Source organism: Pogona vitticeps, chromosome 4 (genome assembly GCF_051106095.1).
Source record: "Pogona vitticeps strain Pit_001003342236 chromosome 4, PviZW2.1, whole genome shotgun sequence".
In the NCBI taxonomy this organism is placed as follows: domain Eukaryota; kingdom Metazoa; phylum Chordata; class Lepidosauria; order Squamata; family Agamidae; genus Pogona; species Pogona vitticeps.
Window position 1 is genome coordinate 212,818,057 of NC_135786.1, and position 71,839 is coordinate 212,889,895.

General features: G+C 42.2%; 1 protein-coding gene and 2 long non-coding RNA genes across 6 annotated transcripts; 2 read left to right on the forward strand and 1 right to left on the reverse strand.

Moving 5' to 3' along the window:
* Nucleotides 1–239: 239 nt before the first annotated feature.
* Nucleotides 240–18,353, reverse strand: TP53INP1 (tumor protein p53 inducible nuclear protein 1). 2 transcript variants are annotated; one of them, XM_020785293.3, is made up of 4 exons: nucleotides 18,159–18,353; nucleotides 8,747–9,030; nucleotides 6,165–6,549; nucleotides 240–5,074 (listed from the first exon to the last, which is right to left on the reverse strand). In XM_020785293.3, exons 2-4 carry the CDS (start codon nucleotides 8,856–8,858, stop codon nucleotides 4,825–4,827), a joined length of 747 nt encoding a protein of 248 aa, XP_020640952.2. In that variant the 5' UTR covers nucleotides 8,859–9,030; nucleotides 18,159–18,353; the 3' UTR covers nucleotides 240–4,824. The 2 variants fall into 2 exon arrangements, with proteins under 2 accessions (XP_020640952.2, XP_072855242.1); XM_072999141.2 differs by lacking the exon at nucleotides 18,159–18,353 and having other exon boundaries at nucleotides 6,165–6,641; nucleotides 8,747–8,862.
* A 61-nt stretch (nucleotides 18,354–18,414) lies between these two features.
* Nucleotides 18,415–30,526, forward strand: LOC110074794 (uncharacterized). Of its 3 annotated transcripts, none has more exons than XR_013545329.1 (5): nucleotides 18,415–19,715; nucleotides 24,186–25,274; nucleotides 27,977–28,055; nucleotides 28,509–28,553; nucleotides 30,228–30,526. It is a non-coding gene; the product is annotated as an uncharacterized LOC110074794 (long non-coding RNA). The 3 variants fall into 3 exon arrangements; XR_013545330.1 differs by lacking the exon at nucleotides 18,415–19,715 and adding an exon at nucleotides 19,732–21,537; XR_002299843.3 differs by lacking the exons at nucleotides 18,415–19,715; nucleotides 24,186–25,274; nucleotides 27,977–28,055; nucleotides 28,509–28,553 and adding an exon at nucleotides 28,970–29,093 and having other exon boundaries at nucleotides 30,228–30,359.
* Nucleotides 30,527–31,657: 1,131 nt separating this feature from the next.
* On the forward strand, nucleotides 31,658–49,513 carry LOC144589288 (uncharacterized). Its single transcript, XR_013545331.1, has 3 exons — nucleotides 31,658–33,599; nucleotides 39,366–39,431; nucleotides 49,090–49,513. It is a non-coding gene; the product is annotated as an uncharacterized LOC144589288 (long non-coding RNA).
* The last annotated feature ends 22,326 nt before the right edge of the window (nucleotides 49,514–71,839 follow it).

A 71,839-nucleotide genomic window follows, 5' to 3' on the forward strand; every position in this document is an offset into this window, starting at 1 on the left:
TTCTCCCAAATGTGACAACACAGATGGCTACGAGAGGGCCAAATCCATAGTGGTGGTGGTAGTAGTGGCTAGACCAGGTAGGGAGGCAGTGGGAAGGGGGAGTGGGTGGAGGCAGAGGCAGGGCCCCCTCTAGGCACAAACAGGAAAAAAATGAAGCCAGGAGCCATCACAAAGCCACCAGTTTTCCAGTTCGTGCCCCTCTCCCTGTAGAATTACTATAATGACCAGATTCTGGAAAGCCTTGTAACAATAGGCCTTTTTATTGAAACTGCTTCTCCAGTTTCAAAAATGCAAATAAAACATAGATACCATTAGTAAATGTCAATTATCTATAAACTAGTATAACTTCACCCATTTTTCTTTCTGGAGTGGCGTTTTTCTGCTTTCTTTTCTCAAAGGACCCTTAAGTGTGCCTCTTGAAAATGCTATACTAGGGAGTAGTGTAAAAAAGTGTAACCCACACCACCTCCTAACGGTATGCTGCAGCATGTCGCTACCTAAACCCAGAGACTGCCGTGGACAATATTGTTGCTCAGCCCCATACAGCAGACAGGCAAGGTCTGAGCGAAATGGCACCTTGGTAGCATCAGCACAAAGCCGTAATGATTGAAAGCTTGTAGGTCTCATGTTTTGTTGGGAAGAGGCAAGACAGATGTCAGGAAGAGGTGCAGACCAGATATGCATACAAGGCCTCCTGCAAGTCTTCCATCATCATTATGGTTATCACTAACATTACAGGTAGCAGAAACTGCTTTGGTTTCCCAAAGGGTTTGGGTTGATGAATCAAAAAGAGCCCAAATAGGAGAAATGGAAATTGAAGTATGAAAAATGGATGGGAAAAGCAAAACAGTTTATTTTCATTGCATACCCAGGAGAATCCAAGGAAAGTTATTAGCGTGCAATCGGCACCTGGATGCAAAACCTACTACCTATAATGGAACTATGATGTAAAGAATGCTATTTGTCTGAAATATGAGCTATGCACTAGGTGGGAAACCTCTGTTCCCTTAGATGTTTGACTCCCCAATTCCCAACATTCCTGACAATGTTGGCCGAGAATAACGGCCAACAACATTAGGAAAGCCAGTTTTCCTATCCATAACGTCAGCAAATGGTATAAAGGAGGAGCTACACTGGTACTAAGCTATGGATCTGATATGCAGTGATCCATTGCATGGAGATTGCACCGAACAGATAATTAACAGGGCATGCATTCCATTTCTTCCTTGCATATAAAGTTGCTGTGGCAGCTACAAGCTAGTCTGAGGTCTTACAATTGCATGGGTCTGGAAATACCAGGGCAACAGACTCTTGAATAAGGACGGCTATAATGAAAAAGAAAAAAGGGTTCTACAAAGAAGCTGCCATTGATAATGCATAGACAGATGTAAAGCGGAAAATGTCCCTTTTTTGTCAGCTTCAAGTTCAAGTTTGCTGTGTACATGTTAATTGGAAAGGCACAAGTTTGTTTACAATACATAATATGAAAAAACAGTTCCAGCAAAATTTTAACATACAGCACAAGGCCCCCACTTTTACAAGTTAATACATTTTCTTTTGGAAAAAAACTATATAAAAATTCGTATCTACCCACAAAACACACATCATTTGAAAAACAACAAATCTAATAGTCCAAGACAGCCAAGCTCATAACTGAGTAACATAAATATGCAGATAATTATGAGTCAGATGCAATGTTGTATATGCAGCCATGCCTCCCACAATAGTTGTATTTGCCAACATTAAAAACAATGAAAAGTTTGTACAATAATCTGCACTGTGTGTATATATAAAAATAATAAGACTAAGATTGGACTGGCAGCCACAATGGGACTTTCTTCCCCCTTTTTCCCCCCAACTGGACCACCCAAAAATTTGTTCCAGAGGGTTTTTCAAACCATCAGCGCCATTGGAGGGGGTATACTCAAGAGGGGGGGTCTACTGGGGTCCGGTGGTCACCCCAGTTTTGCTTCTGCCAGATCATCCACTTTTTTATTCTGCCCCGAAACTTCAAGCACTAGCAAGCTTTCCAGTAAAATTAGAAAGAAATTTGTATCCCTGAATGAGAAGTCCTAAATTTAAGTAGCTACTGAACTAGGAGAGTGGGCACACAAGATAAGTGGTGAAGGAAATGACATCTATTCAGCATTCCTGAAAATAAAAGCCAGATGCTTTAAAGAAACAAAGAAAAAGGCTCAGAATTAGCACAGAGCAATGATAATAATGGCCAAAATCTTGCAGAAGGCAAATGGAATAATTTGCAACACCTTGCTGCTGACAATTACAAGTCCCTGCTTAGATTTTCAGCTGAGTGGCAGTCCAGTTAGTTGGTGTGTGCCCAAAAATCCAAGCAGGAACTTGTTAATTGCCCCCAGAAAGCAGCAAGTTATACCCTTTAGCTTTCCACATTTGTAACTCAGCAATAAGATTTCAGCCAATAGGCTTTAAGTCTTCCAAACTTTAAAGGAGTTGTGTCAAATACTATCTGCTTCCTGAGTTTTAAAGTATGTCTATAGTATTTCTGCCTAGGAAACTGAGAGAAAATCAGCTAGGGTGCTTATTGAAATAAGAGTGGGGGAAAACATGTTTCTGTGTGTAATAAAAAGAAATTCTGTACCATTTCGTGAATTCCAGGCTAGCCAAGTACAAAATGCTAGCAGAGAAATGACTCTGAAGAAGTACAAAACTGAAGCTGAGTAGCAGATCGAAGTAACTCCAGAAACACAAAGGCTGCTAACAAAGCATTAAAAAGCAGACTGTTACTGTTGCTTAGGATTTCAAGTTGCTCTAAGTTCTTGGGATTCTACTTGCTTAGACAACAAGGTGTGAGTCACGTATCAAAGCATATGCTGTTTTCTGTTTTCTTATTTGTTTTTAGAATACCCATTTTAAAAAAAGTACACCCACATATGAGGAAAGTTACTATAAGCCCCAGAAAACCCCAGCTCACATGGCCAGTGGCAGTGCAGGTTGGGATTTTCTAGGAATCATAGAAGCTGCTAGTAATTAAAATGAAGCAGAAAGAGGAGGGAGATATGATGACTAGTTAGATGGTCACTCAATCAAATTGTCCACAAAATAACAAACAGGACAATTTTAGGCCTCAACAGAGCCTATCCAAACAAACGTCTTTCCCCTTCATGGAGATGTTTTAGTGAGGTGTTTTGAAATAACTGTCAATTTCAATTCACGTTCGTATCAAATATTATTGCTCTCATTATATTGGTGCCAATTAAACATGAATTCTGAGATGGCACATCATGCTTATAAGTCACTTCAGGGTTGTGGCCGTAGGGTTTAAGGTCCAGGGCACATAAAACATGCAGCTAGCAAACAGAACTGAAGGAAAGTGAGAAACACTTTGTGCCTTACGTTCAGAAATGTAGGGAGAGAAAGCGAGAGAATGGCTTAAATCCAGTGGCCTAGTTGCAACTAGAGTAGGTCCATTAATTCAGTGGAATCTGGTGAGACACCCATGTAAGTTCCATTGATTCAATGGGCCTACTTTAGCTGCAACTTGACCACTGGGTTTCAGACTTTGTGTAATTATTCCAACCCTGTAGGAGTCCAGAGTTTACTCACTCCAGCACACAGATGTAACAACAGCAAGACCTGTTTTCAATATATTACTAGAACCTTTGTATGAGTGTGAGCACCTTGTGGCCCTTCAGATACTTTTGGACTCCCAACTCCCATCAGTCCCAGCTACCATAAATGGTAGTGAAGGATATTGGGAGTCGTAATCCAAAACCATCCACAGGTTTGTCTGCCTCAGCTTTAAACAACTGTCACGAACAGAGATGCTGTGCAAAGCATTTTAAAGAAAGGCCCATCTGAGGCATGTTTTTCCACTTTTAATTCAGAAAGGCCAGGCAGTGAGAGAGAGACTCTTGCCACTGTTGTTCAGGTCCAATACGCACAACATACCACACAAGCTTTTCATGGTCTTGTGCTCTCCAGATGTGTTGGGCCACAACTTCCATCACTGGCCCTTCTGCTTGAGGATGGTGGGAGTTACATTTCATGACAACTGCAAGGCTGGCAGAGGTTACATTACACTAGTCTTCCTTCACAGGGCCACTTCACACTTTCTCTGAGGTATCTCCTTTGTCTAGGAAATTGGGTAAGCAGATGAGACACAAGGTAACCCCACCAGCACCATTACATACAGAATTCACTCCTTACTGGGAGCTCCATGCAATCCAGTTTATCACATTTTAATGGCTATGTTAGAATGTTAAAAGGTGACTTAACGGTATGGACAAATCATTGCAAGTGTACGGCTGACCCTGAGAAATTCTGCAACTGTATTTGGACTACAGTATGAATGAAAATGGCCTGCTTTGTCTTGGCTAAAATACAGATATAAAAACAAACCCATCCACACATCAGAAAGTTTCTAAAATCACATTCAACAAATCTCCCCCCCCCCACTTTGCCCCAATCACACCAACGTGACTATACTGATAGGTTTCTGAACCACAAATAAAATATTACAAAGGCATTCTGTGATATACCATTAACGTCAGTGTGGCTTACAACCTAACTGTAACACTCAAGTGATTGTGTAGAAACAACAGTGGCCAGCTTGCAATGGGAAAGAAAAATGCCTTCATTATCTACACCAGAGATTGGAAGTGTTACTATTTTCTCAACTACAGTTCCCACAGTCCTCGGCCAGGATGGCCTCTGGGAATTGTAGTCCAAGAAGGCAACATTTCGGAGCTCTGATCTACACACACGCAAAACACAGAACAAAACCAGGAGCGACATTAAACCAGTATGTTTTTTTTTGGGGGGGGAACAAATATATCGCAAACACCCTCAGTAATTAAATTGACGCTGGCAAGGCTGGTGAACAAAATATCCGTTGTTTTTGAGTTGCCGGGAGTAGCAATCCCTGGTAAGGTTTTGGCGGCGAAGGCAGTTTCTGTTCAGGTACTGTCTTTCCTGGTTTTCTTTTGTCCACTGGGAAGGCCGAAAGCTCTTGGTCTGTTCAAGAAAGGCCGAATGAGAAGTGAGAGCAGCAATGTAGCATCGAATAGGCTGACCCACGTCACTCTGAACTTCTGATCTGAAATTCAAAGCAGAGGAATCAAGGTAATATGTTGCACAGCCGTGACCTGGCTGCACAGAAGAATCCTCAGAGAAGTGAGAAGCATCTAAGCTGGCAACCTCAAAAAACAGATATTTTTGGAAGCAGATGACACACAAACCCAGGGGTGGCACAGAGGCAGTTCCTCTTAGGTAAGGGCAAGCCCAAAACCTTTTGTGGCAAAAGGGCGCCACGGCCACATTGTATAAATAGAAGCCACCCATCACTTGGCAGCAGAGTCTTCCTGAAATGCTTCTTTACTGCATGTGAGGCTAACTTAAGAGGCACAGGGCTGCTCCCCATAGTGCACAGAGCACTATGGATCATGACAGAGTCTTTCCCTGCTTTCTTGTACCACACCTCTGCTTTAGCCCATTCTGAGGGAATGTGTATATCCATGACAAGTTAAGCTAAGCCGGGCTGGCAATAGGGGTTAGCAAATTGGGCATTAGCCAAGACCAATATCCCAAGAGAGAGACCCAATCTACTTGCTCCTGATTACTTACTACTATTGTGGTGCCCAGGCAAACAGTGACAGGAGGAAGGAGTAACTCCATCTTCCTCATACCTTGGAAGTTATCTTTTGGTTTTCATCTTCCAGAATCCCCAAGTGTGGCCATGCTGACTTGCGAGTTTCTGGGAGTTGTAGTCCAAAAAGGTGGTTGGCTTAGAAATTCTTGGACTTAATTTTTTAAAAAAGTAATTTCCCAAAGCTCTGTTCTCAGCCAGCTCTCATCCTCTTGAATGTCTGGGCCTCGAGGAAAAGGGTATGTGAAAGGCAGAGCCTGGCATGATTCCCTATCTGGACTAGCAATTCCCAGAATCCTCCAGCCAGTAGGGACACTGTAATCCAAAAACGGAATGCTCCCATGATTTGGTAATGAGGAGATAGTAAACCAACAGGGATGGGACACTAAAGTTATGCTCTCTATGATGAGCCCCCTCCAGAGGAAAAATTGGTACTGTTTTTTTTCTAGTATAAATGCATCCCACCACCATCATATGTAGCTAACTGGTTAGTTACCAGTTAGCTACATATCTCCACTGGTTCAAGGAGCAAAGAACATACCTAGGACCACTAGCATCCTGAGGTTCTTCTTCTTCTTCTTCCTCATCACAATTGGTCTTGTTGAGGCTGTGGCAGGTATTGTGGACTGCATACACCGACATGCTGGGATGTTCAATCAGAAGGTTCTCCAAAGGACTGGTTTCCACTTTGAGAGTAGCCACACCACCAGCTGTGAAACATGGAGGTGGAGTAATAAACCAGCTTTCTTCCATGGGGCACGAATCAAACTGGATGAAGCAAGAGTCGCTGGTATCAGCCAAACATTCCAAGGATGTAGACAGACAAGAGAAGACAGGTGGATGGTCCACAGGTGATGCTTCATGGAGGTCATTATTTTCTTCCTCCTCTTCCTCCTCTTCAATCATCGAGAGGTTAGTACACGTGTCTATTGGGAGTTACAACAGCCATTGAGATGAGGGGAAAGGTTGATTGAAGTAGCCAGAGATTCAGATGGTTTACAGGAAGAAAGTATCCCCACTATGAACAGATTTAGATCACTACGTGTACAGGATGAACTGCGAAACAGGTAGAATTTTTTTAAACCCACAAAGGTATTAAACAAGCCCAATCCAGTTACCTATATTTGGGCTTACGCTTCTGTTTGTGTGGATCTTTTCTAAATACTTTCTTTGAGAGAGGGTTGGAAAGTGGGGAAAAGACAGGGGAGTTTCTGATGGTGGGATCCCTGGAATGCTTTCCTCAGTACATTCATGTTGCCTTGATATTATAATCTTTTAATACCAGGGTTAGATATTTCTCTACTCCCAAATATTAATGCAAATATTGATGAAAATGCAATTGGTCAGTTTTTAAATACTGAGATTATGCTAACTGATTACCTCTAACTGGGGAAAAAGTACTGTAATTTTATAATAGGCATTTACATTTTCGGTTTTTGATATTTGTATATTTTAATTACTGTAAACTATCTTGAGTCTTTTTTAGTGCTCTAATCCAGTGGTTCTTAACGTGGGCAATAATGCCCCCCAGGGGGCGATTTCATTTTTCAGGGGGGCGGTAGAACGAAAAGGGGCGGTGTGGGGGCGAAAAAACAGAAGGGGGCGGTAGGGGGGCGTTGGAGCGAGCCAAACGCAGTGCTGGCAGTAGATCCGGTGCTGCTGCTGCCGCCAGATGATCCAGCTCTTTCTACCTGCCACATCTCGCCTTTCTCCTTTAGGGGAGCACTGAGTGTGGATCAGGTGGAAGGAAAGGGTCTCTTGGGTCCTCATCCTCGCCCCGTGAAGCTCTGCCTCACACCCGGGTGGGGAGGGAGACAAGGTAGGTAGGTAGGTAGGTAGGTAGGTAGGTAGGTAGGTAGGTAGGTAGGTAGGTAGGTAGGTAGGTAGGTAGGTAGGTAGGTAGGTAGGTAGGTAGGTAGGTAGGTAGGTAGGTAGGTAGGTAAGAAAGATATCACCTCAGGGAGGGGGCGATGATAACTTCCTCAATGGCTCAAGGGGGTGTTTCTTTCAAAAAGGTTAAGAACCACGTCTAATCATCATAATCAAAATTATCACCATAGTATGGAAAAAATACTTGTTTTGCACAATTCTCAGAATCCCCCAATGTGCCTGGGGAAACTCTGGCAACTGTAACTCACAAGAACAGAAGTTCCCAACCTTGAGTAAACCAGGTGTTCTTAGACTGCAACTCCCAGAAACTCCAGGCAGCAAAGCTGGTGGTGGAGGCTTCTGGGAATTGCGGTCCAAGAACACCTGGGTTATCCAAGGTTGGGAGCCACCACATAAGAGAGTTCTATAAGCTATGATAAATAACCATGACAATGACTAAGAGAACAGCTGTGGGGCATCAGATCATGTATAGCCTTCCCTCTGCTGTACAATCAGAATTTAAAACCAAATCAATACATGGACCAAGAGGACGTGTATAATATACAGTGGAACCTCTACTTAAGAACTTAATCCGTTTTGGAATGGTGTTCTTAAGTTGAAACGTTCTTAAGTTGAAGCAAAATTTCCCATAGGAATGGACTGAAACCAATTAATCCGTTCTGGCTGTTTTTTTGTTATGTAGAGGTGCGTTCGTACATTGAAGCATTAGTTCCCATAGGAACTAATGCAAAGCTGGTTAATACGTACTCTACCACTAGGGGGAGAATTTTTTTTAACCTAAGATGACCTAAGGTTTAAAAAAAGAGCAGGAAAGGTTTTTTTTCCTGTTCTTATCTTGGATTTCTGTTCTCAAGTAGAAGCAAAATTTAGCAAATGGAGCTGTTCTTAAGTTGGATTGTTCTTAAGTAGGGACGTTCTTAAGTAGAGACCCCACTGTAATCACTGAACAAAATTGTGAAAGGGAAGAAAAAAGAGATCAGCCATTCATGGATGAGAGGGGTTACTAAACTTGTAAGGAAGTACAGAAGCCAACTTAATGAAACCGGGGTGGGGGGTGGGGAGAAGTATGGTTAAAGAACATGCTTTTGACTTTGGGCAAGACTTTTTTGTGTTACACTCCTTTCTTATATATGCTTGTATTTAGCCAGAAACATTCCATACCCAAAAGAAGAGAACTCAGTACAAACTCTTCTTGCTTCCTGCAGTGTATTATCTGTTTAACAGGTCTCTTACCTATAAAGTCCACCAGAATCCACTCTTCTTCCTCTTTCTCACTGAACTCTGGCTCTTGACTGGGCAAATGATTGATTTCTCTCACAAACATGTTGTTCAACCGCTGGAACATTACTAAGGCAATCACAAGGCTTCGGCTAGTACTCCTTCGTATCCAAGAGTTAAGGTACAGCTTCACAGTGTGCTAGCCAAGGACACAGGTAGAAGATTAAAGTGCATGAAAACTTATCAGCTCAGGCACAGACCGCAGGGAGGCATGGCTTGTAAACAAATGCTACAAAATCCTGCCAAAAAAGAAAGAAAAGGGATTTGTAATGCTTTTATACTGGGTTTCCCAAATCAGATGAGATACAATGTATTTACTATGCAGTGATGGTATTCTTATTTACTGAAACTTTATTGACACAGAGTTTGTTTACCTCACATTTGCACATGAATAGGATATGCTAGTGAAATAATGTGTGAGGGTTGTAGGTATTTCTGGGGAAGTCACTTTGAAGCTCTGAAAGATATCACAGGGTCATTTCCAAGCTGATGAAGAGTCACATATGGCCTCAAAAGCTACATGGATAAAGCCCAAGAAAGTGGAAACATTTAATTAAAGGAGTCACAATTTCTCCAGACAGCCCAAATCTGAAAACACCACTAGTTGCCTAGAAATAAAATGTACATTTCCTAGAAACGTCAAAAGAACCCACTCCTCTTATTTCCCCCCTCCGGGCTTGGAAGCAGTTTTTAAAACCCTAATTCCCAGAATCCCCCAGGCAACAGCTACACTGGCTGGGAGGACTGTGGGGATTTACAACCCAACAGGTATCCTTTGCAATGTCTGATTATTCCTTTAAATCAGGAATGAGGAATGGGCAGCCCTTCAAAAACTATGGAACTGCCTCTTCCATAATCTCTAGCCAACACAGACTATTGCTCTGGTAAGTGGGAACTCCATCTCAGCCATATCTGGAAGATCATACCTTCCCAGCCCTGCTTTAAACATTCTTGGGCAGCCCTTCTGAGGGGGGCCCTGGTACCTTTGAAGGGGGAGAGATTTTTTAAAAAATCAATTTGTTTTGCTATTCATCTGTTTGTCTTCTATCCTTGTTTGCATGGCGGCCCTGGAACCTAAAAAAAGTTTGTAAAATGGCTGTGGCCAACAAAAGGTTGAATGGCTGTTCTAGATTAAAGTTCTGTTTTCCTCTCCCTAAGCATAAATTACCAGTTTTATACTACACTTGTTGAACATACATTTGCAGACAATATCATTGTTTCCAGTAGGGGGCTCAAGAGTGCAGGCTTTATTTTCATCCATAAGGACAGCTGTCAGCCACCAGATTTCAATTGAGCAGATATGCTGCTTTAGGAGAGTTTGACAAACTTTTGGGAGTAGCTTGAATATTGATGCTATTTGAGTTGAGGTGTGAGGAGTTATCTATTTAACAATACAGAACAGGTGGATATACAAAAGAGGGTGGATTTGGTGAGAAAAATTCTTAAACTGGGCTTCCTAGTCACATTATGAACACAACACAAGCTCAACTTTGCTACAGCATAATTCAGAGATTAAAAAAAGATATTAAGGACCCTATTGTGCCTCACAGGATGATGCAATAAACAGCATACTAAGGAAACAACGGGTGACATCCTCTTAAATAGCTATGTGGGCATAACTCAGTGTTAACCCTTGTGGTACCTACAATTGCGCCAAAGTGGAAAAGCACTATTTGGGAAGCACTTGCACCAGCATACTCAATTCAGTAGTATCAATGTTGAAAACATAGATCCACAGCACAGTCAACATGCCCAGTCTTTTTGCCAAGGTGGAACACCTGGCATATTTACAAATGTGCATGGCACACCTTGATGGATACTGGTCAGTAGATATAATTGTGGCCCCCCACCCCCACCCCATTTACCAAACAAAGGTTGGTACAACAAAAATGACCACAGGCTTGGAAAAGTTATACAGTTTGAAACTTTAATTTTGGGGGAAAAGGGAAAGTAAGGAGTATCATGATAGACAGGCATACAGAGTATGCAACGTCTGAAAAAAAAAAGATTCCCACTCTGTAATATTCAAACTCAAGGCCATCGAAGAACTTGAACAGCAGACATTCAAGATAGTCAAGGGGAAATACAGATCCCCACAGTGCACAGTTAAAACTACAGAATGTAGTGACAGCCTGCCACCAGTCTGAACAGTTTTAAAAGGGGATTAGGCAAATTAATGAAAGGGAAATTTATCTAAGGCTACTAGACATTGTGGCCATAAATCACCTCTAGCATCAGAAAAACACAAGCAAGAAGCTACTATTGTCCACCTGACGTCCTCCTTTAGAATTTCCCATAGACCACAGCATGAAAGCCTTGTATGTTTTTTTTTTTTTTGGACTTCCACTTAATCTTTTAGGAAGATTCTAGAAATTTCTATCAAAAAAGAGAACTTTTCTAATCTTCCACAGGCATCCAGTTGGTCATCGTGAGGAAGGCAAGATGAATCAGAAAGGCCTTTTATGGGCTGACCCAACAGGACTCTTCTTATATTCTCACAGTCTTTCCTGACCCACTGCAAATGTCTCTCCCAACTAAGTCGCTCTTAAAGACTGTCTGGTAATTGAAATTGTACTCAGTGAAGCATCCCAATCACTACCTCAGACAGAGACCAACTGCTCAGGCCTTGCACCCGTCAGATCACCTGGTCCCAGTTGTATGGTTCATGCAGATCCAACCAGCAGCCCTCCTAACAGGTAAGTGCTCACAATGGTCAATTAATTTATTTTCTGTGGCCTATTCATTTGAGAAATGCTATTCCACATCCTTCGCTGCACATCTCTTGTTCAACAAAGCATTGAAACCCTCAACTGTAGGCAACCTGAACAATGAATGTTCAAGGCAGGCTTCCCTGGAGAACAGTGATTCCCACCCTCCCCATAATCTTTATGCACTGATTGGAGAGCTGCAAACCACCCTATTCTTTCCCAATCAAGCACCATCCTGTACACACCACTATCTGACTCACTGGGTTGCCATTCAGTGCTGTGGGCTTCTCTCAATTATTTGCTCTTTTGGAATTCCTTCCTAAAAATTCAACTGAGAGACCAGAAGGAGCAAGGGAGAGAATCAAATCGCCACCATTTTTAAAGGTTTTTTTCAGGTCTTGAAAAATTGAATTTTTATAGATAGTGTTTCTCGGAAGTTCTAAGATAACATGACCGTTGATTATGGGGTCTGAAGGATTCTGGAATCTGTAAGTCAAAAAAGAGAGAATAACTTTCTAATCTAACTTATGGACAATAATCTGCTTGGAAAGCTCCCATACTATGTTGAAAGAGTATCCAATACCTTTCTTCTCACAACTGTTTTAATCTTCTTGTCTCACCCAACCATAAAAGGTTGGAGTAATCAACATGATGGGGGGGGGTGATAGGAGTTTCAATTTACATCATCCAGAGAGTTTGTGTCATTTAACTTTATAGGTAACTCTTTTCTCAAGCTTCAGGACAGATGGCAATAGGTCAGAACACATTCCCGGCTCCACTGACTCATGAAACTCTTGAGCCAATCACTCTCATTCACCATTGCCTACCCCTCTGGCAATTGTTTTGACAATAGAGGACCTTCTTAAATTTCCTTGAAGGCAAGATGTAAAAGTAATCTCTCTCTCTCTCATACACACATACATTTTCATTTAGACAGAAAGGAAAATCCCTTTCTAGTTTTTAACTCTGGAAACAATGTAAAAAGTAGCCTTTAAAAACATCATACTGTCAAATGATGTCAATTTTAATGTTTGATTATTAGGTTTTCTGTAGGTTACCATACTTCTATTGGTTATAGCGCCATAATGGGACTGAAGTAAGTAGAGGTTGTGGGGTTTTGCTTAGTTTCTTCTTTGTACACTACTCAGAGTAGTACTGTGAATCCACTTCTCTGGCATTTCATAAATTAAACAAATACATGTTTAACTCTGGAAAAGATATTAAGAGTATTTTACAGACTTTATCTTGGTGAAATCCTTACAACAGGGTTGGGCACTTTAGTGCATATGGAAGCCACTTTTCTACCTAGGAACTTCTAGAGCTCCAAATGGTAAAGAATAAAAAAATGAAATTGGAAGTTCAAAGCTTTAGAAAAATAAGCATATTGTGGTATTAAATGCTGGAGGCTCTTATCACCTATTTAAAAAAATAGTTTTCATTTCAGGTCAATAGTTTTCATTTCAGGTCAATGAAATAGTTTTCATTTCAGGTCATTGCAGATGATGGAACGTAGCTCAGGAAGAGTTCATTTAAAGAGTTCTAGTGAGTTCATGGCAGAGGCTGGATTCAAACTAGGGCCTTCCCACTTCTCTGTGCAGTTTTTTAAGTCTTTAGGCCAGTCTTCTCCAGCTTGGCACCGTCCACATGTGTCACTCTATGATTCTCATAGACTGGTAGGAGTCACAGGTTGACACATCTGGAGGATGCCATGCCAGCTCTGCAAACAAACAAAACTGCCACACATTGCAGGGAAGGAAGAAAATGTTCTCGCCAGTTCCATAGTTAGATGTACGTACTGTTTTCTACCACTTGTGGTTGTTAAGTTCCACCAAATCATTTCCAACTGAGGCGACCCTATAAATTAGTGACCGCCAAAAGGTGGCATTATCGAACTCAAAGGTACAGCTTCATGGTCAATCCCTCCTTATTAAGTCCTCTGCTTCTCCTGTTGCCTTCAATTTCTCCCAGAATCGTTGCCTTTTCCAGAAAGTCTTGCCATGACATCTCTGATGTACGCTAGCCTCAGTTTAGTCATTTTCCCTTCTAAAGAGACTTTAGGTTTCATCTGACCCACTTGTCTGTTTTTCTGTCAGTACATGGTACCTGTAAAGTTCTCCTTCAACACATTTCACATGAATCATTTTTTTCTGTCAGCTTCCTTCATGGTCCTGCTCTGCTTGCAGGCATTTTCAGAAACCTTAGAGAAGTGCTCCAATATGTAACTTCCCACATCCCATCCTGGAGTTTGAAGGAGTGCCATCTAGTCTAACACAGCAGGAGTCTTACCACCTCATTCTGCTTCATGCACAGATCATGTTTAAACAGGATCAGCGGTGCTTTAAAAAGTTTGAGAATAGTTGCTATTAGAAGATATAAGAAGTGTGAGAGCTGCTGTTATAGATAAAAAAAAATCTGAACCAGCACTCCGGGTTTATAATCAGCCCTAGAAACACCTAACTATATCTGAAAACCAAATATTAGGGTGTGGCGATCCCCTCTGAAGCCCCAATCCCCAGGTCTTCATGAGATTCTCGCCCTTCTTCTTTCTTCACTGCCACCAGGTATTGCTGCTTCAATACCATTCAATCAAGGAGACATGTGTGCTTTTGAAATTTAAATGATTTATTATATCAGGGAAGTTGACATATGATTAATATTCAATAAGCAAACCACAGGTTGCTAATCACTTGTATTTGAATCAGTTCTACTTTAACTTTGAACTTCTACTAACACTCTGTTCCATTCAGAGTTCTTACAGATCTCTAACTCACTCCAAGTTCACTTTTAAGTTACACACTGTCTCTCACTCACAGAATCTCTCTTCATGCTCCATACACCAGCCATTATAATCAGCCCCCTCCCCCCCTTGGCTCCACCTTCTGTCCTCTCATTGGCTCCTACTTCACTGTTCAGCTGTGACGGACAGGTGAGGGCAGGGCTGTTCGCTACATAGGGTTTTTCTCCACCTCAATCTCCTGTATTCTCCAGAATTATATCAAAAAGTCAGTGTGGTGTAATGGATTGAGACACTGAAAATTAAAGCTTTAGTCTCCACTGTGCCATGAAACCTGGTGAAGAGAGCTAGGCTCAGTCGCTCCTTCAGCTTGACCTCTCTTACAGACATCTTGTGGGAGAGAGGGAAAGAGCCCATGTACATTGTCTAGAACTCACTAGAGAAAACGAAGGATGTAAACACAATAAAATAAATAAATAAAGCCGCACAAAGACTACTGAATTGGTCTGAGGTTGCACCAGACTGAGTGAGTCAGACTTACAGAAAACAATGTGAAATGTTCTTGCAAAGGAAAACAAAGGACACCAGGGCAGTTGCCCAATGGAGTTGTGTCAAAATAAATACTTGGCCAACATGAAGAAAAAGTATTCTCTTCCTTCTCAAAGGTAGTTACACAATTGCACAAAATAACACACCACTGCAGGTCCTACACCATCTCACTGGCTGAGCCAATGCTCCCTGCTTTGCAGGAGTGGCAATAGAATGTTTGGTTATCAGAACCTTTCCCAACTTGGTACTCTTCCAGATGGAATAGAACTGCCATCATCCTCAACCAGCACAGCCGTTGACCACCCTAGCTGGGGAATGAGGGACTTTTCATTCCAACATATACATCATAGGCATCCTTCAGTCTCGAGAGACTATGGTAACATGTTCTGAATCGAGGAGTGTCCTCTCCGGAGCATGAAGCCCGGGTAAGGTAATATGGAGGATAGGCTGTTACCCAAGCAGCAGATCCCCCCTCTCCACATTGCTGAAATGGTCCAATGGAAAGGCAAGAGCCAATACAACATATAGAGGTCACCTAATTATTGTAGATCATTGGATCACAGGTTTAGGCATCTGGCTGCAGAGCCAGAAGTTGGAAGTTCAACCGCCCATTGTGTCTTCTTGGCAGGGGCTGGATGATGATTCATATGGCCTTTTCCAGCTCTGCAGTTCTAAGATTATTATTATATCACAATCATCATAATCAGGTGCCATCAACTCAGTTTTGACTCATGGTGACTCTTTTCAGCGTTTTCCAGCTAGAGAATACGCAACCGTAGTTTACCCTTCCTTCCTTTCTGGGGGCACCCTTGGACTGGGCAGCTTGCCCAAGGCCACCTGGGCTGGCTTTCCCCCAGGAGGCACAGGGGGGAATCAAACTGCCAACCTCTGGCTCCACAGCAAGATACCTAAACCACTGAACTATCTAGCCAGCTACTGTAGATTATCTAATTAGGGCCTAGATCTAGACGCTATTTTCAACTAGAGGCGCCCCACTGAATCGGTCCCTAAGTCAAAGTGGAAGTCAAAAGTTGTTAAAATTTCATTAGTGCAATCAATGGGCCTTTTCTAGTTAGGATTAGCAACTGGATTCCGGACTATTTTATTAGACCATCATGCCTTGTGAAAGAATGATTAGTATTAGATTGAGGCCACAAAATCCAAGTTGGAATCCCCACTTAGACAGACATGGACCTTGCTCAGGGCCTGGCCTACCTCACCAGGATGTAACATGCCCTGGAAACAAGCTTGAGCTCCCTGGAGAGAAGGTGGAAAATAAATATAGCAATCCTACAGGGGTGGCTCATGGATGTGGCAGGACACTCCCCAGATTTGGAGGATTCCTGAGCTGCCTCGGGTAATAAATATAAATATACACTCTTCCCCCCCACACACACACACTCTCTCCTCGCTTTCTCTGGGTGTGACCCCTGGGTGCGATGACCGGACTTGCCCCCGCCGGGGGGAAAACCCAACAAAGCTCAGAAGGAAGAAAAGAAGAGGCTGAGCGTGAGTCACCCGCCGGCCGCTTCGGGTTTGTTTTGATCGCCGGCTGAGCCTTCCCTGGGCGGCGCCTCCGAAGAGGTCTCTTGGCCCGCCACACCTGGATGCCGCTCAGGGGAAAGGGGCCAAGATCCGCCCGAGAAGTGGGGGGGGGGGGAAGAGGCGGCCGCGAAAAAGCTGGAAGCCGAAAAAGCGGTTTCTCTCCCCCCCCCCCCCGGCTTGTCAACAAAACCGGGTCTGCTGCAGCCGCCGCCGCCGCCACCCGAGCCTTCTCCGGCCCCCCTTGGGCGGACCAAACTCTCCGGCTCCTCCCTTGTCGGACCTCCTTCCCCAGGGGGGCGGGCGGGAAGCAGCACCAGCAGCAGCAGCAGAGAGAGAGAGGCAGACAATGGGAGGGGGGCGTCAAGTTGGGAGCGTCACTACAGCAGCCGCCGCCGCTTGCGAAGGGACCCAACCGCATCGGCAAGCCGAGAGAGAGCTCTTTGGCTCGGCCCCGCCGATCGGAGCCAGGGTCAGGCCCCGCCGGCCGCAGTTCTGCCCGCTTTGTCCACCGCCCGCCTGGCCGGAGGACCCCGATCGACAGCAGAAGAAGCCGCCCTGGGGCCGATCTCTCCCCACCCCGCAGGAGCTTTTTCTGCGGACGGATGAGGCGCGCCCGTCGGATCTCACGCGGTCCCTCCTCTCCTGTTACATAAAAAGTTTGTTCCCACCGGCTCTCCACGAGCGCCTGGGGTTTCCAGAGAAAAATCCTTGAGCCCAAACGCCGCTTCGGTTGGTGCTTTCGTTGAGACACCGGGTGACGAAGCCGCTTAATCCGATTCGGGCAGTTATAAAATGCAAGGCTGTAACCCTAATGCATGTTTCCCCTGGGAGTAAAGCCCTCCTGCGATCCCCCCCCCCCGACTTCAAATGCGAAGGTTCAAAGCACGCTCCTTTGAAATCGTTCCGTCTTTGGTTGTAAGTTTTAAAAAAAACCAAACCTAAACGCGTTTAAACTCCATTTTAGATTTAACGGGGTTTGGGTCAAAGCAGGTCAACGGGATTAAACACAGCGCGGCCAGAAAGGAAATCTACCCCCTCCCCCCCCCGGCCAGATTTTCTGTTTTAAGAGTCCCATTGCAGTCAGGGGGGCTACTCGGGAGTAGGTAAATACAGAGCTGCCCTTCTAACCGTTTTCTTTGCCGCCGCCTCAGATGTGACGCTCAATTAAGACTGATCAGGAAGTCAGGCTCACTGAAGTTCGAGCGCCGTGGCGCTGACTCCCGGGCAAACGATGCTTGAGGAAACAAAACTACTACGCCACAAGTGGTTTGTGCAGCGCGGTCGGGAGGCGCATTCCATAGGCGGACAAAGCTGCCCGCCCCATCATCTCCCCAGCACATTTCGGAAACAAACGGAAAGGCTCTGAGATGCATGACCCTTTTTTTTTTCTGCCAGAATTAGCGGTCCCGACGTGAGAAACTGCCGTGGTCCCCATAACTGTGGGGAGGAACGAGGCGACTTCCCCCCCCCATTTTTTTATTAGCGCTGCCCCGACCGAGGAATAAAGGGCCCCCGTGGGTGACCGATCCCCGTCCGGCGCCCTGCCTGCCGCTGGGCTGGAGATCACAGTGATAAAAATACCGACTAAGTTTAGAAACGGTGGCGACGGGAATCCCCGTCCCGTCCCATCGACTTCTTCAAATAACCGCCCGCCGAAAAGTGGTCAAGACGAGCGAGATCCCCCGCCGGGGGCGCATCCAAGCCGAACGCGCCCGCGAGGCGATCTGCGCGCAAATAACGCGGAGCGGAGTTAAGAGGCAAATAAAATACAGAGCGATTCACCGGGGCAACCGACCCCAGCCTGGCACAAGCGGCGCCGCCTCGCACTCACCGTCGTCTGCAAACACAAACACACCCCGGACGGCAGCGATTGAGGTAGATGGGGGCGAGGGGAGCCCTGCCCGCCGCGGTGCCCTCCGTTTCCTCCGGGCTTCCAAAAGCCCCGGTTGCCTCGGCCTGTCTCAGCTCCCCGCCGAGTTCTTTTGTTGTTATAGAATCCGGCAAACAGCTGATCGGCAGGGACCGCCCCCTGGCCCCGCCCCCTGCTCGCGCTCTCCCCCCCTCCCGTCGTCCTTAAGCTCCCATCTCATCCCCGTCCGTGTGTGTGTGTTGTGTTTTGAGAAGGGAGGGGGCGGGCTAGGGCTCGAGCTGCACCAATGCGAGCCTCGCGCTGCTCCGGGGCCGCGTCGGGACAGGCTGTCACTAACGCACGTGACCCGGCGCGGAGCGGCAGAGCGAGCTCGGGGAGGTTGCGGGCTGCAGCCGGGGGCAAGCCCGGGCAACAAAAGGAGAGCGGTGGGAGGAGAGGGAGGGAGGGAGGAAGAGGACGGAAGGAGGAAGGAACCCGGGGGGGGGGGTTGGAAAGAGAGTGAGGAGAAGCAAAGAAGGGGTAGAGGAGGAGGAGGAGGAGAGGAAAAGAAGGGGCAGAAGGGGAAAAGGAGCGTGGAGAGGCGGAGATGGAAAAATACCAGATAAGGAGAGGAAGGAGGCCTGGGAAAAAGCCAAGAAATGCTCCGTCCTTGTTTATTTCCATCCTCCTCGTTGCTTTCCCAAATACTGTAATACCATCCCTTTCCTCCCCCTCCCGTGATCGGTAAACATCAGGACCCGGGACGTCTTGATCTCCGCTGTTCTCACGGAACTTTTTGCACGGCTTCCAGATTCCCCTGCTGTTCCAAGGCCGCCAAACCTACCGGGTTTCCCAAAATTTGATGAACAGAACAGATCCCGCTGGCTTGACTTTTTTAAAAAGTCTGCCGGCCTGCCTGCCAGTGGGGTGGGAGGGCGACATGCTGGGATAGCCCCAGTCTTTTTCTTTGTTTCCCACAGTCTCCACCAGAAGGGTGACATTCGGATTCCCGGAATCCACCTCCCCCACTCCCCAGAATTTACTGGGCGAACTCTGGAAGTGGCTTGGACAAAATAATAAGACGATTTTGTGGTGTCTACATGGAAATCCTTTCTCCCTAGTCCGTCCCGAAGATTGTTCCTGAGTTTGAGGACTGATCCCTGTTACAAAACTCCTGAAGTCCCAAATTCAAAGCCAGGTTCTTTCAGAAATCATAAAATGTCGTATACTGATTAATGAATGATTGTGTGAAGTTGTATCATCTTGGAATAGTGTTACTTCTAATGTGGTCTTAGGAAGACTGCAGACTGAAAGGTAGCTATGAAATGGATTATTAAGTAAATAAACCCACCTTCTATTGTTACCTAAGGCCTACCGTTCCACTCCCATAGCTAAAGCCAGTTGTACCATTAGGAAGCCTCCACCTGGTACTGGGAGGAGCAACTGCTACCGCCTATCAGCCATTCCTCTTGAGCCCCCTATTCCTCTGACTTTTTAGATCTACATATTCGGGTATCCAACTATGATCACACTAAAAAGGTAACTTGAGCTAAAATCTTCTAAATTGCATATGTCACTGCAAGTCAAACAGTATGAAGTACAGCAGCAGTTTGTCAATGCTTGGATAAAGAGTGGATGCTTGGATTCCTCATTGGACTCCGTGTTGATTTCTTAATGGGAATTTGCTGTTGTGACTTTTTCTGGCCTAAAGAGTTGAGCTTTAGAGCTGACTGCCCAAATCTGCAGAGTTTATTGCTTTGCAGCTTGGTCAGGATTGGTAGATACTGGAGAGTGGAAAAATGGAAAGGTGTCTTTTTTCCTTATGTCTCTCCTGAGACTGCCACCCTGTATGGGAGGAGAAAATCGTAACTTTGCAGTGCATGTCATCTAGTTCCTCCTTGCCAGACTGTAAACTATTAGGGGGACTTAACAGGTCAATCCTTGCCTCACCCTCTCTTTGTGCATGCGTGTGATGTATTTTAGAAGCTCAGGCTTTCCAGATGCTGATAGAAAAATGTTTTCTTTTAATTGATAAATATAGTTCTAGGTATTGGAGAAATGCATGGATACTCAAGAGTCTCGAGGTATCCAAGTATCTAGAAAATGCTACCTTATTTTGGGGTAGCTCAAGTTTACTTCAGAATTGATGTGCATTTTATTATCCATATTTGGTACTGGAGCAAATGAGATTCCAAGACCTACAGAAAATCTTAATTAAATCTTGGGAGACACTCTGCATTTAAGTCTTTACCACCTTTTTTGTTCCGTGCAAGAGAAATCAATCTTAAAGCATGAGAGCTTGAAAAACATATACACTGTTTCCTCAAAAATAAGACCTAACCTGACAATAAGCCCTAGTAAGATTTTTCAGGATGCTCGTAATATAAGCCCTACGCCCAGTGAAGGGAAACCCCACCCTCCACCATTGTGCAGCAACCAGAAGATGACATGACTATATTTGAATAAATGTAGATTGTTGTACATAAAAAAATCACCTGAAAATAAGCTCTAATACATTTTTTGGAGCAAAAAGTAATATAAAACCCTGTCTTATTTTCGGGGAAACACGGGTATTTATTTTTTCAAAATATTTTTACGTCACCTTCCTCCTTAAAAATAACTCAAGGCAGCTTATATTATTAAAATACTTTGTTTGTTTGTTTGTTTGTTTATATGCCGCCCACTTTACTCAAAGGTCTCTGGACGGTTTACAACAATTAAAATTCAATTAAAATACAATAAAAGTGTGAAGGAGAGAACACCAATGTGCCGTCCTCAGTAGAACAGACCATTGAGGAGAACTGCGGTTGTGTGGAGGGAATGCTGGTGGAAATAAAACAGGAGAGGGAGGAGTGGAAAGGTCACTGGAGGTTTGCTTAGCAGACGAGAAAGGGGAGGAGTTAGACCTAATTGTCTGGGAGGAGGATATAAAAGAGGAGGGAGGCGCGCAAAGTTTTAGAATCCTAACAGGTGGCGAACAATCAGAGAGAAAAAATCAAGCGGTTCAGACTGAGCTGGGCTATGGGCATGAGGACTTTGCAAAACTGATGAAGGGTTTCCCTAACCTCCGGACCAGAGGAGGCTTGCTACCGGACCCGAAAGACCAACACGTGAGAGGAGGAGAGCTAGAGCCCGTAGAATGGACCATGGTGGTATATCCACACAATCAATGTGGGGGGAAGAGGGTGATCCGTCTCAGTCCCTCTTTACTCCAACAACCGCACAAGGGGGATTGGGTGAGACACCCCTTTTGTGGGACAGTTTGTGCCGTGAGGAGCACTCCTCTACGTCCAGTGACCGACCGGGAGCGGTTTGGACCGGCCCCAGTATAAGAAGTGATTTGCTGACACTGGATGTAAAGGTGCGAAGTTAAAGAGTTCTTCCAGAATTGAATTTATTAGACCCCTTTGAAACAGTTGATTTGAACATGTTAAATAAAAGAGACTATATTAAGAATAATGAACAGCCTCCAACTCCTTCCCGCGCAACCTTTGGGGTTACCTCCTGCAGACGAAGAACCCAATCAGAAAAAGATAAAATGATTAAAATACAATTAAAACAGATACTCTAAAAATTGCCATCAGGACCCACAGTTGATGTTATTTCAATTAAAAACCTTCTGGAACAGGAAGGTTTTGACCTGGCACGGAAATGTCATCAACAATCTCAGTCGGGAGGGCATTCCATAGTCTGGGGGCAGCTGCCAAAAAGGCCCTTTGTCTACAAGCCACCCCTCTTCTTACCTCCTTGAGAGCTCCTTTAGAGCTGAAAACAATAAGTATATATAATAAATAAAAAATATAAGTATAAATAATAAATAAAAAATAAATAAGTATACAAAAGCTAAAAAGGATCAAACAAATATCAGTCTAAGAAATGGTAAACAAAAGCAATACATTCAAAGCTGTAAGGCAGCCAGTCACTGAGGGGAAGCTTGCCTGAAGAGCAAGGCCTTTGCCTGCTTGCAGAGGACAGCAAAGATGGGGCCAGCCTGGCCTCCTTTGGGAGGGAGTTGCAAAACCTGAGAACAGTAGCAAAGTCCCCTGTTTTGTCCCCACCAAACCCATCATGAAAGTGGTGGGACTGAAAGAGAAGCACAAAAGCCTAGGAAAATCCAAAACATGTAAAGCATATTGCAAGATACTAGTTTTTTTTTTCATGTTTTGCCAGTTTGTGCAATAATACATACATTCATGGTTATTATTTAGCCAAAAAACTAATAATTTGACAGAGAATTCTGCTAATGGCCAAAGGCCTCTTCCAGTTTGCTAAAAAAAAAATATGGTTGTTGGACTTTGGTGTGGAAAAAGAGAGTTGAAAACCTTATTATGAAGCTTGCAGAGTAGCTTTCGACCCCACCCACTTCTTGTAGGGATAAACAGTGGGAAACCCATATCTGTAAGCAATCCTTACCTCAATGGTGGAAAAGTTGGATGCAACTATAGCAGTGTGGGAGTAATGCTGTGCCCTCAAAGCAGCAATACAAAATGCACAGTAATTGCTGAAGCCTGAGGGGCCAGTAATTAGGTTGTACTGCTCATGCTTTGCAATATTGTACTGGAGCTGAGCTGGGATTTGCAAAGTTTAGAGCCTTTGTGACTTGTAGGGATGTAGAACTATTCCTTTTGTCATGGAATGAACACAGTTTATGTGTTTGGTTACATCTCAGGGGTGCAGCTATAGAGCTATCATGAAGAACATCTGCATCCAGAAATCACCACTACACCATAGATGCTTTGCATGAAAGGGGCCCCAGATTCTTTCTCTGCCTGTGCCCAAGGGAACTGCTGCCAGTCATAACAGAGAATACAAAGCCAGATGGATTACCGGTCTGATTTTATTGACCCCCCCCCCAAAAAAAAGGGTGGGGAAAAAGGGTGGTTCTTGCAAGCAAGCAAGCAAGAACCACCCTTTTTCAGCTTAATCACTTCCAGTGATCAATCAAGCTTCAAAATTCCAGGAAATTTGCAGGAGTTGTGGCCGCATCTTTAACAGATGGGTTATTAGACAATATAGGCTGAAATCTTGTTGCTAATAATTGGCGTAGTAGGTGACAACTAGAACAGGCCCATAAAGGCGAGTTGATTCTCCAGACACCTACTAATTCAATAGGCCTAATCTGGTGTGACATGATATGGTAAGTAACAGAATTTTAGCTATAGTCAGAGGAGCTTGGACAAGTTACTTTTTCAGACTACAGTTCCCTGAATCTCCTAATCAGGATTCTGGGAGTGTTACTCCCTAAAGATATGGATATGCTGTCATCCTCTATGCTGTGGTTAATTTATGGCTGCCAGTGTCAAACTGGGGGACGCAAGTACCAGATTAGTTTGTTCACTGGAGTAGGGTTGTAATGAGTGCCCTCGAAACAGTCACTTGTTGGAATTGATTAGAAGGAACAGATTACAAATAGTGTGATTTTCTTTGAGGTTAATGAGAGTATAATTAAGTGACATTTTGAAATTAACACAATAGATAGGATCAAAATGATTTTACAAATGTAATTTATAATGATTGTGATAGGTTTTTCAGGCTGTTTGGCTGTGTTCTGGAGGTTTTTCGCCAGTCTCTGTCCAGCATCTTTAGAGGACAGGAGTTAGAACGTCTCCTATCCTCTGAAGATGCCAGCCACAGAGACTGGCGAAACGTTAGAAGAAAAACCTCCAGAACATGGCTAAACAACCTGAAAAACCTACCACAACCATCAGATCCCGGCCATGAAAGCCTTCGAGAATACATAATAATGTCTTTTAGTTACTCCCAATGTTACTTCTAAAGTGCATTTTAAGACCCCTTTTTACAGAACTTTCCCCAGTTTTTCTGTCACTCTTATGAATCCTAATTTTTAAGCGACAGAAATAAAAGTTACAAGCAGTACCACAAGTTACCTTTGCAACACAACACTGAGTAACAACAATATATTACTTTTCAAGCATTGTTAATGGGTAGAAGTAACAAGTAACAGCATAGTTTTTTTGTTTTTTGTTTTTTGTTTTTTTGAATTTCAAGATCTGAACTGCAGCTATCAATCTATGGTACAAGTACTGTACCCAGCAGGCGACTAATACTATCTGCATAGGATGGAAGAGTAGGAAAATAATGTAGTCCAACTCTCTGCTCATTGTAGTATAGCCGTAAGTAATGCATTTGTCTTTAAGTTCGCTACACATATCCATTGCTGAATTCTGATTTCTTTTGTAACCCTATATCTTAAAACAGACAAAATCCTGTATATTTTCCCATGAAAATGTGTATGAAATAGGAGATGGTAGGAAAGACATTCAGCTTGTAACAAGTTGTATTTTTGAGAAGAGAGAATAAATAAAACCATACAAATGGCAACATGTTATTTCTAAAACAAATTCTGAAATAATAATCTTAGAATAATGATGTTAGAACTGCAGAGCTGGAAAGGGCCCTATGGATCATCAAGTCCATCTCCCAGGAGACAGTGGGGAACTGAACTCCCAACTTCTGGCTCTGCAGCCAGAAACCTAAACCACAGAGCTATCCAGCACGGAGGTTAATATTTTGTCTGTTGGGGTTGAGCACCTCTGGTGAGTCTGGAGGCCCATTTTCTGCCTCCAGGATTCTCCAGGGGCTGAATACAGCCTGGAGGAGTTCCTATTAGCCCTGGGACTATGCTTTGTCTACTTCTCATGCAAATAGCAGCAATGTGATTTGTGCAGGATGTATTTCTAGTGTTTGTGGTCAAAGTCTGAAGACAAGAATGGAAAATCAAGGGAGCAAATAAGGAAGAGGGTTATATAAGGACTCAGACCATGTGTTTTTCTGCTGCTCCTGTTCCTGTGAATAGCAATAAATGAAGGGCAATCTTTTTCAGGGTTCATTTCCTCCACAGAGGACCATCCTGAGGTCTTAGGACATGTTGGGTTTTTCTGCATCTATTTGTTGTGAAGCAAATGTACTTTGAATTCTCATTTGGTCCATAAAATCAATAGCCATATCTCCTCCAGAAACATATCTGTTATGTACCAATTTAACTATCACATTTGTTTCTTCCAGAGACTCCTTTTGGCAGCTTCCGGGTGAGAGAGCCGCACAAGACAGTTCCCCTGTGCTCAGACCACTTTAAAGGTACCTGAATGATCCTGATGACTGAGAGATTCTGGGAACTGTAATGATACATTTTTCTAAACTCTGATTGGGTAACACTCATCTCCTACGTTGAACAACACATGAGATGAGCTCCAATGCAACACTGGTGTAGCAAAAAAAAAAAAAAAAAAAAAAAAAGGCCAGTAGTGTACTTAGCAGGATTTCAGCTGAGGAAAGAGAAAGGAGGTGTAGCGTGCCATTGAGGGAGCAGGAAATGCTTCCCGTCTGACCCTGCCTTAGGTCAGTCAATAGCTGCCTTAGAGCTCATGGTTGAGTTGGGCCGCCATGTTCTGCCACCCAGAAGAATGGAGAGAATTACTTGGGAAAAAGGAATGAGATGCTTTTTTCCTCTGATCCCAGGAAAGCATGTTGGCTCCATCGCTGGGATCTCTGCAAACTTACTTAATCTCCTCCCCACGCTGCCTTGATACCGAGGACTCCCAAGGTCAGGTATTATTCAGGCAGCTAGTCAAGAAACAATCATGTTAAATGGGTGGACAGGTGGTAGAATCGAAGGGAAAGAAGCCACCAGTGCTGCTTCTGGCTTCTCCTTTCTCCTCCTCTCTCCAGGAGTGGTGGCAGCAGGAGGGATGCTGATGTCCCCACCTAGGACAGCAGGAGAGCTTGCCCTGGCACTGTTAGCTACGGTCCTGTTTAATCATGAGGAACTGTGGAAAGGCATGTCTGGGACCTTTGGTCTAGCAGTAAAGAAATTAAGGCCACTGTGTCAGAGCCCTAAGGAATCTTTCTTTTTGGACTATAGCGGCCATGCTGGCTGGAGGGGAAAAAACACACATTTTCAGTCTGTGCTCAAGTAGCTTTTTAAAGAAGTGTTATGAGCAGAGAGGTTATCAGTGTATGTCTAAAGCAGGGGTGTCCAACCCTCACCTTCCCTGGGCCACATTAGAAGACGAAAATTTGGTTTGGGCCACACATACATTTGATTTGGGCTGCATGGGTGGCAGCCCTAACCATCCTCCGCAGCCCCGCTCCAAGCGCGCTTACCGGCAGCTGTGATCTCAGACAGCAGAGGCTGCCAACTTAGACTCCGGTGGCTTTATGGGGCCGGGAGGGGGTCCACCTATTGATGGGGATGGCGCAATGCACTCACGCAGCTCCCCTCTCCCTCCTTCCTTCCTTCCCTCTCTCCCCCGCACCGTTGTGACGTGCCCTGGCCGCAAGCGCCGGCAGTGTAACTTGAAACTTTGGAATTTATTTAAAAATAAAAAATTGCACTGGGCCGCATTATGAGCCGCAGGTTGGACAAGCCTGGTCTAAAGCAAAGGAAGCGGATAGAGAAGAGGTGCATCTGACTCGGGTAGCAAAGTGCTTGTAGCTGGTTTTGGGTCCTATGTGTGATAATTTCAAAAAGGGGAGGATGTCATTTACTGCTTTGACTCAGACAGTAAAGTTGTTAGGGTTAGGGTTAGGGTTAGGGAAGTAGTGAGGCCTGTGGATCATCCGATCATCTAATACAACCAGAGATCACCCTCTCTTTTTGGTCTAGTAGGGCCTCACACTATCAAACTGGAGTGAAAAATGTGGCCGTGCCCACCCTTTCTCTGCAAAGCAATCAGGAAATTTCAGTGGGTCTAAAACGCAGCAGCCAGATTGCTAACTGGGGCTGGTCACAGGGCTCACCTCACCTTCCATTAGAGCAGCTCCAGTGGCTGCTGATCCATTATGGGGCTGAATTCAAAGTGCCAGCTCTAACCTATAAAGCCCTCAATGGGTGCAAGCTATCTCAGGGACTGTGTCTTCCTTTATGAGCCTGCTCATAAAGCTGTGAAGATCATCAAGAGAGGCCTTTCTCTTGGTCCTGACAATTTCACAGGCACATTTAGTGGGGACCTGGGAGAGGGCCTTCTCTGTGGCTGCTCCCACACTGAAGCTCTTGCCCAGAGGAAGCCAGGCTGGGCCCATCTCTGCTGTCCTTCTGCAAGCAGACAAAGAACTTTCTCTTCAGGCAAGCTTTCCCTTAGGGATTGGCTGGCTAATTGAGATTTTGTAATGGATTGTTGTACCTTCCCGCTTCAAATATGTTTTGATGTTGCTTTCATTTAGTATTTTTACTGTGGTATTTTATTTATTTATTTATTTATTTATTTATTTATTTATTTATTTATTTATTTATTTATTTATTTATTTATTTATTTATTTATTTATTTATTTATTTATTTATTTATTTTACTTATACCCCGCCCATCTAGTCATAGACTACTCTGGGCAGCTAGTCTACAAATACAAAAAGGATTAAACAAGTATTTGTTTAATCCTTTTTGTATTCGTACTATGTATTTACTGTTGTTGGCTTTACATACTGCCTTTCAATGATGTAAGCTGCCTTGGGTCCTTTTTTATGGATAAAGGCAGAGTAAAATATTTTAAATCAATAAAAATAAAAATCTATTTAAATGTCACGAGTTTCCTGCATCTGCAAAAACAACAACAGCAGTACAGCATTTAAAGAAATTTAAACAATATAGCTGTAACAGCTTTTTTGCAGCTAAAATCATGAAGAAGAATCATGTGGCACCTTGAAAACTAACCCATTTCATTGTGCCATCATTTTCTGTGGAAATGTCATCAGGTTGGAATCTGATACAGTGGGCCGTGTTCACAACAACTTACGGTGTAATAAATCTGAAACTGGCTCTGAAAAGTAATCTCTTCTCCTTTAGGCCCACCTGGATGTCCTGCCTTTTTTTTAGCTCAGGAAACTTTGCAAGTGCTGTCTGGATGGCCAGAGAAACAGGTTTGGTGAGTAATCTTAAGCGAAGCAATATAGCTGGTTAATTAAATCAAATTGTTTTTAATCAATTGGTGAACCCCTCCCTCCTGAACGTTGTTGTAATATGTTTGTAAGAATGTTGGCCTCAAAAGAGATTTTGCAGCAAATTCTGCACCCCTCACAAAGATCTCTTAATAGTAAACCATCTTTCTTTATTCGTACTACAGCACGGTACAATTTAAAATTGTGACTGTATATGAAATATAGGTAAAATTAAAACCAAATGTTAAGATAATGAGACTGTTTTTGATCAGAAGTAGGCTGTTTCAAGAGCATTGTCTCAGTCATTTGCTAGATATTCTTTTGTACATGTGGTAGGGCATAAATTGCACTTACATAAGTGCAGCCACAGTCACAGAAAATTGTCCTGTATCCAAGTGGTCCCATTGTAATTGATTGTTCTTTGATCTTCCTACTTCAAGTTCTATTAAGTGACTTTCAGATGATCCAGCTAAAGTCTTATCCTGGTAGGAGACACTCTTCAATATTCAACCATTTGATAAAGCATATAATTTTTGTTCTTCATAGCTTTAGCCCAAGTTCTTCTGGTTTAATGTATAAAGCCTGTGATGTGTGGAGAAAACTTTTCCTTGATTTTAGCCATTGTCTGGGGGTTGGTGTCCATGAAGGGGATGGGTTTGGTGCTGTATTACTTTATTTTATTCATTATTCGCTAGCACCTCTCAACATACTTCTGGGGGGACAGTGCCAGACAAATAATAGACTTTTTCAATGGAGGTAGGTTTCAGATAGCAGGTAATAATCCTGCATGACTCATTAAGAGTCACACCCACTTGTTTGGCATTTGCTGATTTATACCATATGGGGCTAGCATATTCTGCTGTGGAGTAGCATGGGGAGAAAGCTGCTGTTCTTATGTGGATCCCAGTGTCACACAGCCGGTTCCCTAACTATGTTATTTCTGGAGGCAACTTTCTGTTCAGTGTTTAGACAATGCTTTTTTGTAGATCAGGATTGATCCAGAGTTAACGCCCACATATTCTGAGGTAAGGTAATGCTCCAAAATCTTGACTTCCCAGAGCTGCTTCTCTGTTCTTTAGGTAGAAGGCATAGACCTGTGTTTTGAAAGGGTTTGGTTTCAGCTGATTATGATAAACCATAAGCACTTAGCTTTACCTACCTTACAGAAAGAGCAACAAAACCAGTGGCAATTTAAACACTCACACATTTCTTATGGAATAATCTTTATTAGAATGCATTCTTTCATAGAAGGCATGCATCTGATGAAACAATTCATAGCCATTGAATTTCTGTAGTCCATGAAAGCCTTTTATGTAATAGATTTGTTAGTCTTATGGAGCCATGGAACTTTTTATTTGTGCTGCAACAGACTAATATGGCCAGTCTTTGACTTTCCTACCTTGCAGGGTTGTTTATTCGGTTTATGTAATTAAACAGTTATGCAACCAGTAATGAAGTATTACTTTGAACATAATGATTTTATGAGCACTGTAATATACATTATGACAATATTCCTAAGAAAGATTGCTCAAGAGAACTTGTTTTCTGGGGTAGAAAATCCAGATAATTCTCCATAGTGTAGTAAAATGTTAATAATGAACAAGGCCTAGTAATCTTTATGGGACCAGAAAAATTAATGTTGCTTAATAAAAGAGCCTGACCTGAATGCTAAACTCATAATAATACAGAACTAGCCTGATCCTATGCATGTTTACAAAAACATGAGTTCCACTAAATTAAATGGAACATACTCTTTTGTAAGTACCTAAGGTTATATCCCTAACTTAACACCTTGAATGATATTCCTACATCAGTTAGGAATGATTCTGTTTTTTTATTTTTATGTACCTGATTTCTCTTCAACAAATGCTACCTTGAATTTTACCAAGTCACAGTGACCTAGCTGAAGACTTCACTGACTGAATAGTATTTTGAATGCTGTCTCAGAAAATTATGACAAAAATGTGTGGGAGTTTTGCAGTTCAGAATAGACTAAGGTTGAATGCCACATTTGGAAAGGAATTTATCTTAAATATAATAGATGTCTTGACCTAGAAATCTGACATAAGCTTTCAGTTTTTTTATTTTCTTCTAGACTGTAGTCCTATACCCATACTTGCTTAGCAACAATTGGAACAAACGTTTATTTCTTATTTCAGTAAGCAATCGAAAGGGGGACAAAACGGAGTGATCCAAAGAGATGTCTGGACCCTTCTCATGAGAGAAGAAATGTCTGCTGCGTGAATGGAAGGATAGCTTAAGTGTGAAATAAAATAAAAGCATGAACCGGATCTCTCCAGCTTCCCCTGTCTGGTCATGTCCTTACTTTAGGAACCAAGAACTATTTTAGTTATTTTATTATTTATTTATTTGAAATATATTCTGCTTTTCTCCTCAGGAGGATGCAAGGTAGTTCACAATATAAAAACAAACTATATTAAAAGCTACAAAAATAAAATCATTACCCTATTTAAAAAGAATTTAACAGCTATCAAAAGCTAGAAAATCAAAACCTTTCTTAAAATGCATTAAACACAACAACACAACAGCAGCCCCATTTTTAGGAGCTCTCTATTAGGTAGTGGGTTTCTGAGAAAAGGGGTGCTTGCAGAAGGATAGTAAAAGGGGGGGCAGCCTGAACTCCCATGGCGGGGGGGTAAGTTCCACAGTTCAAGAGCACCAACAGAGAAACCTCTCTCTTGTGTCCTCACCAAATGTACCTGTAAAGGTAATCGGCCTGAAAGAAAGGCTTCCGCTAATGATTCTAAAACCCAGGCATGCTCATAAAGGGAGATGCAATATTCCAGCTAGCTTGGACCAAGTAATTTAGGGCTTTATGGATTAAAACCAGTACTTAAAATTATGTTAAAAAACAGACCAGCAGCCAGTAGATCTCTAGTAACAGGTGGGTTATTTTGATCCCTGTAAGCAGCTCTGTTAAATCATCTTGGCTGCAGCAACAAATGATTGTTACATTTGAGGGTATAGTCTTACGGACCTTCTTACCATGGTAAATTTGGAAGACTAGGTGCTCATCATGTTCATTTCTATAGCCACACACCCTAAGGAGAATAAAAGGTGCAGGCAGTTGGATTTGTCCACAATGACAAATGAGCAGATCTTTAGTAAAGGTAACTGATCTTAATTGTCCATTCAAGACCAAACTACCCTCAAATATGTTGCATTACAATAGGAATTCCCAATCCCAAAGAAGGGCAGTGCCAAAGAATGCTCCAACTACCGTACAATTGCACTCATTTCGCACGCTAGCAAGGTTATGCTCAAAATCCTCCAAGGCAGGCTTCAGCAGTATGTGGACCGAGAACTCCCAGAAGTACAAGCTGGATTTTGAAGGGGCAGAGGAACTAGAGACTGAATTGCTAGCATGCGCTGCATTATGGAGAAAGCCAGAGAGTTCCAGAAAAACATCTACTACTGCTTCATTGACTACGCAAAAGCCGTTGACTGTGTGGACAGTAATGTCAATGCAAAAACCTTTGACTGTGTGAACCACAGCAAACAATGGCAAGTCGTTAAAGGAATGGGAGTGCCTGACCACCTTATCTATCTCTTGAGAAATCTATACATGGGACAGGAAGCAACATGAAGTTTTATGCCAAATAGTATACATTGGTCTTCAAGGTGCTACAAGACTTTGTGACAAGACTGGTATCTTTATTAAGTGAGGGTGGGGGCAGAATGATTTAGCCCTTGTGATGCACAAGCTATGTTGTGTGCTGGTAAGTCACATCCCATGTATGGCAACTTTAATGGGAGTTGAAGGTGTGTGAAATATTTAAGGAGTGGTTTTACCAAGGCCACTCTCCAGTGAGTTTTCAGAGCCAAGTGGGGATTTGACCCTATTTCTCCAGAATCCTAGTCTGTTGCTCTGTCCACTGCACCACACTGGTTCCTCACACGCCAGTTAAGGCACACTGTATATACAAAGGAATTCAGCCAAATATAGTACTGTACTTACTACTGAATATAGCAAAACAAAGGTTTGCTGGTCATTATGAAAATGATGGGAGAGAAGTGTAAGAAAGCCTTGATCTCAAAAGTGTAAATGGATAGGCATAGGGAGGTGCCTGCCCATTTTCATCTTGAGACAATCTTGGTGATCTGATCTTGGCAGTCAATGCTTCTGGTCATAAAGGAAGATGGGTTGTGTTATGAATCTCTCAAAGCTCAGTTCTTATGGACTTCAAGATGGAAGCTGTATTTCAAAATGGGGACTTGAAATAAGATGTGTAATCAGCTGTAAACTAGTAGAGTAGTTTAAAACCAGAGTTTAGGAAAGTTAGGTTTGGGGACTAAAACTGCTAGAATCCCACAACCATCAAAGGTAATTTTTCCACGCTCTGTGGAGAACATACAGACCTTTAGAAGTTGCTGGACTTCCACTCAAATCACTCTCATAATTAGCTGTCCTATCTAGAGCAGATGGGGGTTGAAGTCCAACATTACGTGGGAAGTCCACACATTTCCCACTAGATTACAAGCAGATCCATCAAAGAGACACTCGTATTTATTTCATTTGCCTCTCTTACACACCTATTTGAGAGACAGAATTTTCTCCCAACTTCAGCCTACATGTAAATTCTAGTGTGGTGTTCTGTTCCTATAATCCCACTGGCTAAGGTTGCCAGCATACTCTTCCCTAAGACATCAAGGCCAAAATTTTAGATTGGGGTAAGGCCCTTGAGATGTCACAGAGTCAAGGCAGGGAAGGGCTGGGGGGCCAGAAAAGTTCTGGGCCTGATGATGGTGAAAGTGGGCATGAGGGCAAATAAGGTACAGGGGCCAGAATTAAGGTCAAACTTGTCACACCAAGTCATATGACAGCCCAGAACCAAAGGGAAAAAAATTTTGGTGGCTATCAAAATGCACCCAGCAGCTGTAACAGTTTTTGCAAATCCTTCTAGGGATCACATCATAATGGCCTTGTCTGATACACAGGGAATTTCTCTTGGCTGTACATTGCCATCCACGTAATCATTCATGAAAACAATAAGTGTGCATTCTCTGGTCAACTCTCATACCTCATGGACACTTAAAACAGTCTTACAGGATATGCACCCCAGTGAGCTCGTTGTCACAATGGGAAGCCACATTCTTTCCTGTTAATGCAGAAGTACTCTCGAACAGATGAAGTGAGCATTATAACATTTATTTAAGAAATACCTGTAACGCAGAACAGCTAGCAGAGGAAAAGCATTTTAACAGAACCTGGAAACTTAATTCTCCACCCCTGTCTATAGCTTCTAGAATTTTCCAGCCGGTATGGCCAGTGGACAGGCTAGCAGGGGAATTTTGCAAGCTATAGTCCAAACGATTCCTGCATTTTAGGAACATAGAAAAACACTTTCTACCAGCTCTGTTCATTTGTCTGACCAGCTCATTATTTTCTCCTCTGATTTGCAGCAATTTTGCAGGATCTCAGACTACTGCTCTTCCATGTAAATTTACTATCTGATCATTGCTGCTAAAGGCACCTGTGACAGAACCTGAGGACTTTGTGTAGAAAGCAGGTATAAAATAGCTCAGATATTCTTTCTGCATTAAAAAAAGTACTACAAATATTAAAATGGCCTGGAGTCTTCTAGATGTGTTGGAATACACCTCCCTTCATCTCCAGCCTGAATGGCCCAATAGGCTACAGATGATCAGCATTATGTTTAACATGGGATGGGGGCAGTGGCAAGATGAAAACAGTTCTATAAGGATTGACTAGGTTCTATTGGCAGGAGTGTGCCTTTGTTCCTGCCTTACAGTACCATCCTACAACTATTTATTCAGAAGCTGTGCTCCATGTTTACTCCCTCCAAAGTGTATTTAGGTTTGGACCTCTTTATTATTTCATGTTGCTGTGATAGTCAGTCCCAATGCTACAAAGACTGGGAGAAATCCTAAGCTCTTAACATATTTTACCTTCGTAAATCTGGGCATCTGGCTACGAAGCCAGAAGTTTCCCACTGTGCATCCCAGAAGAGCCAGCCTTTGGGGCCTTGGGCAAACTGCACAGTTTCAGGACGACCCCCACAAGAAGGGTATGGTAAACTGCTTCTGAATACTCTCAACCTAGAAAACCCTGAAAAGGTTTGCCCTAAGCTGGAATTGACTTGAAGGCACACAGTGATTATTATTCTTGCAATTACTGACCCAAACATCACATCTCCATATCAGAGTAAACAAAGCCAAATCATTTAGGTTTAGCATCTTTCATTTAACCAACCAAATAATTAGATAGATGGGGAAAAAATAATGAAAGTCACCGTAAGAAACCAATGCAATAAGCAACCGCATTAAAAATAAAACATCTTGCAAACTAAAATCGGTATATTTCCAAATTGGAGATAATGGATGGTAGCGAAGAACTTACCGAGTAAGCTCAGGCATAGCCCATTACATTTATTTGCACAATCCTTCTTATAACAGCCTTTGCTGTTATTATTGCTATATATCATGCAGCATCTTAAAGAGGAAGACATTTTACATAGCATAAAGTCTCATGGGCTTCAGGTACCCAGTGTGATGGATTAGGACTCAGGAGACCTGGATTCGAATCCCCACTTGGCTATGGACACTCTTGGGTGGGTGGGTGTGGCACCAGTAAAACCACTCCTTTAATGTTTCATTTACCATGAAAACCTTACTAGGGTTGCTTTAACTCCAATGTGATGTGACAACACATCTCGCACACACACTCATGGACTTCAAGAGCTTCATTTTGTGTATGGAGTGTTGCCTCAGTTGACATGATATTATGCATGCTTCTGTAGGAGCAGGGATTGTTACCAGAGGGGTCAAAAGGAACTGAAATGCAAAAAGTCAAAACAAGGATCATTTTGTTAGCCTTGAATGTTCATTAATAGGAGAGTAGTAAGGCAGTAACACAGGTTCCCATTGATGAGCTTTTTTTAAAAAAAGCTTTTGTCTTTTATTCAACTAACAGGTAATATAACTGGCCGAAGAATTATTACTCAGCTCTTGGGCATTGTGATTTGGTCGTCCACTTCTTTTGGAGAATGCTGTAAAAGACTAAAGTGTTCCCCCATGTTTTTTGAAAATTAGCATTTCTCATATCTGCATCCATTTCCACAGCTAATACCTGTAATATATTTATTACCTGTGGCTTGAATCAGAATAAAGTTGAAATAGTTTTTAAAGTTATACTACATGTGTTAACCAGCTCCCCAAATAGAAAATGTCTGTGTTATCAATCACAAACAACTGTTTTGTGAATGGCTGCTGTTAATATGATAAACTGTCTACTTTACTTTCTGCCTTTAATTTCCTGTGACCTCATTTGTCACTATTTGTCCGCTTTCTCTCTCACATAAGCAGACACACATAACATAAGATGAAGCTTAATGCTTTTAATGAAATGTACTGTTGTCCACAAAACCAATGTTAGTTTGTAAGATGTTGTAAGAACCTTATTCCATTGATCAAGGCACTGAGAAACAAAAAAAGATTGTTTCATTGGTGCTACTTTTTTGTAAATATATATCAACAACCCAGCCATATATCTTTCTTACTTCATCATATGTTGGGAAAGGAAGAAGACAATAAGCAAAATTTCCACTGTGCAAAAGTTTTTGGCCACACAAATATGTCTGTATCGATTACACACATGTACACCCATGATCAAATCAAATGGATTATGCAATTATAAAACAGAAAATTTAACAGCTAGTGGCTAAAATTATGTCTCATAGCTCTGTGTGTGCAACATGAAACTGCAGAAGTGGTCCTGAAGATCACAGTGCAGCAGAAGTGTTATTCACAAAGCACTTTGCAATGGTCACAGTGGGCAATGTGCAATGGATTGCACAGTCAGATTGCACAACGCAGGTTGTCTAGGCATAACACCCTGCACATTTCCACTGGTGTAACTTACGCTACACCAGAATGATGGGATTTCAGGCAGGGTGTCACCATTAAGTTCTTTTCCTTATGATGGTGGCAACCTGGTATTGCAACACGGATGGAGAAAAGGGGCCCATTGCCAATGGAAAATTTGAATTTGGGGTAGATGGAAGTCAGCTCCACTTTTTTTTTATTTTTTGCTTTTTTCCGTGTTTAAGGGACCGCAAGAACAATGTGTGGTATCACCAATGAGCAGAGTTTGTTGGAACTCTTTATCAACAGATTGTAATGATCTATCCCATTTTCAACAGCTGGTTGTATGGCTCAGTGAGTCTGGCTGTGGAAACAAAAGGGTGGAAGTTCAGTTCCCCACCGAGCATCCCACAGTCAGCCTGTGTGGCCTTGGGCAAGCTGCATGTTCTCAGGCTGTCCCCAGGAGAAGGAAATGGTAAACCATTTCTGAGTACTCTTTACCTAGAAAACCCTGAAAAAGTTTGGCATAACTTGTCAGCACACAATTATTTATATATCCCACTTTCACCAGGATTACATCAGCAGACTCTGGGGCCAACATCTGAGTCATTCAGAATTACTTCAGCAAGTCTTAGCTGGGAAAATGTTCAACCCAACTTAATGGATGACTCAATAGGGTCAACTACACTATCAGAAAATATGCCTGTCAGAATGTGATTGATTGTTAGCTATCATAGCAACAAACAAAACATCTAACCCTCTTATCTAGTATTTGTGTAAGAGGAAAGCAAAATTTAAAATGCCCCATGGTGTTGGTCTTTTGAGTGTCAATTTTCTCACTGAGGGTTAACATTTTGGAAGCATCCATTATACCTCACGTACACCACCTCAGTATTAACACAATGAAAAGGTGGATTAGGAATAAAATATACACATAGGAGAGAAGGTATTGCATCATCCCCCTTGGATGCCTCATTTCCTGGAGCAGGTTGCTGTTGTCTCTCTTCACTCTTCCTGGATCAGTTCTTGTATCATAACCAGGGAATACGAGTGAAGAACTTGGAAAAGTTAGCTTCTTTGGACTAAAACTTCCAGCATTTGGCAGCATGGGAGTTGTAGTCCAAAGAACATAATATTCTCAGATTCTGGAAGATGGCTGGAACAATATAAGCCTAAAATCAGTACAGTACATTCCACATGGGCAGTATAACAGCTAAGAACAGTTAAGAGGCTCATGTACAATATACTGTGTTTATGGAATGTATAGGGGAACAGAGATACTGAAAGGGGAAAGGTTAAGAATCCCTCTTCCATATTTTCCTTTTATTGAGACATTGGCTTCATGGGTGAATCAGTTGAACATGGAGATGATGAACGTAAATCAGATAGCCATAGGGATTCTGATCCCATTATGTTTTGTTTGTCCACAATATTCTAGTTGTGGCCAGATGATGTTCTGTGCCCTTAATGTGGCTTCCTAGCTTGGCATGCATGGCGGCAGATTTTAAGAATGTAAGAAGAGTTCATTGGACCATCTAGGTGGGTATTGTACACAGTGACTGGCAGAGGCTCTCCCAGTGTTTCAAACAAAATTTCCCTCATTGCTATCTGAGGATGCTGGGGGGTGGAAACTTGGACTCTTATCAGGTAATGCAAGTGCTGTTTCATTGAACTGCGGGGCATGTAAACGCTGCCCTTTCTTAGTCTGATCTGCTAAAGATTACTATGTCAGGTGAACAAGGGAGAATCATCAGTAGGAAGATAAGGAAATATTCCAGACAGACGGGAGTGGGTTTGTTTGCCTGGTAGGTGAAAGATTTACATAGATGATAGAGGAGTTAATTTTCCTGTCTGGTATTTCAAAAGGCATACTTCTTGGACGGTCACAACTTGTAGTTCCAGAACGACAAGATCAGCTCTTGTGTCTTTCAAAATTTGCTAGTGAGATCAGTTATTTGGGAAAAATGGAAAATAACTGATTCGTCTAAGCCTAAAGTCTACATAGAATCCATGTCTGAAACCTGTATAATGAAAGTGTATGTGTGTATCTTAAACATGAGTTCTTTAGCATCCTGATGTTTCTCTGCAAAGTCTAGGAGAGCCAAAAGCAAGCCAAGGCCCTTCATTTCTGCAAGTTCAAAGGACAACCCATCAAAAGTGTAAAAACGCTATGTGACTCATTCCCAGCTGGTAATGAATTAACTAAGAAAGAATAATAGTGAACAATGGCCTAAAACACCCAAGGTGGGGGGGGGGAAGACTCTTTTGTTAGCCTACTCAAGACTGATAGTGTCAAATCTGCATGTAATTTTATCTAAGGTCCCAGAGGACTCTTGCATTGGATTCATTTGGAAAGATTTAAGCAGTGCAGAAGGCAATGAGGTTTCTTGTTTGGTGTGTAAAATGTTTTCCAGTTTATAGTGACGCTATGAACTAATGATCTCTACAAGGTCTTTTCATTATCCAAAAAATATATAAATATTCTTGCACTGATTAGATGATTAACACTAATGTTCCTTCCAGCTTCTGAAATTCAGAGAAAGCTCCACCTCTCTGCTGAATGTTTTATCCCTCTCTTTCCTCAGTTGGCATCAGTTGTTTGTTGCTATTGGTCTGGTTGGTTGGTTGGTTGATAGTGTATGTGCTGTAAAGAAACTTATATACAAAATGGTTGTTGTGGGTTTTTCGGGCTCTTTGGCTGTGTTCTGAAGGTGTGGGAGAGCTTCTGTCTTGCAGATTCGTTGAAGGACATTGGGGTGCAGGGAGGAACTCCTGATCAGCATGTTTGTTTGTTTTGTGATTTTGTTGGTTGAGTCCCGTTTCAGTTTTCTGTAGGTGATGGGGTCTAGAGGTTCTCTGATTTTGTCCTTGTATTCTTCTGTTTCCATGATTGATGAACTGTAACTAGCTATTTTTACAAAAGTTTGTTATTTCAAGGAACTGCAAGTAAAGAAATTTTTTAATTCTTTCTTCTACTAATGTCAGAGTGAGTTATGGAGACTTTAAGTGCCAGTTAATGAGAAAGAGGTGGACCCTGGGGGACTTTGCAGATATTCATCTCTGTAGATCTCTCTACTTCTGTTACTTATGCTGCGTAGCAAAAAGAGAATTCAAAATTCTGCAACAGTAACTAGCATGGGGCAAACAGGGTTTGCCCCAGGACACCAAAATTTAGAGGGCACCAAAATCTAGAGACGAATCTACTGGTTAGTGTTAGGAAAACAAATGGCCCGTTTACCTTCTTTTCTGAAAAGCATACATGTTCTCTTTCTCTCATTCTCTTTCTTTTGTTGTGTGGTGGAGGACCATATTTCCTTCCATTTTTCAGGGAGAGGACAGAACTCACATCCATGCCTCAGGATGGAAGGAGATGCTGCTTACCCAGATTCCAAAACAGCTAGTTACAGTTCTGTTGTCTTGGAAGTTATTTCATTCATGATATCTGTTGTCAGGTTGGAATGAAAGTGTCCTGCAGAACCAAAAATGTTGCAAGCTGAGATGTGGAGCACAAGGAGGAGGTAGGTTGACACTCACTGCATCCTGCACAGTCTGAATGGAGCCTAACAGTCATGGATGGCAGCCACTAAATCTCCTGTCTGCAAAAACACAGAGGTTATCAAGCACTAGGGCAACTGGTAATACTTGACGCTAAGGCCATGACTTTATTCTGCTATATAAGAATGAACCTTGTACCTTTAACTACCATTATACACATCTTCCTCATCTCCCTCTCTCTCCTTCCTGCTCCCACATATTGCTTTAGGCTTGGCATATGTCTGATCTGTATCCGGCAGCAGCTATAGTGTGTTAAGTGCTCTTCTTCACTGCTCCAACATATAGTCATTCCTTAATGCATGAAACTGCATTCTGCCTCCAACCATGTTTTCTCTCCCAACCCCATTCCCTAATCACTGAGCATACTCGTTTTTAATCAGGCTGTTCCTCCTCACTGTTTCACTTTGTTTTCCTCTATAGAGATTTTTTTTATTTCTGCAAACATCCCGTTCCCCCCAAAGTCTGCTTACACTTCCTACTTGTGTTTGGTTGGTGTCATTTTCGCATTTTCAAATCCATTTCTGGATTTCTGAACACCAGGAAGGGGGAGAACGATGTTTGGCCAATCAAAAATTTAAACTTCATTAGAATAATGAGTGGATGGACTTATTTTCTTAATAGCAGCTGCTGCTGTCATTTTCTCTTCTTTTCCAAAGCCTAATAGAGATTCCAACTTTTTTTGGTTGGTGAGCACATTTGGAACTGAGAATATTTTCTGCGCTTTCACAAAATGGCTGCCACAACAACAGCCTCTTTAAATGGAGGCTGTCATTGTCTGTCATGTCAAAGTTTTTTTAAAAAATAATCTCTGCATAAAAACAAGGCAAAGCCCTGTTCTACTGGGGTGATGCATCAACCTACCCCATCCTGAAGGAAATTCCTCTCAGTAACTGCATTATACTTTTCAGTGACAGAAGGAATTAAATGTGTTTGGCTTGGTTTTTAAAAAATGAATAACAAATAAGTGATTTGAATTTCAAACATGCTATAAGAGAATGCATTCTCCATTAGCACTGTGTGTTTTTTTACCTGGCTGACAATGCCTTTGTAAATGTTGGGAAACACAACTTACTTTATAAAAAATTTCAATGGATGAATGATTTCCGGATACAATTTATATTCCATCAAAGCATTCTGACTAATAGTAACCCTAACAAGATTTTTAAGATATCAAGGAATGATTCAACACACACATTCCATGAGTTTCCATTGCTGAGCAAGAATTTGAAACCAGGTCTCTTGCATCCTAGTCATGCAGTGCACTGCACCAGTATTGTTCTTGGACATGTCCAAGACATTATTGGACTAAAAATCCCAGAAGGCTTCACCATTAGCTATCCTGGCCAGGATTTCTGGGAGTTGTAGTCCAAGAACATCTAGGTTGTCCAAGGTTGGGAACCACTGCATTATGCTACACTGGTTCCTCAGAGAATGAAGTACAAAATGGATTCAAACATGGGGTGAAGATTTGAATATTTTCTTTTTTAAGTTTCTGGAAAGGGAATTCATAGATGTGGTCCGGCATGTAACAGTGAGGTAGGTCTCACTTCTATCACTTTTGAATACCAAGTGCACACCTCAGTAAGGAAGAATATGAATCTCTCCGTCTTTCTGATGTTTACTTCCTGTACAATAATTTGATGGGAATTTTTTTTGATACTGTGAAGAAAGTGAACTAAAACAAAGGCAGTGCACAGAACCTCTATAGTGTCCTTGGAAAGGCCTTCATCCAAAACTAAGAAGAGAGTGCTGCTTTATATATTTTTTTAAAAATCAGCTGAACACATTTTAGGCAGTGTTTTGCTTTTCAGCAAATGACAGAAAATTCAAAGGAATCTAGTAAAGCATACAGTGCCTTGAATACCTGGGGAAATGGGGTAGCCAGACTAGGCTGCTGAAGCAAACACAACAGAACTTGTGACACCTTATAGACTAATATGTTTAATTTGGCATACGAATTTTGGAAGCTGTGTCCATTCATCACATATATCTGATGATGTGGGTTGCAGTCTGTGAAAGCTCACACCAGGTAACATTTATTAGGCTCTATAGTCTCTTTGTAGTATTTGGATCATGCCAAATCATTTTTTTTTTGCTAAAATGTAAAAACTTAAAGATTCTTGCTATAGCTTTCTGCATCACCTTTATCTGCAGGATGACCACTATATTTTATAACAAGTAAGAGATTATCTCAAAGAAACAGAAAAAAAGATTAGAAAAGGGTGGAGATTTTTGGGCAAATGCCAATGGGCAACTGCAACCGAAGTACAAAAATAGTATTTGCATTTTCCATTCCCATATCTAAGGCCTCTTGTGAGTTTTCCATATAATAGCCATGTGAACCAAGAATAACTGTGGACCAAAGGTTGAAGCAGGCTAAGAGAGGATTCTGAAGGCCAAGCAAACTATAGGTGAATATCAACATTAACATGTCCTGTGCAGAGTTTCTCAGCTTCTTAATTAAGAACCTGACTCTGCTAAGAACAGTAAGAGGCCTTCTCAAATACAATATGAAAAGAAAGGAAACTGATGAAGACAGGTCAGTTTAGGCTTAAAGTTAAAGAATTACATCTAAATTCAAGTATGAAGGAGTCCATTTAACAACTTAGCTGCAGGGAGGGAAGATACTAAAGGTTACAGAAATGGCCTCAGAGAATGTGGCTGTCTGGGGTGGGCGGGTGACCATTTTCCCTGGGGTTAACTTTTAAAAGGTGAATTGAAGGGGTCAATTCTAATCTGTATTCAGAGCAACAGTTAAGTTCCAGGAATTTTCTCCAAGGAACAGCATTCTCGGGACCATAGCTTTACAGAATCTCCTTGCAGATGATATGGATGGCTTTCCTCCCTACATAAAATGCCATGGACTAGTCCAGCTGTTTTGTATTGTAGAGCATCAACACATGTAGCAAGTGATGTGAACCAAGGGCAGGTGGTAGGCAGACGGCTAGCTTGAGAGCTTTCAATTTCTAGATCTATGTGCAAGGTTGGTATTCCAAGGCTTCCATCTCTGAAAGCACTTGATACAATTACAAAGAAAATATGTACACAAAGACATTAGTCATTATACAATATATCTGAATATTTGATTGCAATAAAAATAAATACTGTACATGGTAAACGGTGCTCCCATTCCAAATCTAGATTACTTCAAATCCATTTGTTCTCTGCATTGATCTATTAATGGCTTATGGCCCACCGCAGTTATGCTGTCAAAACCAGTAAGTAGGCAAAACCATATGATTGCACGCGGAAGACGAATAGCTTGAACTTGTAAACCTTAAATAGCTAAGCTGAAGACTTGCCACCAATCAAGTGTCTATTTGGAGCATCATCCTTAATGTACCAGTCCTAATGCACCAAGAGTATTTTCAGTGCATTTGCTTAAAAAATCAATATGCTGTAAGATAAGCATTTTGCAGCACAATTCTTGCTGGGTGCCCTTTCATGAATATTCTGGGAACAGACAGAGCAGAAACCACTTTTAGACCTGTAAAAAATTCATTCATGTGAAATTAATACTAGCAGCATTCTTGTCCTGGGTAACACCAAGTTTTAGCACTGGGGCATTTTCACAAACACATGGTTTAGTTCTTTCCTCAAACTTTAAAAATTTGTGTCTCCTCCCTGCTGGTGTTGAAAGCTACTGATGCTGAAGTATGGTTCAACTGTCAGTCCAATGGTCTTTTGTTGTAGGCACCATCTTGTCCTACAACAAAAGACAAGATGCCTCAGGCATCAAAACCTCTTGAGCCATCTCTGGCCCCGGCTTTCACTGAGTCCTGGGAAATCACTGTCCAATGAACTCCTCCTACAAGCAAAGGGCCTTTTCAGACCTACCTAAATTTGCACACAACTACAGTGATTGGGCGCTGCCATTTTAATTTCCCATCATGCCCAAGCACGCAAGACACAATATCACTCCAGGGCATAATGGGAATTTCACACCCACCACATGGCATGGAACTCCAGGAGTGGCATACTTTGTTTCCCTTGCTGGGGGATATATGGGAAGAATGAGGGGCTTTAGCTTCTGTTGATCAAAGCTATTTGATCCTCTTCAATAGGACCCCAGAATCCCCAATTCACTTTTCATTATTGAAATAATTAGAAATGCTAGGTCTACAGTAATGTTCTCAGAGCTTTTCACTTGTTTACCAGGCATTTTCAGAGTATTTTGCTGCATTAGTGATGTTTTTCCTGAGGACAGGGTAGCACTTCATGTCCTATGATATGTTGCTGGTCAACTGATAGGTTTAAGGACTGCAGCCTAAAGCAATTATGGACATTAATAATTATTAATAATAGCCCCATTTAAGACTAATGCTTGCTGTGAATGGTCAAAATTATTTACTGGTTTTGCCCCTGTATATTCGAAGTTGTCAATTTTGTTAACGAAATTATGTCCAGGTAAGGAGGAAGAAGAGAAATTTCAGGACTGATTCGTCCAATATGTTTCCTTTTGTTGTGGGAAAAGAAGGAAGGAAGAAAACGTGTACACAATATTACTTTAAAATAAGGCATACAGAGAGCTTGTGCCTTGTTTCCAAGCCATAGTGTGCTCCCAAAATCTTCCAGGAAGTTTGCTTAAAAACAAGGTGTGTTCTTCCTACATGAGGCCTTGTTTTGAAGGGAAAATAGGGAGTTTTCTCCCCCATGGTCGTATTGGGAAAATTCAGCAGTGTGACAATACCATAGCAGCAACACAGGTCATGACCTGTAATGGTTTTGGGAAAAGATTGCCAGATCAGCAACATTCTGTTTTCTGAGAGTTCAAGGTCAACCAGCAGGAAGGGATGGGCCCTTTGTGACAACACAACAGGCAGGCAGGCAAGGCTTTGGGGGACAGAAGTGCTATGGGGAAAACTGATTATGGACACAAAGGGGATCTGAATAAGCAAGCCTTAAATCTCGATGAAATTTAAGCAGGTAATACGGTGACCCAGAGTCCAAGGTGGGAGAGTGGGAGCTCCATTTTGTGACAGCTAAAAAGGCAGTAAAAAGGAGTTGCAGAGGTCCTTGCCATTCATGCTAGAATTTGATCTGACATTGGCTCACCTGCAATACTTGTGACACCCAGGGAATTTATACAGGTCCTGTGCTGCCACTGGGACTTGTAGAAGGCCCGTTGCCAGCAGTGGGGTCATTTATCCCCCTTGGGCTCATCTGCAGCTACGGAATACTGCAATAAGAGGACTCATGTCACAACAGTGGTGTTACACTCCATGCCTAGCTGTATATGGTATCTTAGTCTTCCAGGAACAAGAGTGGACAACTATGAGCAACCAAATGTGCTTTTTGGGGAGTGGGTTGGGTCTACATCTCCCATCAGTCCAGGTAATATAGTCAGTGACAAAGGATTAGGAGCTACAATTAAAAAATATATGGAGAGCCCTCTAGGATAGAGTATGAACGGCAGATTAATACGATTTTGTTTTGTGGTGGGTCACCATTTGCAAGTTGATTATGCAAACCTAGCAGCTATGAAGGATCGCATCTTTGGAGGGAAAATATTTTATCACTTTCTAACTGGAAAGCTGGTGTCTTATTAATCCTTTTCCTCTTCATCAATATTCTCTCCTAATCAGTTTTCTCTGTTTGGCGATGCCATTAGCCTTAGAATCATAGAATCATACAACAGTGAAGTTGGAAGGGGCCTACAAGGCCATCAAGTCCAACCCCCTGCTCAATGCAGGAATACAATCGAAGCATATCTGCCAGGTGATTATCTAATTTTTTTTTAATGCCCCCAGTGTTGGAGCACTCAACAACTCCCAAGGTAACTGGTTCCACTGTCCACCTTTCTGCAAGCTACTCTACAGTTTGGGCTGCAGTGATACAAGGAACAACAGCAGCATAGCATTCAGCTGCCCTTGAATGAAGGACAGTTTGCTGAAACACAGTGCTGTTGGCCCCCATCACACCAATATGGCAACTACCCAGGCAGTTGCATGACTGGAACCTTGAACTCAGAGTGAAAGATGTGTAAACTAATGGGCCAGAGGTCAACCACCAGTTATGGGTCTGGTTCTTCCAGCCCCAATCCTGCACACATTGTCTTCTAGTCTGACCCATTTCTGCTTGTTTTTGTGTTTAGTAAATGCAGTGATTCAGTCATTGCAATCTTCCTCACCTTGCTTTCATGGAGCAAGGGTTCAACTCCTATGATCTGTCAGTATTGGCTATGCTGTCCAGGGATGTCCAGTAACATCTGGCTAGCAACATATTTCCCACCACTGGCTATGGGAAAAATGGGTAAAAGTCACCTACTGACCTCTGCTTTGAAGGTCACCTACTGACCTTGGGATGGTGTCTCTCTCTCTCTCTCTCTCTCACACACACACACACACACACAGAGCTCTGCCTTCCTCACACTGTTCTTAATGAGGAAGAAAAGGTGGGGAGGGGCCACATCCTGTGACTGGAAAGAAGTGGGGAGATAAAAATAACATGACATGGATAATAATGCTTAGAAGAGTGCACTGAACTCAGTATCATTCAGTTCAAAAATTTCCCCCTCAAATACAGCAGAACAGGAATGTTATTATGTGCTGTCAACTTATACCAACCCTACAGAGTAATGACCTTCAAAAGGTTCTATCATCAACATCTTCGTTCAGGTCATGCAAACAAAAGGCTGTGGCTTCCTTTATGGAGGCGATCCCCCTCTCATTTGGTCTTCCTCTTTCCTTGTTGCCTTACATGTTTCCAGCCTTATTGTCTTTTTCAGTGATTCTTGTCTTCTTATGATGTGTTCAAAGTAGGACAGCCTCAGTTTTATCATTTTTTTGCTACTAAAATGAGTTTAGGCTTCATTTAGTCTCGAACCAACTTATTTTGTTTCTTTCTAACAGTTCGTGGCATCTGCAAAAATCTCCCCCAACACCACATTTCAACTGAACTGTTTTTTTTCTTGTCAGTTTCCTTCACTGTCCAGCTTTCATATTTGTTCATAATAATTAGAAATATAATATTGCAGATGACCTTCACTTTGGTCTCCAGTGACACATTCTTGATTTTTTCTAGTTCTTTTATAGCTGACCTTCTGAATTTCAATCTTCTTCTGATTTCTTAGCTGTTGTCCCTATTTGGACTGATGATCAAACAATTATAAATTATTATTTAATTGTTGTCAGTGTTCCTACACTGATGATTTTTGTCATCTTAATGTCCAACTATAATCCTGTTTTTGCACTTTCTTCTTTAACTTACATCAGTAATCCTTTCAAGTCATTGTTATCATCTTGAATAACTGATGCTTTTCCCACCAATTTTCACTCTTTCATCTTTATACGTTCTACATATAAATTCAACAGCTAGAGAGTTAAATGCACTCTTGTCTGATACCTTTGCCTAATGGAAGCCATCCATTCTCTATATTCTGTCCCAATAGGAATTTCGTGTCCAATCAGACATTGTAACAAACCTGTTACAGTCAACCCTTGACTTAGAAATGGCTCTAGTTACAAACATTTCGACTTGCAAACCGCTCTGATAGAAAAATATTGACTCGACTTGCAAACTTAGATTCGAGTTACGAACCAGAAAAAACACGCAGGAGGTGGGGAAAGCGCGAAATTTGAACTTTCAGTTAACCGTTGGCCAGTGAAGAGGGTGCCTGTCTGCTTCCTCGCTCTTCCCAGCGTTTTGAGAGTGGATTTGGAGACAGTCTTCAGACTGCCTGGTATTGCCTGGTATTGCCTGGTACAGTGCTGTAAAGACTATTTTTATTTTTTGGCTTTTAATTTTTTTTATTTTTAGATTTTTAAAACGTGTTCCCTCCCTTTTTTGCTGCCCCCCTTTTCCCCAAAAGGTGCTTGTATTGGCTTGTCTTGATTGAAAAGGTGCTTTTCAAGGTGATCTGTTGTCTGAAAGGTGGTTGGTTTTTCCCAGAAGGTGCTTGTCTTGGCTGAAAAGGTGCTTTTCAAGGTGTTCTGTTGAAAAGGTACCTCCTTCCCTTCCTCTTTTCCTTCCTTTTTTTAAACCTAAGACAGTGATCTTAGGTTAAAAGGAAAAAAAATCTGCCCCTAGTAGCAGGAACGGATTTGCATTACTGTAGTTCCTATGGGAACTAATGATTCCAGTTACAAACCGCCCCTCAACCTAAGAACAAAAAACAGCCGGAATGGATTAATTGGTTTTCAGTGCATTCCTGTGGGAAATGCTGATTCGACTTACAAATTTTTTGACTTACAGAGTTCCTTCCGGAACGGATTAAGTTTGTAAATCGAGAGTTGACTGTACATTTTGAACACTCCATTGCTTTTAATGATCCACTGAGTTAATGTTTTTGTTTTAATGTATAAAGCAGTAAATACTTCTCTTGAAATTATTTGGCATACTCCATAGCCAACTTGTATTTGCAATATAATCTCAGTACCTCTTTCTTTTTTAAATCCAAAAGTCTTTGCTGTAAAATCTGAGCATTGTTTTGCTTGCATGGGCAATTAATGCCATGATCCAATAGTTAATGCACTCTTTAGACTCTCTTTTCCAGAACTTGAAAAGTTGCATTTTTTTCAGAATTTCCATGCTATGCTAGCTACGTGATTCTGAGAATGGTAGCCCCCACCAAAAAAGTAACTTTCTAAGCTCTGCACCTTTGTTTGGGGTTGGAATGCTTTGTTTTATTTTCCATATTTTTGGCATACTGTATCCTTATTAAAGTTTTCATGGTCTCTGCCCTGACTTATAAATGGGTGAACACGCTTTAGGCAGCACGCTTTAAGCAGCACACTTTAAGCAGCACACTTTGCTTTGTTTTTTTGAGTCAAGTTCTTCACTTGTCTCAAATATGGAAAGCTGTGGGAAAGCTGTGGGGTGCAGGAAATACATATAAAATATACATTTGTTATCCAAAGCACACCAAACTATACCATTAGGAAAAGAGCCTTTCTTTAGCCTTGTTCAAGTTATTCCTTGGCCAGTTACTGCTCTGATGTCGTTTCTTTAACTTAATATAGCTCGAATCTGCCTTTGGTCATTTAATTATTCCAAATGCTTTGAGAACAACTTTCACTGCACTTTCTAGAACTGCGGGGTAGATTGTTCCTCAAAACATTTCCTTCTGTTGCTGCTATTAATCTATCTGTTGTCCTTGCATCTTTTCTATACAGTTGTTTAGTAGTTTATTTCTGTCCTCTCTTTAATTTATCCCGGTCAGAAAATATTGTCCTCTGTTGTTTTTTCAGTATCCTTAGTATAAGTTTAAATTCACTTGGGGTTCTTACATTTTATGGAAGTACTCTCTCTCTCTCTCTCATTCTCTTCTGTTTCTTTGCAATGATTATTGTAATACTGTACTTATCTCAGTCCCTCTATGCAAGTTTTTTGAAAAGTTGTATTTAGGATTAAGATCCTATTTCTGTTAATTTTTACTTTTGCTTCTCAACTGTTTTTTTTTTTTTTTTACAATTTTACAAGATAAGAAGTCTTCAAATCATTAAGACATCCTGCCTTTTCTTTTGTATGATTTTTTAAAAAAATATTATTTTATATGAGGTGTTCCCTTGGCATATGGGTTTCTTAGTCCATGTACTTTTTGTGGAAGAAAGCACCGAACGTGTTGCACTGCGATCAAAAAGAACATGAATGTTTTCCTAAGCAGGGTTTATTTCTATACAGAAGAAAACTATTTGAAGAGGATCTTAACCCAGAATGTGAAACAGCCAGACTGAAAACACTGGACAAGCACGTTTTCAAAATTCTTGGGTATCCTGATCCAAATGAATAAAAAGAAGATGGAAAAGATCCAAGACCTTTCTAGGAACTTTAATTCAGAGGCCTGGAATAAATACAAATAACGTTCAGTGGCTGTGATTGACCAGCTTCTTGTGGTGCATACTAAAAGCTCTACATGCACAGATGGTTGTTTCTGTTTAGATGCAGCTGTTTTCCCCACCCAGCCAAGCAGACAAACCACATTTTGGAGTCTTGTCTGTTTAGTATACTGTTTGTAGTGGTATGATAGGCTGTTGCAGCAAAAATCTAAACACAAATAGCCAGCTGCCTGGAGGACTCCTACCCACCCCACCACCCCATATATCTGGGTCATGGTTGATTTATGACTGCGACTGACTTGGAATTTAAGAAAATAAAGATTGTGCTGTGCTTTTTTAAAAGCACAATTTCCAATCACAGGGTTATTGATTTATAGATTTACTTGGCACATCATGCATCTGTTTGAAGGACTTTTGCAACCATAGCCACTTACATGGATCAACAGGAAGGCAGCTGCAAAGATGTGGAAAGTTACTTCTTTTGGATTACATGTCCCAGAATCCCACACCTTGCATGGTTAGCGGTGATGCTAGCAGTGATGTTGCAGTTCTGCTGTAAATATATATATATTATATTTCCTGTTATTGGGCAGTCCCTGTTTAGAGTCTAATAGGAAACAATGTGTGACACTGGGGAAGGAGGAGAGCCTCTAGTTTCTGATCTCATCTGGCAGGTTTTGAACCCCTCCCTAAGCCAGTAGAAGAGACCCTACTGTTTCTAATCCCTGACTGAGACTAGTACAGATGCTCCATCCTGCTCTAAGCTGAGAATTTCAGGCTTGAACTGCTTTTGGCCAAAAGATGGAAGTGGTAGGGAGATATTAAAAAGGTTTCAATTCAAAGACAACAACATCTGAGGCCCTCCCCAGCAAATTCAGTGAACAAGGCACAGTAATTGCTGGATAAAATCCTTGTTTGGAAACACTGTGTTAACAGAATCAACAGCCAGGACAATAACTTAATCTTTACGGCCAGGTAATAGTAGAGCACAGGGCACATGGTGAAAAGCATAAGAGGTCATTTTTTTGTTATGTATGTTCCATCAAGTTGGAACTGATGTATAGGGATCTTAATAGGGCTTTCAAGTTAAGTGAGCTATCGAAGGAGTGGCTTTACCATTCCTACTCCTTACCCTCCCATTACGTTTCCACAGCCAAGCAAAGATTTGAACCCAGGTCTCTCAAATCCTAATCCATCATGTTATCCATTACATTACTACATTGGCTTAGATGTCATACAGATAGAGTAAGCCATCTAATACCACTGGTCCATTTGGCTGAGGATTGCCTATATTGAAGTCTCCCAGATTTTTTACAAGAGGGGTTATCCAAACCTAGCTGGAGATGCCTGGAATTCAAACCTTGAATGCAAAGCATGTGTTCTAATGGCCCCTTGTTGTCATATCCAAGCCCGGTTTCTTTCATGCTGGGAGCCAGGTCCCTAAGGAAATTCATTCGTCCCTAAGTCAGCCCACTATACATCTAGAAAATAAATGAAACAAGGCTATCCTATCACTTCTTGTGGGATACCAGCAGCCTTTGGTCCTCATGGAGCAGTAGCCCTTCTATCAGCTGTCTAAACCCCTTCCTTTTCAGCCGATCCTTATGAGAACTATTGCAACAACGTACAAATAAGACTCATGAGTATTTTATATTCCAGTTACATAAATGACAAATGCAAGACATGGTTGGGTGGTACATTTCTTAAAGATTTGTTTTGGTCCCTGTGTTATGTTTGTAAAATTAAAAAGAGAGAGAGGAAGAAAATTAAAGAAAGAGCTATCGCCTGAGATGGTCTTTGTCATCTTCCTGTCCCCTCTGCCAGGTGTTTTTCGGTTCGTTCTGTTTTAGATTATGAACTTCGAGGTGGGGACTGTCTTACTGCTGATATTTTTATGCCACAACAGGAGAATATTTTGCATAAGGACAGAGCAAAAATAAAACCGCTACACCAATTGTCCTACTACTAAAACTACCACTATTACTATGAGTGGCTTTCTGGAAGCCTTATATATACGATCAAGAGAGCAACCGTGCCATCATGGTTGTAGGCACAAAGATTTTAATCTTGTACTGCCAGGTTGTCTGGCACCTTCTCCAAATTTGAAGCCATTTAATAGGATGCCTCTCTGCAGGCTGCAGCATACGCCTGTCTTGCTCCAAGCAGGTAGGAACAAGCTTTGGGAAAGCTGGCAGCTTTTCAATTTAACAGCTGCTCTTCTGGCTGCGTAATCTTTATCATAACATGAAATCTCTATTCATTCTGGCAGATTCCAAACTCAAACTGTGAAATTGCCATCACATATACACATAGGCAGACATAACACAGAAGAACTGATGGGTTTTTTTATTTTCCTGCAAATATGCTAACAAAGTAACTGGACTAATATATTCTGACCCAGGGAGTTGGACTAAAACCATTGCTGGGTTTTGCAGCATGGGATCTGGGGTTGGCAGGTAGAGATCACCTAGAATCCTTTTTTAAAAAAATAATGCATGCATTCACAGTGAAGGGTTCCACGATAAAAAACATAGTCCATTTTTTAACAAAAACGTCTTCCTAAGCCCAATAAACTTGTGATCTGTCTTCATAAATAAAAGTTCTACAGACATAATCGTTTGCTTTTTGAGGATCAAGAGACCTTTCTGGTTGAACCTACAAAATTTAAACAGTACTTTTCAGGTATATACTTATAGCTGCAGCCAGGTCAGTTTCCCAATATTCTGCAAAATGTACAAACATATACTCACATGTCATAGAAAGATTGTAGTCTCCTGTACTTTGTATTTCATATCAGTTTTTTTTTTGTTTCTTTTTTTTCTGGCTTGTGCAGATCTGGTTGTGCGCTAAACTGATATATCAATGCAGCGGCTTCTGGAAAAAAGATCATGGCCGTGGGTGTTTCTGCTGCCCAAAACATCATGCCCCGCTTAGTATGCCACCAGAATACAAGCCACAGTCATGCCCCCTCTTTTTGGAGAACAAACCAGCTGGTCACAAGGGGAATACGCTGCTCAAATCACTCTGGCTTGAAAAAAATAGAAGCCCCCAAGGACAGAGGGGAAAAAACTTTTGCTTCTGAAACAGTAAGGGCAGGGCTGATTCACATTGGCCTTTGCACTATACAACCAGTTTAAAAAAATTCAAATGCATCCATTTTACTTCTGCAGCAAATCCTGTACTATTTACGCACATAGCTGCTTGCTGCCTGGAATACAGACAGTAGAGAAAAATTGCAATTATTGTGCTTTAAACCATGAAGATCAAACTGTATCTAACACTGGAGATCTTGTGTAACTACATATCTCCTGTGTAATTTGTAATTACATATTACTCACAAAAGAACGAAAGAAAGAGAAAGCTGTGTTGTCCTCATAATAATTGTTATGAACTGTCAAATCAATACTGACTTACAGCAGTCTTTTTCAGAATTTTCTAGGCAGAGACTACTCAGAAGTGGGTTACCATTCCCTTCTTCTGGGGCGTCTTAGCTACTGTGCAGATTGTCCAAGGCTAGACAGGCTGGCCCTTGTCCTGAAGCCAAGAGTGTATAATATGTTTATTGGACCACTACATTTTTGAAAGCAGGTGAGTTTTTAAGCACCACTAAATTCTTTTTCAGGTTTGGCACTGTAGAAGTAGGGATGTGTATGGACTGAGAAACAAAAAAGTCAAAATAAATCACCCAGACTACTCATCGAGGCTTCAGGATCTATTGTTGTTATGCGCTGTCAAGTTGCTTCCGATGTATAGCAACTTATGAATTAATAGCCTTCAAAAGTATCTTACTATTAACAGATGTTCTCAGGTTTTGCAGACTAAAATCCAAGGCTTCTTTTATCAAGTGCACTGTGGATCTGTAAAATCCTAGGTTGAAGACTGAAAACTTGTAAACCCAGATGGAGTTGTGGTGACATAGCTTCCACCTTGGCATGCAGGCTCAGCTCTCTCCATTTATACATACAAAGGAGATCTAATCCATTAATCTTCTGGTGCCTTTTGTTAAAAACATGTGGCTTTTGCTTTGCCTGAGAGATTAAGCACCCATAAAAATAGCACCTCTCACCCAACCAGACTACAGGTTATGGTGACCAACCAGGCTACACAGTGGTTTCTATCACACCATAGCTTGAGGTTTGTTCATGATATTATCCAGTTAGCTACAGGATAGCTTGACAGTTTGGGTCATTTTATTTTGAAATATTTGTTGTCTTCCCCCACCCCACCTCCATTAAATTGAACTCCAAGAGAATCAAAATAAAGCAGTTTGATCTCCATAATTTTTTTTTTTTGAAAACCACAGTACTGTACATGGATTAATAGTACGTTAAAACATAGTTCGCTGATTACTTCTCACATTAGTTCCTAAATAATGTCCAAGCTGTATCTAGCCTACACCCTCTACAAATAACAACTAAAAAAAAATTAGCCACCAGAAGAAGAATACCGGTGGGGCCAGACAGGCCTTTCTTGACAAGGCGTTCTATAGCCTTAGTGTGAGGTATTGTTGAAAACAATCACTGGTGAACAGAGCATGGCCTCTGATATTGACCTTAATGATTGGGTAGTTCCATAGTGTGTTTAGAATAGTCTAGTTCCCTACCAGAACATTTGGGGGCAAGGCATCCATCACTCAGTCCATGAGCTGTTACTGGCATGGCCCCGGACTGGTGGCAGGAAGTGCTTTTGAAAGGGAATCTGCTCTCTTGACCACTGGAAAGAGGCAATCCTGGTCAATTCACCTACCTAAATAGAGGTTGAATGGCCACTTATGTGGATTTCTTGCATTGAAAGAGATTGGACATTGAGATACGGTATCTTGCAACTCAACAATTCTGTGTCTGAAATCCTGTAGTGTAGCTCTGCATGCACTGTGGAAATGACAGCAGCAGCAAATCGCCTCTGATTAAAGGCTTCCTTTGGTAATTTTGGTGCACACACAACTCATACACAATCCGACAAAGTCCTGTGTGCTCCAAAATCAACATACAAAGCTTTTAATCAAGGGTAATATGCCACTGCTGCTGATGCCATTCCTGTTGCACACGTGGAACCATGAAACAGGATTTCAGCCTATGATTCTTTGAGTCTATATGTACATATTTAATTTGAAATTTAGGTTACTTTAACTATTAGTTTTCAGACAGAAAAACCATTACCTATTTAATTTTTGTATAAAAGGGCACTGTAAGAGAGAGAAGATTTGTAAAAAGTTATATATGTATAACATTTGATTATAAAAAGTTCAAATTAATCCCACTACTGTTGAAATTAAATGAATGAATTCCTTGTGTGTGCTTTTTAAAAAACCAGTTTTACCTTGACATGGATGGTGGATCATTGTTATTTTTAAAGAAAAGCAGAAATGCAACAGGTGAAGCACTTCTGTCTGCAGTTGTAAATCTTTCCTTATAACTTCTTGAATTTCTGCTACAATGTTTGTGTTATCAGCAAGAATGCATCATGAATGATAATGGTAATAATCTCACATATAGGTATTGACTACAACTTCCATTATCCCCTGTCACCAGTGACTATGATATTGGGAAAAATTGGGAAAGATTGATTCATTCCATAGCAAATGTGATAGTTTTTATAGTGGCACAAAGCACTGCTGGTTCCCCATGCTCTATTCTTTAATTATTAAAGGCTCCCTCAATTTTTTAAAAGGGCAATATTAGTAATTATTCAACTTTCCATGAAACGGTGCCTTCTATGAAACAATTAACCTCTCTTTTAGGTCAAAACAGCTGTGTGTAGAATTTGCTTCACAGTTCCGTTGGACACCTGTTTCCGTTTTGTTTACTTCTATCCCTGTGGAGTCTCGAACAACCAGAACACTGTGAATAGAACTTTGCTGAGTTCCATAAAAGTGACATGATTAAAGACAAGCTGCTAGGAAAGACAAGTCATTTGTTCTGCTAATGTTTTTACATACATTCTTGCTGGCTTAGGACCAGACAGCTGTGGTTTGTTTTGGATCTCCCAAGGCTAGCATTACCCAGCTGGAGACATTTTGCTTTCCCACCTGGTGTATTAGGTGTGATATGGTGGTGTATTCAGACACAAACCTACATCCCAGCAATCCTGTGCACACACTTACATGGGAGTTGCTGGAACAGAGCACCAACACCTGTTGCATGTGTTCTGAACCAGAGTCGGATGGGAGGAGATCAACTAGTCTGGAACCTTGATTTGATAGCCACCTATAAAACAAGAGACTCCCTGGGAAATGGTGGCTAAGGGTCAAACTGCACTTGTTTGCCTATAGTTTTGCCCTGACTATTTCCTTCCATAAAATGCAGCTTAGAAAAGCTGAAATGAGACTTGCATGAAAAATTGTGTGTGTGTTTCTTATTTTATTTTCTTCCAGTGTGATGCGAGACACCCACACCATGTTCTCCAAATTCCATTTCCCCCCAGGAGTGTGAGTATAAAGACATGACAAAAATGACTGCAAAGGGACACTTTTGTTCCCAAACCTTTTGGCTTGCAGGGAAAATACTAAGTTATTTTCATACATATCAGGAAATATAACACACCAGATGGCGTGTTAACAGCGAACTAGATTAATAATCTCTTTTGCATCCAACCTATTGCTCTATACACACTCTTTTCTTTCTGAAGATGGCTCATGTGTTTTCAGACTTCAAGCCTTCCCTTGGAAAAGATAAAACCAAAGATTACTTTGAAAATGTTAATTTTTAAAAAAATAAGTATGTTGATTTCTACATTAATAGGATAATAAATCTAGTAGAACAAAAAGGTGTCATACTTAACATCTTGGTTGATCTCTGTGGCCTTGCCCTAAAATCAGGTTGTTCTGTAGAACCTGACTTGCTATTTTATGCCTAAAAGCTCCACAAGCACATCATTTTTGTTTATTACTTAGTGATCTAAAAAAAGATAGCTTTGTTCTCACTCAGGTACAATATGTTCATTTAAAGTCTATACCCAGTTCTTCTCTGCTACAGATATGGTGGTGTATTTTGACCTGACAGCATTATTACCAGCTCAGCTTGTACTGACTGCAGGGCAGTGTTTGTTGTCCTTGCAGATCTGGCAATCGTATCTCCATACACCATGTCAGTCTAGTATTGCTACTTTCCCTTTTTTTTTCCCTCCCCCCCCCCAAGAGCTAATGCTTTAAATTAAGCCACAAGGGAAGTCTTCATACTGAAGTGCATTTTACCTAACACCTTTTACCAAGCTGTCGCTTCTCTCTTAATAATGGGAGTTTCTACACAGCTGCACTTGTGCCGTTTGCTATAAACCCTCTGAGCAGGTCTGCCAAGTCTTAATTGGTATACCAGTTCACTAAATCTCTGGCTGAAAACCCTGGGGAGGAGCTGTTAGCAAAGTGATAAGAGTGCATGCTTTGCATCCAAAAGGTCTCAAGTTCAATCCCTGCCATCTCCAGGTCCCTGTGAAAACCTGCTCTCTTAAAAAATCCTGAATGATCACTGCCAAGCTCCTTTAGCCAGTAATACCATAGAGGAGCCTATTGTCTGACTTGATATTAGCATCCATGACATTGCCTTTCCAGTTTGACACAGATGGCTTGAGAGACAATGATGTCAACTTTGAGAAACAGCCATTCAGCAGCAGAGGCAAGGGATTGTGTTAGCATCAAAAAGTGGCTGGTGGGTCTGAAATGTCCCTGCTCGGAGGTGAAGGAAAAGGGAACAAGAACGGTAAGGGTGCTGTCTATCTACAACACCTGTAGCAGCCACTACAGCATCCCCTGTCCCAGCTCCCTGAAAGGGTTGTTGCTTTTCTAAAGGCAAGTGAGAAGGGGATCATGGGGGCAGCAATGTCCCAGTTGTGGCAGCTGTGGTGCTGTGGTCTGCCACTGGTAACTCTCCCCCCTCCCCGCCCCATCTGCTGAGACTGGGAGAGGAAAGCAGCTACATCAGCTGCAAAAAGGGACTGGTGTGCTAATACTGAACCAGAAAAAGGAGAAGGTAGCATCCATGACATTGTCCCTGGCCGTCATGGCAACCATTCCATTACAAGAAGCAGGGACTGAGTTATGTGGGCTATTTGGAAAACAAAAAACTGATGTTCCTCAAAGGGTAGCATGAAAAAACTTGTGAGAGCCTTGCCAGTGTGCATAGAGTACAAATCTGTCATTGCTATCAGTCTGCTTCTGAGGAAGTCAGCTGCTTCCACCTAAAGGTAGGGCCGGCCTAGCCTGAGTCACCAGCTAGTGCCCTGAGACATGGCAATTCTAGCTCAGACTCATCCTTGTTCTACATTACAAGCTGAAATTCTTCCAGGAACTGGCTTCATATTCCCCCCCACCCCCCCACCCCCACATAGCCACAAAGCTCACTGCATGGTCTTGAGCCACAAACCATACTTCAATTTAAGATGTCACAGGATTGGTGCAAACAGAGCATAGGGGTGGAGAAAACTTATTTACTCCCCAATCCCCCACACAAATCCCCTGTCAACCTTAATCTTAGCTTCATATATGCTCTGAATTTCTAGGAGGAAGAAAGAGTACAGTAATAATAAAAATACGAGTAGTGTGAAGGTTTAAAGGTCCAAGGGAGCAGTCCTCTATTCTTCAAATCCCATCAATGTTTTAAGAAGAAGAAGAAGGTTGAATTCACTGCCTCTAAAGACATATCCTGGAACATCAGTTGAATTAATCCTCACTCTCATTTTGGCATGTGTTAAAAATTAAATGAACTCATTAATGAGTTTTCATCCCTGTTACAACATGTATGAAGTGCTTGGCTTCTGAAGAGGAGCTTCCTCCTGTCCCAAAAAGACACAATGCCTTTACATATGATAATGTGCATTATTTTGCTGCCTTTCTTTCCCATTACTATGGCAACAGACATCTGTGAGTAATAGCTCTTTTAACTGTGTCAATTAGGCTTACATAAGAGTATTTTAATGACAAAAAGGCTGTGCAAAGTGCAGTCTAAGGACTGGCAGAGGCAAAACCTCACACTCCAAGGTCTCTCCCCCCTGCTTTTAAAAGCACAACACCTCTTTTCCCCGACTTTCTTGTTCATTCATTAATTGCCATGTCCAACACTCGTTAGCCTCGGTCCCACTGAAACATTGCTGTTTTCCATGAAAAGCAAGAGGTTCATTTGCTTCTTTGACTCTAGGCAATAACGGCAAGGTTATTGTGAGGCTGTTTAGCTCGCTGTTTGGAGCAGTGCAAGGATGGGCTGGTGCATAAAGACAGCCAATCAGACCATGTCTTTGCTGGAATGCCCCAGTCTACCCCAGAGTGTTCCTATCCACGCCTTTCAGGCCCCTTTCGAGGTTTTTATACTTTTCTGGTTTGGGTAACATCTCTCTGGTTTGGATCCGTTCCAGTGGATGCAATCACTGGAACCAATTCAAAGCAAGTCTTCCTCTTTCAATTTGCCAATATCGTGAAACGGCTTAATAAGTAAGCCACTTCAGGATATTGGAAAATTAATCCAATAATTATTTTTACTGTGTGTAGGCTATCACATATGTGTTACATCACATATAAAAAAATCGTAACAATATTTTCTTTGTCTCACCTTAAAAGACTGGTCAAGAAGCTGCCTGCAATTGAATCCATGGTGGTGGCTCCAGCTGCAGGCAGTTTCTTGACTGGCCTTCTAAGAAAAGGCAAAGAAAATGTTTTTCTTAATAACTGTTGCATCAACTTTTTTTCCTCCACTTTCCCTGTCTCGAAGCAGGGGAAGTGATTATTTTACCAGTACCTTGAATTGGTTTGATATCAGGATATTGGCAGGAGCCATTTTCCTGTGAAGGATCAGGCTTGATTAGATCATTCTAATCAAGCCTGACCATTCCCAAGTGGCCCACACTAGCTCACTCCAGCCCAAGACAGTAAGATAGGAGTTTTCAACCTCAGTTTAACAAACTTACAAGAATTTGTTTACATTAGTATAACTTCAAAACTGTTTTGAAGAGTGTAATGTGGTGCCCAGAGTCCTTGGATGAGCATCAAATGCTACTGGAGTGGAGAAGTTCTAAGCAGGAAAAGTTACTTTTTTGGACTACAATTTCCAGAATCCTCCAGCCAGCATAGCCACATCTAACTTAAAGGTAAAGGTAAAGGTTCCCCTTGACAATTTTTGTCCAGTCGTGTTCGACTCTAGGGGGCGGTGCTCATCCCCGTTTCCAAGCCATAGAGCCAGCGTTTTGTCCGAAGACAATCTTCCATGGTCACATGGCCAGTGCGACTTAGACATGGAACGCTGTTACCTTCCCAACAAGGTGGTCCCTATTTATCTACTTGCATTCGCATGCTTTCGAACTGCTAGGTTGGCGGGAGCTGGGACAAGCGACGGGCGCTCACTCCGTCGCGTGGATTCGAACTTACGACTGCTTGGTCTTCTGACCCTGCAGCACAGGCTTCTGTGGTTTAGCCCGCAGCGCCACCACGTCCCTACATCTAACTTAGTACTGTATCATCTTAAATGCAAGAGGCATGTGTAAGATGCAAAGAAGCAACCAGCTCGCTTTTCAAGAGGGAAGAAAGAAGGACTGCATAAAACATATTATCCCTGTAACCAGGATATCTAATTTCTAAAAACTATGTATCTATCAACTGACTGGCCATACCAATTTTCTGGCCATTAAAGAGTTCCTTCCTCTGTTCCATGGCACCCAAGAACTTTCTCAGGTCAAAGGGGATCCCTGGGGATTTCCTGGACCTGGGGGGTGGTGTAGGGAGAGGAAGCTTTTAATGCCTTTAAATATCTGTGGCTCAGCTCCAACTGATGATATCATGCAAGGTATGTGGCATAACTTGAGAAACAGGATTGCGGCCATTACTACTTTGTTTTTATGGTTCACGTAGCTGCCTGCTGTAAAGGCCATTTGATCTGGAGATCAACTATGTCTTATGTTGTCCTCTGTTTTTTATTGACATCAGAGATTCATTTACACACACACTTACACCTTCAGCAACCACAGCTCTCGTGGAGGCTAAAGTATGTAGTTCATATCTTTTGGCTGTTCTTCCTTGTTTGCTGAGAGAACTGAGCATGTACTGGAATTACAAGACATTTAAATGTTCATAATGTTTTCTATTTGTTATCTGCATATCCATTTCCCTGGTGGGAGCAACTGATTTTTTGCCCCATCTTTAAGTGCCTAAGCTCCCCCTCCCCAAAGTGGAGGGTTTTCTTTTATTTACGCTACTGTAAAGTTGGGAATTTGATGAATGAAAGGGAATTTCATAGGGGGAGGCACAGTCCCTCTTTGCCTCCTAGCTGCTTTATCTCTGATCATCTACAGATGCTTTTGTTAGAGGAGGAGATTGCTTTCTTCATCTCAACACACACATATTTTTAGTTAAAATAAATCAGCAGCTGTGCAGGAAGAATGGAGGTGATCTGGATCAGAATTGCAGAAGGGGAGAAAGTGTTTAAAAACAAAACAAAATCCTAACCCCCCCCCCCAGGCAAGGGGCCCTATCTGGCTAACCTGTGGCTCACAGACTTCAGAGATACAGCTACTTTCCACCACTGGCTGCACAATCCCTCCCCCCCCCCCCGAGATAACTACGCAAATGCACAGAGATTATGCCTCCTGTCTCCCAGATAAATTGGGCTTTTTCTTTCTCTCATCTTGTTCCATTTTGCTATTTTTTAATCTAATTGTGTTAACTAATATATTAATTGTATTTTATGATTATTTATATTTTATATTGTCTTATTTTATGTTGTAAGCCGCCCCGAGTAGACATGGTCTAGAGGGGCGGGGTATAAATTTAATAAATAAATAAATAAAATATACCATCCTGCCAAACAGGTGTCAGTCTCCCAGCAGAACCAAGAGTCCTTGAAAGCAGGGTGTATATGGAGAGTCCTTCCATTTGCCTTCTTTCCCACACTCACTAGGAGGATGATACATGATAAAGCTGTCCCTCTTCCTTGCCATCTGGAAGTGGGGGAGGCATTAACTTTGCTCACAGGCTAGGGTTGCCTGGTATCAGAGCCCCATGTGACCTCTGAGGGAATTGCTATACTCGGCCTGGTCTTCAAGCAAAAAAGATAAATCTCAGGGCAAGCAATGCTGAGGGAAGAGGAGAGTTTAGTCTTTGAAGTGGTTTGACTACTTCAAAGATGTGGCAGCCATTTCTGACTGCTCTGCAACTCCTGCCAGTGTACTCAATGGCTTTGAGTAAATGTGTTTCTACCAGCCTTGTGCTTGAGCAACCTGCACATGCTACAAAGCGAGGAATGGAGGTAGGGGTCTGGGAAGGAGCTGGTATTGCTGGCACAGGCACTTTGGCCTATCATTCCATTTGGACCAAGGCAACGTGTAGACCACCAGTGTCACAGCTCATGTGTCTTCTTGATGATGATGTTCTACCAGCAACAGCCACAGGGCATAGAATGCAACTCCCTGTGGACTCAGAATGAGCCTTCCATAACTCCCAAATAAATAAATAGGAGAGTTCGGATTGGATACAAGACCTCATCATAGTGACAGCTACTGCAACCCATATTGTAGCTTGCCTGGGTGTCAGGAAATGTCCCCCATTCATGTTCTGGGTTGCCATTTTACTTGGTCAGCCAGCTTTTACTGGGTTGCCCAATTACCTGGATTTCCCTCATGTCCATTTCCACAATCGCCTCCTCCAGGAGTGGTTTTACCTGCCCTACCTCTGTGACTTCACAAGTATTAACCTCTGACATAAAAGAGCTCATCTCTATGACACCACAAGGACTTGCCCCCATATCTCAGGTTTTGCCTTGACATTTCAGGGAATAGGATGCTGCTCGACGTAGGGTTGCCAGATGTCAGGCAAAAGGAGGGCATGTCCTCTTTTTTAGCCAAATGTCCTCTGTCCGGCAGGCAAAGATAAAAACCTTTAAAATGTCAGGCTTTTGTATATTTTATGTTATAATTTTGGACGGGAGGGGGAGAGGTGGAAGGACCCCCCCTCCCCCTGTGTTTCCTGGCCCCCACCCGCCCATCCCCCATTACCTGCCGTCGGCACCAGAGCGCAGCCCTTGCGCCCTCCCGCCACCCCCGCGGCTGCTCAGTGATCTGCCAGGCCCGCCCAGCCCATGTGGAGCCCAAAAAGGCAGTGCGAGCGGAGCACTGCCCACCGAGCCAGGCAGGAGCAAGCAGCACCCGAGCGCATCAATGGGAAGGTGAGCGCCCAGACTATGTGTGTTCAAAGTCTCTTTCAGGGACTCCAAATCCCACACTCCCCAGCCTTGAAATTATGACCCTCGGGGGAGGGGACGCTGCCTCATTCGGCTTTGCCTGGCGCCGCTTTCCCCCTACCTGTGCCAGAGCCTTGTTAGGGCATCCAAATTAGCAAGGTTGCCTCTGAGCCTGTGCAAAGTGTGAGCAGCCAGGGGATCCCACAGCCCGGCTGGGGTGGGTTCGGGTACAATTGGCTGTTTAAATAATGTTTTTTGGTATTCTGAAAAAAAGCCTCCATTGAATTTATTTTTATTTTTTAACATGACTATTTCTTGGTTGGTTCACTAAGAGACATTTATTGGCAGCTATTGTAATAAAATTGTATTGATTGCGGGTTTAATCTGGAACAATTCAAATGAAACATCCAGTACATCCTCCTTTGTCCTCTTTTTTGTCTATGTCCTCCACGGTCTGAAACTCAACATCAAAAAAACTAAGATCATGGCCACTGGTCCCATCACCTCCTGGGAAATAGAAGGGGAAGATATGGAGGCAGTGTCAGATTTTATCTTCTTGGGCTCCATAATCACTGCAGATGGAGACAGCAGCCACAAAATTAAAAAACACCGAAGAATTGATGCCTTTGAATTGTGGTGCTGGAGGAGGCTCTTGAGAATCCCCTGGACTGCAAAGAGAACAAACCTATCAATTCTGAAGGAAATCAGCCCTGAGTGCTCACTGGAAGGACAGATCCTGAAGCTGAGGCTCCAGTACTTTGGCCATCTCATGAGAAGAGAAGACTCCTTGGAAAAAACCTTGATGTTAGGAAAGTGCGATGGCAAGAGGAGAAGGGGATGACCGAGGATGAGATGGCTGGACAGTGTCTGTGAAGCAACCAACATGAATTTGACACAACTCCAGGAGGCAGTGGAAGATAGGAGGGCCTGGCGTACTCTGGTCCATGGGGTCACGAAGAGTCGAACACGACTAAACGACTAAACAACGACGATGTCCTCCTTTTGGTACCCATGTATCTTGCAACCCTAGCTCGAAGCAGCAATGATATTCCCAGAACAGCAATCCTTTTCAACTTTACTGGAACAGGAAGAAAGTAAAAACTTACTCTCCCACCACAATGTGAAGCAGAATCACTGGAAGGAGAACATTTAAACGCCACCCTTTCCTCAATGATATGGATAAAAATCACTGGGATTTTGTAAATCTGTATGTGTAGGAGCAATTATTCCAGCAGGCTTGAGGAACAGGTCCATTTCAGTCATGACACTTAATTTTAGTTGGTGTCTTTTCTGTCTCATCCTTTTTGGCCTTCAGGCAGAAGCAGACCCCAAAGACTAACCTGGGTTATCCGGGCCCATGATTGAGTCAGGATTCTACTGTATACAATGCTGATGCTTAATTTGATTTTGATACAGTACTGTTGATTTTAAATTTATCTGTTTTTAATGTTGATCTTAAAATTTTAAATTATGTTTTGTAGTTTGTTGAATGCTGCCTCTTGAGAGTTTATCCACAAAGTTGTATTATATTGTTGTGCATCTTTAAAGGAAATACAGAAATCACCTCAGGCCCACTTCTCTGCTAGCCATGCTACAACTGAGTAAAATCACGTCCCTGATCTGTTCACAGCCCTTCTTGTTTACTGTAAACAAATAGTCTTTTCTGAACTGGTTTCAACCACTTATATCTCATAACAAATAAACTAGGTGTTGTTTTGTTTTTAACAACATATAATTTATCTTGCAAGAGAGACCAACGTCAGATTTTCATTTTATAACTGACATATTAAAGCATGCTAGACTTCACAGTGTTATCTTGGAGAGCTAGCTTGTTTCAGTTGTCTGGATTACAGTATTTGTTTCAGGCTAGAACATCCTGGAACAAAGGAGCTGTTAACTGTTTAAAAAAGAAATGAAAAGAAAACTGAGTCATACTTTTTGAGTACATAACAGCCATCTAACCATAATGTTGTGTAACAACACCCTTCATCCTAGAGGAAATTAAAGTACACCAGGAACAGCTATATTAATTTTAGAGCTGATATTTAGCTAAGACATTATTACATACTGTTTTAAAGCAACATACAGTTTTGTTGGGAAGCTGAAGAGGACTGTGATTCAGCTAGAATTATTTAATTGAAGGAAAACATTTACTTGAGAACATAAACTTATTTTGCATTCATTTCACTGAAATGGGTTCAGAATTGTTATATAAGCTCTATTTAGTATTACTACCTTCCACTATTACTTCTCCACTCATGCACATATGATTACAGAGTGCAAAAGGACAGGTTTCTGCTATAAGGAACTTGCAATCTAAAATTTAACATTGGAGATGTGACGGAGGAAAGCAAGGGAAGCAGAGTTGGGCTAAGTAGGGAAACAACTTCAGTGTACTGTATTTAACTTAATAGTGAAATCTGAACAAGCCAAGATGGTGGAGGGCTGGCTGATCTGGCCTCTGTCAGCTGTGCTGAATCCAAACACTTCCCGGCCTAGTGAAAATTACTTAGAACTACCCTGACCCTCACCTAACTTGGTGCTGTTATAATGGCTGTGAGTCTCAGCTGGGCTGAGAGGGGTCTGGCATAACTTGAGCTTCTTTCCTACTCCTCCCTTTCTCAACACCCTAGCACAGCAGTTATGCTGACAGATACAACGGTGGTGGTAGGCAGCACAAGAGGCTTCTGCCTCTTCTAAACTCACTGCAACTGGCATTTCCTGCAGTGGCTCCCAACCTTGGGTCCCCAGATGTTCTTGGACTACAATTCCAGAAATCCTGGCCAGCACTGTTAGCGGTGAAGGCTTCTTGGAGTTTTAGTCTAAGAACATCTGGGGATCCAAGGTTGGGTATGCTCTATCTAAAGCATGGTTTGATAATCTTATTCCTTTGAAGTTTATGGCAGGAATGTGTGGCTTCACCAGGCATACTGTATGATATAAGGTGACTAAGGCTGGCTCTATATTTGAAGCCTGCCCTGGGCCATTTGAACTTTTCTGATTCCTTCCAAAACAATATTTCAGCTACTATTGCCTATGAATGCCCACATCGTAAGACAGAAAGAAGAGGGAGAGTGTAGGGAACGCCCTGTCTTCCTATGTATTTATATAAAAATGATATTGGCCTGCACCAATGGGAGCTGTTGGGAGGTGGAGCCAGAGAAACCAGGAGGGAAGGGTGAATCAGAGAGAGAAAAGTCAGTGAGTCAGAGTCAGAGAGAGCTAGAGAAAAAGATAGTTTGGGGCTTGAGGCAGAGAAAGTGTTTAAGGACTGATTAGTCAGAGTGTGACCTGCATTAATTAAGATAGAAGAGGTTAAAGTAAAATACTGAAGCTTTGTGTAACTTTAAGAATGTACTTAAGAACTATTCCTAAAACAATTTGTAATCAATAAACCTGCTTCTGTTTAAAAGTTCAGTACTAAATGGACCTCAGTTTTTCATAGGAAATATAGGTTGATAAAGAGATCAACTGGTGGCAGCGAGGAAAAGGGTGTGTTGGGATACTCGTGTGTGTTCTGTGTTTGGTGAAACAAACAGGTGCCACAGGTTAAACATCACAGAGAGGATCTTTCACTTGTACCAAAATAACTTGCCTGGCTTTGGGTACAACATGCTTTGAACTGGGTGGAGGGTGCTCTGCTTTGGCACCAAAATTTCTTGGGGGTGGCGGTGGACCTGCTTCCTCAATGATCTTACCATCTACCACAGGCAACAGAAGCTGGACTGCAATTTCCAGTGGGTAAAATATGAGCCATGTAATCTTAATTATTCACAATACTTGTTTATAGCATTATTCTTGGGCCTTAAGTAGTGCTCATTGTTGTTCAGTGATGTGCTTAGTTGTCAAAATATGGGGATTTGATCCAATCTGAAAGTGGGCATCAGTGCTGGTCGGCCCAGCTAGAGCTTTGACATCTGCTCAGGATTGCTGTTAATGTTAGCCCTGGACATGATATTCTGCTGACTAAAACTGTATCATATTAGCATGTAACAAGAGCTGTATGAGAATTGCTTTCAGATCAGATCATTGTTTTCAGGTCATCAAACTGAAATAAGATAAATCAGTTTTCAAGCAGAGACACTGTCAGTCCAATTGAGCTCTTTTTATGGTATATGTTCCACTGATTCAATGAGTAGGCCTGTTGAATCAGTGGAACTTATGCAGGAGTAGACTCACCCCATTGATTCAGTGGGCCTACTCTAGTTGTAATTTACTATGCTGAACAACAGGATTTCAGCTGCTGCATTAGACTTGTCACCACTCCCACACCTCTTTCTTTATAACACTACCAGGCACAACAGGATTTTCTGCATGCTGAGAACAGCTGTTCTTATTGAATTTGACTGTTGAAAATTAGAGAAAAAAATCATTGCTGTTCATTTTTAAAGGTTTTTACTAACAATCATCATTTTTTCATATTTAGGATAGAAAGAACTTGAAGTTTTAAAACATTTAGAAGCACGGCACATTTCTCCACCTCTAGCTATCTGAATCTGTAAAGGTTATTCAGGGTTAACTGCTTTAGTTTTTTTATTGTCCTCGGCACATTTTTTTAAATGTGTAGGAACAGACATTCTCCATTTTTCCTTGGAAGAAGACTAATGTTCACGCAAAAATATACCAATGCTATATATTCACTTTGTAAATAGAATACTATTCTAATGGAAACACATTATGGCCAGAGAAAGGGTGACAACATTATTTCCTTTGCTGTAGGTCACTGGGAGAGTTCACAATTTCCCTCCTCTTAATAGCTGGAATTTGTTTACATAAGTATGGATATCTGTCAAGAGTTGGCCTAACAGACTTGACCCACCTGGCCCCTGGGAGAAGGGCTAACAGCTGGGTTAGAGAGAAAAATCCACCCTTTTCACTGTTGTGGGAATGAAACAATTCTCAGGTCATGAAGGCGAGAGCGGGTTCAATGTCTGTGAATGCATCTATTGACAACAGGGAGCAAGTGAAAGGTGGAGAATGGGAACAAGGAGAAGAAAGAAGGGTCTGATACATCTGGGAGGAGAAATTCAGGAATTGTGGGCCACTGACAGAGAGCAATGAGACGGGCCAAGCCGGGTCCAGACTTGATTTCTCATTTACTTATTTTGAGCATGACTGAAAGGTTAAAAGGTACTAAAGGGGATTAAGTTAATTAAAGAACAAATGCTTTGTGTGCACCCAGTCTCAGGTTCAACTCCTGGTGTCTCCAGTGGAAAAGACCAGGTTAATAGCAACAGGTTAGGGGAAACGGACTGGCCTGAAGTAGTTTGCTGCCTGAGACACAACAGCAAATGGATTCCCCTGTCCCACAAGTCAAACTGAAAAGTTTGCAAAGCCAGCAAATTTATTTTGGTATATGGGGCAGAACAATTTCACAAGTGCTTCTCCCATTCACTGCCAGTTGGACTACAAAAATAAGAAATGAAATCATAAATGGTTTGCCATCCTTTCATGACAATCAAAATCTGCAGCCTGAGGCAGCTGCCGCATCCTGCCAAATGGAAGGAAGAAAGCTCTGCCTGAAAGGAAGAAAGCTCTGCCTGAGGCCCTAGAGCAGGGTTCTCAAACATACAGCCCAGGGGCCATTTGCGGCCCGCTGGATGATAGTTTGTGGCCCCCGCCTTGCCTGCCCCCCCTGAAGTGTCCTCTGCTGTCAAGAGTAAAAAAAAAGCCTTGCCTGGCTCGCAGGCTCTCTCCCAAGACAGCGCCTCTTGCACCCTCCATCCGGAACTGCAGCCTGCCAGCCATCCCACCTGTCTGCCAGCTGGCAGGCTGCAGTTCCGGATGGAGGGTGCAAGAGGCGCTGTCTTGGGGGCGGGCCACCAAGCAAGGCGCGCTGCTGGCCCTTTTCCCCGATTGCCCAAGCCACCACCAAGTGATGCCTGAGAGCAGAGTCCTCAAAGAGCACCTCCAAGCTGCCAACAGCAGCTGCCGCTGCCGCCTCTTCCAGGGAAGCGGCTCTCTGGCTCTCTTTGTCTCTCGGCACCCCCAGCACCAACCCGGCCAGCGGCCACCTCAGCGCCCAGAGGTGCTTCCTCCTCCTCCTCCTCCTCGTCCTGCTTCAGCCGCCTCAGCTCTGGAGGCTGCCTGGGCTCGCCTCACAAAGTTTGCTCCTCTGTCATGGTGGGGGTAGCTGCTGCTGCTGAGTGCCACTTTTTTTGAAGGGGGCCCTCAGAGGAAGGTTGCTGGACATCCGTGTGTGTGTGTGTGTGTGTGTGCGTGTGTGTGTGCGTGTGCGTGTGTGTGCGTGTGCATGCGCGCATGTACCTGTGGGAGGCCCGCCCCATTCTGTTTAATTTCGCCGGTACAAGTGCCTCCCGAGGCCCCCAGGTAAATTGAGTTTGAGACCCCTGCCCTGGAGAATCGCTGCCTGTCAAAGTAGACAAAACTAGATTAACTGGACAAAGAGCCTGATTGGTCAAACAAGCCAGATAAAAAACAAATGTGATTGCCTTAAGAATTCAAAGATGTATATTAGTGATATATCTTTATTAGGCCAACAAAAGGGTGTCTAAATGTGTCCCAAGTTGTTGACATTTCATCTGGTAAGATGGGGGAAATGATCCAAACTGACGCTGTAGTTGAAGTGTCTGCATCATCAAAGTGGTTATAGTCTGCTGTGTTACCTGGACCTTTTGCTCCTCAGGTAAAAGGCAGTGTAATAGTTACCTTCTATTCCACAGACAAAGATCAACTGAACTGGCATCGTCTCTGCTTGGGAACTGACATATCTTATTTCAGTTTTGTTTCAACAGTTTTCTTTTCCATCTTCCTTATCTTTCTCTCCCTCTTCCACTTTCCCCTCAAACTGGAAAACATCATGGCTATTCTAATGATGAATGTGACAGCTCTAAACAACAATGTCACGCAGCCTCCAAACTGTTATCTGAGATGTTTCAGCCAAGATGTTGGCAATACCTTCTTTCCCATATACTTGACTCTGAATGATCAGCTCTAACTGAGCAAAAGTTGTAATCTAACACATCTAAAAGACATCTGCATGGGGAAAATCCACAGTTTTTCTTTCCTCTCTTTCTGTAATTTGCAAGCTTCGTTTTAACTTGAGAAGGGATTATGTGTTGCAACCAAGGAGTTACAATTCTGGGAATACCTTTAATTGAACCATTCAGTATGTGCCCAGTTCCTTGCCTCCCCAATAATGTACGTCTTCAAAAGTCCCTGTGACATCTTGGAGCATGAGAGGGTAATTTGACATGTTTGGGGGGCCCAGTACTTGCATTCCTCCAACCTACAGAAGAAATCAGGAAATTTAAAAACTTTTTCCCCCTTACAGTGAGTGAGGAGGCTTTTCAGTTTTGAAGTTTTTTTTTAAATGAGAGGTGAGCACAGCACAGGAATGGATACAGCCTTCCCAGGCCCAGGGATAGGTGTGTGCAGACCTTAGACCTGTGGAGGTTACCCACCCCTCCTTTAGATGCCTCCTTTAGATGCTCAACTGAGTCTGGGAGAGTGGATCCATGTTCACCATTAGACAGAACGAGGCTGTTGCTTCAGGAGAGAGATGTTGGAAGACAGCACAGAAATTAGGAAATTAAAGAATTATTAATATACAGTACTGATGTGCTGCAGACATCCATAACTGAATCATGGTTGAATGATGTCCTAAATCCAATTCTGATATATTTAGACAATAAGGAGCTCTAAAATGCTTTATCTATTCATGAAGGTGAGTCATTCCAGTGACTTTATTTACAGTATTGTCAGTAACACCAGAACTCGAGGCAAACTTGGAAACTTTGCTTTTTTGGACTACAGTTCCCAGATACCCTCTGTCACCATGACAAGTGGCCATGTTCATGAGGGGACTCTGAGAGTTGTGCTCCAAAACTGACATTTCGATATTCTGGCCCTGAAGAACACAATATTCCATATATTGCTACATATAAATTCCCCAGAAGCTAAATTAGTTTCCTGGGTCATGGCATTCCAGACATGATCAATCTTCCTCTTGTTCCCTTATTGACTTTTGCTTCATTATGGTTGTAGTAAGGTTATTTATATGGAAAATTCTTGGTAGATGCCATCAGGCCTCTGCTAAATTACCTCCAGTGAAGGACAGACCATCACCACCACCACCACCTGAGTCAGTGTGATTGCAATTGGTACATTAAGGTGGAAAATACTGTTATTTCTTTTTCCAGAAACCTAACAGGAAGGTCAGAGCCCATATATCACCTGTGAAATGTACTTCCTTTCTGCGCCCCAACCCATATCCCCCCCCTCACAAATCATCAAGTTACCAAAACTGTAGGCGCAAAGTTATTTCCATAGGGCCGTAGTTTTCCAGCTTCCTCTTTTTCAGGGAACTCTTTCCACATCATTTTACCTGTTGATGAACCCATGTGGTGTTGAAAATTCTGAGGTACTTCTGAGGGCTCAGCGGTCTGCAAACTGAGAATACACCACCACTCCCAATCCATGTAGCATAGAGATAAGATCTGAATTAACATGCAAGATAAGTGGCCTCAAACCTATGCACCACTAACTTGGGAGTAAACCCCACAGAACTCAGTGAGACTTACTCTGAGGAGACATGCACAAGTTTGTGCTGTCAGGCACCTGGCTCATCATGACTGACATTTTAGCAAGGTGGCTAAAAACCGTCTGAAAACTTCAGTACACAAAGATTCTAAGAAAACATCAGGCATAAAAATATTGTGTGATCTCACTGTAGAAGGCTTATCTTTGCCTCCATCTATTCAATTACTCGGTTGGGTTCAAGAGTCACATGGCACTACTTTCCAAGTTTAATCAACTCTGTGGGGCAGTTCCTACCATACCAGGGTATAATAAACTGTTTTCAGTCAGTTGTCCATGGCCAAGAAATAATCAATGTTTGGGGGAAGAAACAAAGCAGCAGAGGAGTTGCTTGGCTTAATGTTTCCAGTTCTAGCATTGACCTGTATTGACCTGCTTCCTAGGACTAAAAGCACACTTTGCTATTCTGGAGAAGAAAGAATTACTGCCCTGTGCCTTTCAGTCGTCAATCTCACAGCACAGACCTCTATTTTTCCTTGAAGGCTCTCAATAATTTGTTTCAGCACCCACAGAGTCAACATAAATCACTATATACTTAAATGCTTTCCTTCCCCACTGTGCTTTCTATGGGTGTTTTGTCATCAGTGTATTTAGGTTATCTAGACTCCTCTTCCCTCCCTGTCTGAATACAATTTGAAGGGTTATTCATAGTGTTCATTGAACAGAGAATAATGCTTGGGAGCTCTTTTTTAAGACAATGCTGGGAAAGCCTTCAAAACATCAGTTATCACCAGAAGATGTTAGGTGAGGAAGGGAGCAAACAAAATCCTGGTCGGTGGTTTATGTGAAGCTTTAGGTCAAAAATATTAAGCTTCAAATATTTGTTTGTTTGTTTGTTTGTTTCCCCATTAGTGCAATGCATCATTCTGGGCAGTTTACAGCAAT

What these genes read in the sequence shown, in the direction of transcription:
- TP53INP1 (XM_020785293.3), bottom strand. Translation starts at nt 8,858, where the DNA reads ATGTTCCAGCGGTTGAACAACATGTTTGTGAGAGAAATCAATCATTTG. An exon ending in GATTCTGGTGGACTTTATAG is followed by an intron (nt 6,550 to 8,746) that starts GTAAGAGACCTG and finishes AACTCCCAATAG; the next exon opens with ACACGTGTACTAACCTCTCG. An exon ending in CAGGATGCTAGTGGTCCTAG is followed by an intron (nt 5,075 to 6,164) that starts GTATGTTCTTTG and finishes TTTGAATTTCAG; the next exon opens with ATCAGAAGTTCAGAGTGACG.